The sequence below is a fragment of the Scophthalmus maximus genome, chromosome 13, assembly GCF_022379125.1.
Source record: "Scophthalmus maximus strain ysfricsl-2021 chromosome 13, ASM2237912v1, whole genome shotgun sequence".
NCBI classification, from domain to species: domain Eukaryota; kingdom Metazoa; phylum Chordata; class Actinopteri; order Pleuronectiformes; family Scophthalmidae; genus Scophthalmus; species Scophthalmus maximus.
In genome coordinates this window covers 9,872,413-9,944,254 of record NC_061527.1, presented here as the reverse complement: position 1 = coordinate 9,944,254, position 71,842 = coordinate 9,872,413, and the positions used below count along the sequence as shown (strand labels likewise).

The window sequence follows — 71,842 nt, the reverse complement described above, 5'->3', positions numbered from 1 at the left end:
AAAAATCTCCTCATTGAAATGCATACACATTTGAAGAGCCCTGCTCTCAACACTCGCTCTCTCCATCCCTCTTTCTCGCCCTCTTTCTCATGCTTCACCCGGGACATCCGGATGAGCCTCTCTAAGTCCTCAATGCCCTTTTCCTTCTTTTCATCTTTCTGTTTGCCTGCTGTAGAGGACTGGGAGCTGACAGCTGATAAATGAGCAGCCTGTTTCTGGTTCCCAAAAAAGAAAAGAAAAGGGGACCGGTCCATTCAGCATGGAGTGGTTTGTTTTTCCGCCTTTCTGTGTACTTTGCTCCAGATTTTGGCCTCTTCTAATGTGGTCGTAATAACAGAGAGTGGGTTGATTTAATAGAATTCATTACCCCAAGCTGCAGGTTGCAAGCTTGGATGTCCGGCCAAAACGACTTTTTTTTTCTTCTCTGTGCACACAGCAGCGGGATGTTTAAGTCTATAAAAGTCTATAAAAGCCTTAACAGAGATATAGGGTTGGGAGGGTTTTAAGGACTCCAGTCAAGTCAACATGAATGAATAATTTTCTCCGGCACACAGCTGACAGCCTTGATCTACAGCATTGATTTAAACAAACACAGACTAGAGATAGCAGCGGTCAGAGATGGGAAATGTGCACTGATGGAAAAACGCAGATACTCCCCTAACATTTTTATGGGAAAGAAAAATGATTTTCCTTTTTTTTTTAAAGTACACTGAAGAAAATAAAAAAATAAAATGTGATAATTTTTTGGCACCTATATATACAGAAATGTATGCATAGGAAAAACAGGCCATCTATGCATCAGTTTTTGGAATCACCATGCTTTAATATACACTCTGGGACAAGTCTATCTCCATATCTCCATGTTGTTGTACTCAAAGCCCTCTCCTCCAAAAATCAAACTCCTGAAACCTATGTGAATATTTGATATAGACTCAAGAGGCCTTTTCTGAACCAAACGCACGTCATGTCATTGTTAAATCGTCCAATATAGCCTTCATAAATATTTATTTTCACTGTATCTGGCTCATGAATTATTCATGCAGGATAGAAGAAGGCTCCCTGGGGCTGTGGATTTTGTTACTGTAGGGCTCGACATTAAGGCTCATTCCTTGTCCGGGACAAGTGGATTTTTTATTAAAAAAAAATTGTAGGGCAAGTGGAGGAGAAATTGACTTGCCCCACTGGACAAGTTGTGAGTGGACAATGAGTCTACACGTTATGTGTCACTCATTCATGGCTGTGCCCACAATCAAGGTCAATCAAAAAACAAATCCCCTACTTTGGTGAAATCCAGTTTGTGTAAAGGGTTAAAAATGCATAAATTGGGTAACCATATTTTATATTCATTAAGATTATGGAGGCCGGTAAATTAGGATTTTCCAACTAACCACCCTGTGTTTACTTTCTTCCATGATTAATGAAAATAAAAAAGCATCAATCCAAGCTCAGCTCAGAAAGAGAGAAGGTGATGGAGACGAGAGAGGAAGAGCAGTTACAGTGCAAAAAAATGAAATCTAAATAAGATGCAAGTTCTTAAATCAAGTCATCATATAGTATTATTATATAATAATTTTTAAGGGAGACTAAAGAAGGTAACATAAAGGGAGAAGGGGCGGCTGTTTCGTGTCCAACATCATTATTATATAAATATATGATCATATAAAACACATTTTGCAATTCCCACTGACATTATTGGACTATTGGTCCAATTTGTTTCAGTCCGAGTTCCAATATTTTATGTCAGAAGAAGTGGCGATTGTTCCTTCAGGTTTCGCAATCTGTGCCAAGTGCGAGGGAAAGCACCAAGAAGAAACGTTACAACTGAACCAGGTCAGAAAACTCACATTTGTGTAAAAAGCATCCGTGTCTATGCACAAAGTGAGCTTTCACGGGGTGAAACCTCGTGAAGGTTTTAACTCTACTGGTTTTCATTTAGTGTTTCTCCAGTTCACCCAATCCAGTGGAGCAATGTGAGAAAAACCCTTGCAAAAAGAAACAACATCGAAGGCCTGCACGTCTCAGAGGAGACGTTCCAAATAAGGCGTTTTAAATTCATTACACTCTGCTGATCACAGGTTCAGATTTGCATTTTCCAGCAGCGCTTATGAGTTTGACCCGTCAGCCTTCCATGACACCACGAGGGCTCGAACAATTGGCCAGATAAGCAACAAAACAATTACATTATAACGGTCAAAAGCTGTCCGCGGAAAACATCCGTCAGATTAAGGTTAAAACGTCAGACTTTCCCCAGCCTGCCGCCCTTGGCCTCTCACAGTTAAAATGCAGGTGGTGGAGAGACAGCGGGGCTGCTCGGTCAGCACTCAGCACTCACTGGTAAACAAACGCAGGAAGAGGTGAGGTGAAGAGACGGAGGGGAGAAGTGAGGCAGGCAAAGGTACATTTTGAGAATTCAAGAGGAGCAGGAGGAGGGCAAGAGAGGTGGGAAGCAGTGGGAGAGTAGAGAGAGAGAGAGAGAGAGAGAGAGAGAGAAGGTGAACTAGAGGAGAGAAGGAAAGGGAAAGTGAGGAGAAAAATCTGCTGGAGCAAAAAAATGAGTAGAGCACCTAATGAGTCAGTGTTTTTGAGGTCAGTCTGGATTCAAGATGTCAGGTACAGCTAACGTCTAATCAAGGTACATTGGCTTTTTCTGGCAAAAAAGGAACTGCAAAAAGTCGACACAGCCAGGGAATCACATTTTTTTCTAGTTGTTTTGATTAAATCCAGTGAAAAGTACAGAAATGCTCCAAAGAAAATATTAAAAGAATAACTCCTGCTGTTACCTGGAACACCACAGTCTGAAGATAGTCGACTGGATCATACCTAGTTATAGCTGATGCTCTATAGGTCAGGGATGGGGAACCTTAGGACTCCTGGCCATGTTCGGCACGCAACAAAATTTGATCCAGCCAATGAAACAATTCATAATTGCAAAATAACAACTGAGAAAGCCTCCAAAATTCTCATGACAGCAATCTTTTTTGCCCAGTGATAAAAGGAAAAACGGTAGACTAACATCCTCACCTTCAAGGTGGTCTGTTCTGGATGCCTGTCAAGTCACGGTCAGGGTGAATGAACGGGTGCCTAGTTTTTGCGGGGAAGTGGTCACAGTGATGAAAAAAAGTCAATCTCGAGCATCATTTCAGCTGCAAACACGCCATACTGGATGAGTTGCAAGGACAAATGTGCTGAAGCCAGTGGAGTTTGGTTGCCCAACAATCAGCTTTCACAAGGGCAAATTCTGACAAGAGACAAGGTTATGTAGGCAGGTTTTGTGCTGAGCGAGATAATAACTAAGAAGCAGAATCCTCACTCAGAAGGACAATTCGGAAAGAAGTGCCTTGTTTCGGCTGCAGAACTGCAAAACCCAAACAAAGTAAAATTGTTCCAGAGTGGCAGTTCGTCTTGATGAACTGCTGCAGAGCAGTTTATTGATATGGTACGACACTGCAAGAGGTGTGTGTGTGTGTCTGTGGTTCACCTGTTCTGTGGTATAGCACCCAGCCAAACCCTTGCAGTGTTATCTCTAGTTTTCAATTCTTGTGAATTTTTTCTGCTCGTCACTCATCCTGCTCTCTTCTGCCTAAAAACTATCTGCCAGTATTGTTGATCTGGAGCCCTTCTGCTCTTCTGCCAACCTGCTCAACACCTCGACCCCGGGATTACATTTTTCCTCTGTGAATTTTTCTAATAAAAACCTTTTAACTAGTCCCCGAGTCTGTGGTCTGCATTTCGAGTCCAAACCTATAGTGAACCGTAACAATGGCACTGCCAAAGGTGAGGATTCGTTTGAGCATGTGGTTTTGGCTGAAACAAACTGTGAATAGCACCATCACCATCACTATCTGACATCAGACACCTCGCCAAAGAGAAGCAGTACCGGCCATTGCATTAAAGAGGTCAGTGCATTAAGCAATTTAGCGTGGCCTGCAAAGGAAGTTATAAAAATTGAAATAGCCCCTGTTAGGAAAATGGTTCCCCATCGCTGCTCTAAGTTAAATATAGTAGTCTCTATAGGTATTCTCGAGCTATCTGCCTTACCCACATTAAATGCCTCACCCTAACGCTGCATCAGCTGCAGAAATATCAGCCTTTACTTGCCTGCCCTCTGTGGTCACAAAGACCTCGGGGGTGGGAAGGTGTGGGGTTCACCTGTCAGTCAACATCAGAACTAAAGATCTTCACGTCTTTAAATTTACCCCCGAAGCGCCGGCCATGGCAAACATGTTCGCTCGGTCATTGCAAATGTCTTCCGTGTCAGCGAATCCATACAACTTGGTTCCCATCCTTCATTGCTTGCGGGTCTGTTTACTTTTACTTCACCGCCAACTGAGAAGAAGAATCTACTCGGTTCAAAATGGATTAATCAAGACCAGCACTTGCCACTTCACCTCGAAAAACTGAGAGTATAGATACACATGCATCAATGTGATGTGGTGGACTTAATAGATCCAACTGTACATCTGCATGTCATCTGAACCTTGACTTTAATTTTGTAGCCGACTGTCAAAGACCCACGCTGGTGTGGAACAATCAATGGTATTAATTAACAAATCTCCTGCTGTGAGGCCTTTTTTTCAACAAGGAACAATGTCTGTGAGGTCTGTGAAGCCAGACCACCTACAACTGACCCACACTGGGTCCAGACAACTTTAATCTTTTACTACTGCCGACACATAAAGATAAATAATCTATCTGCAGTCTGGAATGGAGTGTTCAGGATGGAAGATTTAAGGTGTTTTACCCTCCCTGCTGAGCCTCAGAGTCAAATGTCTGCTTCATTGATCTCCCTCAACTGCTTTACAGGCCTTTTTATTTTATTGCTTCCGCGAATTGTTTCCCGTAGATTATCTGGTCAAAGATGTCCACGCATAAAACAGTCCTCTCTTCATGTTTATTCATTGGCTGTTTCCCTATTTGGTTGCCTTGTGAAGGCAGTAAATGCCTCTTAAAAGACGCCGTTTTCTTTAAAAGAAGATGCTGGTAGCGGATGGACTGGGAAGCAAGAGGCAATTTGGGGCTCGAAGAAACAAGCTTTTCACCTAAAAAAGTTGTCAGATCATATCTCAAGGAAGATTTGGGAGAGGGATGTAATAGAAAAAGACGGGTCTTTGACCTGAAGAAATACACCACTGCGGCATATTTTAGGAACACACTTTATCATGAGAACAATGTTGTCAAGCGACATCTGCCATGACATTATGAAGTTGATCTCCCCTGGGTAAGTAAAAGTTAAAAGAAAATAATAAAAATATATATATGTATATATAAAACCCTTTTGTTCTGCCATGTTGCCTTGCTGGCGTGACCCCTCTGCTCCCGTGGTGAAGACCAAATGGATAATATGAAATAGAGTCATTAGATTATTCACAAAGATTAAGTCAAAAACTCAAGTGAGGTCAAACCGTAACCCCTCCGTCTTTCTGGCTCTGTGTCCTTTCCAGGCGAACACACATATATTCCCTTAAACGGTCAATGTAGAGAGTCTCCAACCATCTAAGTCCTGAACCCCAGTCTGCACTGGAGGTCGCCACACAATCAGGAGGCCATGTTGTGGAATTAAAGGTCAGAGGCCTGGGACACTTCCAAGTCGGCCTATAAAAGTCGCGGTCATTTCCTTAGAGGAATGCTTTTCGATCTTATGTGGGGTTTTTTTGTAACCCACCAGAGACGCGCGGGAATACGCTCCGCATAGCTCTCATAGATCTCATTCAGCCGTCAAACTGCTGTCTCCCGGCTGCTGTATTTACGCTTGTGTAATTACTAAAGCCAGATGACAAGTCGCTGACAGATGGCAGATAGATGGGTCGTGCCCTTGAGTTTGGACTGCGTCCGCGCGGCCTGTTCATCAAAAATATAATGGTGTAGGTGGATGGCACAGAGGAGTCACACACACACACACACACACACACACACACACACACACAGACTCCACACCCAAGGACACAGGAGTGCTAGAGGTCTCTTCAGAACCTAGACGGCGGCTGTACACTCAGCAATAAAGAAAAATGCAAGTTTGAATGCTCAAACTATTTTTCCCCAGGAGAAATATACTGACATAAGTGCCATAAATATATTGGCACATAAGTATCTTTGACAGCAAGTTCCCTCTACTGGGAGTCATTCACTTAATGCTTGTTGGTTGAGGAAAATGGAGGATTTTTCAGGTGTTGCTGCCATCAATCCACAGCACAGTTTTCATCCGAGACAGCGGATGGGGGAGCCATTACGTTATGTCATCTGTCAATAAAACCCTTTTCTCGCTCCTACGGCAACCATGCAGCACTATTCGGTTTTGAACAGATTGAAATGTGTATCATCTTACCCATAATGCATGCGGTGATAAACATGCCCCTTCCGTTCCTTTGAGTGAAACAAATGGAGAATGGCCAATATCACATGCTCGCATACCAATTTTTGGCCATTCCATGAGGAAATAGTTAATTTTCAGACACACATTCCAATCATGTAGTCAGGTTTGACTCACACAGCGGAGTATGCAGTATCCAGCCCAATTTCAATTGCAGGAACTAGGTCATAAACCCTTCATAATTCTGTCAGTGCAATATTATTACAGCTGCTATGGCCACTTGCAGCAGAGCCAGGAAGACAGTTGACGTTGGCGTTCAGGAACAACAAAAGAGCTCATCAAAATTTGCAAAGCGCCGTGCCAGAAAACTTCACTATCTCATCACCATCTGTTTGCCTCTGCATAACTTTCATTCTCAAGGCTGGACACTTCAGCTTTCACTCACGGTTGCCTAGCTGCTGCCATTTTGTGATGTGACAAGCAAAAAACTGAGTATCCTCCTAAAATATGCCTGTAACTCATCTGCAGCTGCCAGCACTTTGTCAACAGCCAGTGGAGGAACATTGTACAAATCACAACATCGCAACCGGGTATTCAGCTACAGAAATCACCGGACAATACCGTTGACACATCCCAAGTTTTATTTTGATCATGTCGATTATAATGCCGTTTAAGAGGTTGGGGGGAAAAATAAATATATATTTATATATAAATATTTAGATTTATTCATTTCTTTAGGGAGATAGATTAATTTCACTATTGTCAATATATCACTAATTGAAATAGCAGGGACACAACACTGAGCCACTAATTTGTCATTTGTTATATTACACGGATAACGTCTAAATCAGCCATTTGGTTATATTAGTCCTGGAGGCCAAGGCAATGAAATGTTTACGAGCTCACATTATTTTTTTAGCTCGTTATTTGCAGGCAGTCGTGACAAAATATTTACTGGTGGCTTTCTAATTTCCGATGCAGTGTCAGCAGCGTTGACTAGAAGTTTAAACATTCTAGTTCTGCTAGTTAGTCGATTCTTGGACCTTGTTAATCATGAATTTCTTTTCCAAGAGACCCACTGTTCTATGTTATAGGAGTGTCAAATCTGTCAAAAGATCTCAACAAAGACGTCTGACTTTCATCATGTAGAGATAGTTAGCATAGGACATGCTGTCATTCACTGTGTGCCTGTGTGTGTGTGTGTGTGTGTGTGTGCCGGTGTGTGCGTGTGCGTGTGTTAAGCACAGGCCTCTGTACCCAGTCATCCTGTCTCCAGAAGGATTTAATCTAGTCCCTCAGGCCTTGTGCTCAAAGGCAGTGACTGACAACTGGCAGGGGGGGTGAGAGATATGCATAACTCGATGTACTGTAAGTGTGTGTGTGTGTGTGTGTGTGTGTGTTGCTCCATACATATACCAACTCCAAGTATGTGTGCAGCATGTCTGAAAATTGTGCCAGTGTTTGTGTATTTGTACTGTATGACTGAGCATTAATCCAAACAAGAATGCTGTGTGTGTATGTTTTGTGTGTGTGTGTGTGTGTGTGTGTGTGTGTGTGCGTGCGTTTAACAGTTTACTATTAAGCAGCAGTGTATTCACTGTAGTCGCCCTCTTTGCATGCAATGTGTGTTTTACACCTGTAAAGGGAGGATGGTAATTCTGCTCATTTTAGTAGCACATGAAGGCAAATGTACATTTTTCTTTTCGAACAGTTAGAAAAAAAAGTTGGTTAGGTCGGGTTAATCCCTTTAATAGAACACCAATTAACTCTTGTAGTATGCTGGTATTCTGTTGGATGAGGTTATCTACAGTCCTTGGGGAAATTTACTTTGCGTTTATCTTGTAAATTTTGGTGTACACTGAAAAAGATTTTGACCCCGGGAATGAGAGTTTAACACTTAGGTCCACTTACTATTTTTTTCTGTAGCTTCTACAGTCATATCTGACACACAAATAGACAAAATCAATACAAAAAAGAAAAAGAACTGAAACAATATATGACAATCTTTTACCATGTGACCCAAGTTTTACACTGCTTTTGTGAGGCCACCTGCGCTATCTGCATTAGAACTCGGCAAACTCTATATGTGCCGTTGAAACCCGTGACCTCTGTTTAAAAGTTCTGCTGGAAGAAAATGAGCAAAGCTTGAATTAAGACTAGTTTGTGAAATCTGTGTAATCCACCATCCACCGCACCACATTAGAGTTTACATTAGCTGGACATGCTTGCCGCTAAAAGCCCGAATTAAGATTGACATTTCATGTAAAGGCCTCGCTGTTAATTAAAGCCGTGCACAGCTGCAGGTTGGTGTTGGCTAAATCTGATTTATCAAGCTCTGCGGCTGTGAATGGTCGCACTGTACGAACAAGCCGTCTCATATGTCAATCTGCAGGGGGGCCTACTATTGCACCGCTAAGCCTTGTCATTGTTACAGTTGCTACTGTCGGATAGGGGACACGCTTACACTCCTGGGAGCTGGTGTGTGTGTGAGAGAGAGAGAATACGCATATCTGTGGTGTCTCAGTGTGTCACAGAATTAACTGTATGTGTGTGTGTGTGTGTGTGTGAAAGCGCATTGTACAGGATGCTTGTGTCAGCACAAGCACATGGGCGAGAGTGTGTCTCTACCTTGTGCATGTGTTCGCATCAGTGTGTCCTCAGTCATCGGTGTGCCTTCGACTGTAAGAGTCGGCCAGTGTGTTTTTGGCAGAAGATCAGATCCTGCGCCACCGACAACAACAGGACCCCCAGTTTTTAGTGCCAAGTCATATGGTGCCCCCTAATTCCCCATAATCCACCCTGTCTCCAGGCAGGTGATCGTTGTGTGTCTTTTTGTGTGTACATGTCCATGTCTTTGTGCCAAGCCCTGCACTGGTGACATCAGCAAACTGTGGCTGCTACTCACAACAGTTTGGAAACTCATTTTCCCATCAGCCCGTCACTCCACACAATAACCAGTAGGCTAAGCCCGTCACAGCCCTGGCTTAGCCTCATCATGTGTCCCTCACAGGGGCGCACAAGGGCTATTAAATATCAAAACAAGGCCACTTTGGTGGTGCCATCAGTCAATGTGTCAGCTACTAGTGTAGTATTCATATACAGAGGCTTTACAGTTCTAGTACAAATCTCTTCCTAAGTGTACCGTCACTGCCTCATTCCAAAATGAAGGCACTATCTTAATGCAGTGACATTAAAAATGTTACAATAACTGCTTTTGCTGTTTTGTTGTTATATAAACTTTTTTTTTCCCCCAATTATTGCAGATATGTGAATTGATATGTTAACTGACATGTTGTTAACAACAACAAAAATCATTTAAATGTATCTATGGCAACTGAGAGAGAAAAAAACGTCAAAGAAAAGGCTCAGCTTTTAGTCAGACAGGATCACTGCTTCCTCAGGGACCACTGACGTGTCAATTATGTCTTCTCCCTCTTTCACCACCACAACACCAACGTTCACCCCTTGGTGAAGGTGATCTCATCATCTGTGGCCTACGTGAGATTTCAAAGAAAGGAAACGATCTTACCATTTTTATTTGTTCTAGCAGTATGTTGGCATCTACATGGTGCCAGAAAATGTAGGATACTATCACAATTTTAAGTTAAAACCATTACAGTATGCATCTTCTGTCATTTCTATTTATTCTAAGAGACAATGACTTAAATGTGTCCTACAACTATTTCTTTAGATATGAATTCTCAAAAGAGCCATAGTGTTGCCTTTGGGCGATGGTGCAAAGCTTTGCGTAAACCATTGTTAGGCATTATTTGTCAAAATGAAAGAACACTGAATTGCTATGATGTGGCTCTTGAATATATTTCATTATTTTTTGGATGACAGAGCACTACTTCTTGAAGCTTAAGCATAGTTTGTGACCTCCAAGCTTTATATTTCCAATTACCTCTGTCCCTAGTTGTTACAGTGGCCAGTTTGGTGTGGTGTTCAGACTTTTTTTCTGTTTCATTTGGTCTTTTCTGTGGGGTCCTTGCCTTTTCACCAGTTCCTTACAGCTTGTGGACCAGCCAAAAACCTTTCAACACCATAAGATCTCTGGTCTTACAACCTTGATAATCTGTATGACATCAAATTCTAAAGCTGCGGGGAACACAACAGCAAGGGAGCAACAAAGACCCTGGGGAAGAGACTGGACAATCAGTCACCAGAGTGGGAAGGGGTCAAAGTCATCAACGGGGAGATAGTGCAGGGCCACAGAAGTATTAAGGATTACATTCACATCTGCCACCACAGGCAATATTTGAACAGAAACACGTTTACCATTTTCAGACATGGTAACACTTATTATCACACAACTAAAGGGTCACAAAACAAAGCCAGTTCCATTTGAGGATTTAGAACAAACCTTGTGTCAAATTTGAATCAATGTGCAGGAATGGAGTGCATGTTTTTGTCTAACATCCACAGAAAGCACATGTTTATTAGTAATGTATCAATAGGTATCACTATGAGGACCTACAGGACATTAAATTAACATCTTCTTGACCACTGCAATGAAGAAATTAAACAACGCTTACCTTGACAGTCTTAAAAAAACATGAAGGATCCCTCTTGAGAAAGTGAGGAAGGCCCAGCAGAAGACCTGCCCTCCTTCTGTGGGTGGAGCTCTGATTGAAATGAAAAAATCAAATAAACAGAACATATATGCCAGTAATTATTGAACACTGAGACTGCTTGTAGACATTTACAATATAACTAAGATTTTGATATTTCATAATGTGGTGAGTGTTTTGAGTGTTTGAGTGTTTGAGTGTTTGAGGGGTGTGATGGCCATCCCTCAAACACTCACCTGGCTAGTTTGCTGCCCACGAATTTATCTTTTATTTTGCATCTCCACGCAGTTTAATTTAATTTGCAGTCAACCACACTCAGCTAATATTGCACTTTATTTTTTTGCAATGATTGTTTGTCTTTATTCTGTTTCATTAATTCTCTGTTTCTTTGTCTCTGAGTTACCTTGAGCATGGGAGGTCTCTTCCTGATTGGGCTGAACCAAGTGCTGCCATGTCATGGGGGGTGTTTGGGTTTATTTGGTTTTACTATGTATTTAGTTGCAGTTGGCGTCCATCTTGTCTTCACTTCGTGTATTACTTGGTTTGGCTAAACCAGTATATGTATATATTTTTGTCCCCTGATTTGTCATTGCGGGTGGTATGTTTGTTCATTTAACACTGTATTAATTTAGTTGGTATATGTAGTATAGCTATAGCTTATTGACTGCTTTTATAAGTGCAACTGTCAAATTGTTGGTTTAATTTTCTTTTTGTTACCAGGGGCAAATAAAACTCTGTTTTGTTTTCCTGAAAACTCCAGTTAACTCTTTGCATCACTGCTTGTTCTCTGACATGGGGGTAAAGAAATGAAGGCATGAGATGAATGTTTCAGTCATCATTTACCAGAATCAGATCATTTAAATCATACACGTCAGAAAATCCATATGGTTTATGGCATGTTTTCTCGCCATATTCGTTTCGTGGCCTGCGGAGAAAATCACTGCAGATCACGAGCCACCCATGGAGCACGGGTGCCGAATGAAAGTGGGCATCGCTTTGGGGAACTTCATCCAATTCTGCTACAATCTGTTGAATCTGTTGAAACAAACCCAAAAGAGTCAATGTCAAATAGTATGCTTTTAATTGATGTTTAAACTGGATACTTTGAATGTGTTGAAGTTTGCAGATATAGTTCAGATTATTCAATGAGGGGTTGTACTTAACCTTGCCATCAGACAGCCTTTTCTTATGGGAAAACACAGTAGTCACACAGCAAGGTTAAGTGGTTTTAGATGTCTAAATAATGTGTTGCTGCTGACCCTGTCCACAGCAGTACATTGCTCAGTTCTGACACCAGTACTCCTGCTGCTTCTCCAAACCGCCATCTACTGTAGACAACCACACTTAAAATAATCTAAACTATCCCATTAAGGGCACTTCTCATTTGAGAAACGACCCAAAAACACACTTAACCTGCTGCTCAGAGAACAAGGTTTGCCACTTTTCTTTGACTCACAGCACAAGGAGTTCCGCTTCAACAAGCTGCAGAAAACCATGAAAATCAAACATACAGTTTCAGTATTATGTCGAGCAGAACTCCAGTGTGGCTGCAAGAGGATGTGTTGCATTACCTTAAGACTTCTTTCTTGCTGGGAAAAAATAAATAATAATTCCAGATGTGTTAAGGACAAGCTGAAGTTACACACTCATGAATATACCCAGACACATAGATGTGCTCGGGCATATGTTCATACCACAGAAAGCTCACATGTACATCTGTTAAGCTATATATTCATCATCACCACCAACGTCATTCCACCCACGGACTTTAACGCTGCCCACTGCGTTCGTCAATCATCCAGTCAGTTATACCAGGTGTCAGTCATCTTTCTCACTGACCAGCCATGCCAGAGGGAACACTGGGCCCCCTGCTGCACTCCAGCATGAACTCCTCACCCCAGCCATTATACCGTTGGCCTCCGTCCAGCCTTCCTTCAGCATCCCAGCTTTTACGTTTCTCTCTCTATTCACAACACCAGCATTTATGGACTCCAGCAGATCCATCACTCAGAGTACTCTGTGTACCCTTTCCCTCCTTTCTGCCCTCCACCCCCCCTTATCCTTGTTTAGGCTCGTATCCAACTATTCCTGGTATTTAGCGACTGAGTGACAGTGTTTAATAATGTGTTCAAGAATAAAAGAGCATTATCAAAAGGGTGGAGGGCGAGGGAGGCTGCTAAAAGGCCAGCCATTAGAGCGACCAGGTGAGGAAGCCTGTTCGCACGACGGCTACTCGTTCGCGGGCGCATATGGGTCTGCTGGTATGGATGTGCGGATGTATAATTAAAAAGTAATCAGACATTAAGGTATAAAAGCTTGTTTAATCATTAGACAATAATTAGCTCAACAAATGCCCCCAGTGTGCTCTGTCTGATTACACTTACGATGCACAGAGTAAAGTGCACGCCCTGGTGGTAATTCGATGTGTAATTCTACAAGAAGTTAGCATTAGCTGGACATCAAAAAAGGCATTACGGGCATGTCTAGGAATGTGTGCTGTGTGGCCGATCCTGACCAATGATAAGGCACCATCTGTTACCCATGAGTGGGTCTGGTGGGCTGTCCGCACACACAGATGCATGCGCACACTGGTTTTGTCACTTGCTCCGAAGGCCTCCGTCCGTCGCCTAGATTATGGAAGGGTTTTGGTGTTTTTGCTGGTTGGTTTTCTTTCTGTTATTGTAACGTCTCCAGGCAGCAGGCGCTGCCCTTTCTTCCTTTCTTTGGTTTCCACCCAGAATTACGAGAGGTAAAGGGGATGAAGGGGTGGCAATAAACTCCGTCGCCGGTCTCTCTCTTCAATGAATTTAGAGATACATGGCCCCATTGCGGCAATTCTCTCTTTTTTTTCATCCAATTTTAATTTGATTGGACATGCCAGCAGGGCAGAGGGGGGCAGAGAGACTTGCAAGAGAGTGACAAGGAAGAAAAAATAAGGGATCACACTATATAATTTCTTCCTCCTGCTGTGTACAGTCCCTGGATGTTGTGTTTGGACTACGTTCAGAGTGTGAGAGGGCTGCCACGGCACACAGAGCGAGGATAAGGTGACTCTGGCTTAGAAAATGGCCACAGGATTGTATTTCCACAAAAAGCTTTTAAAAAAGTGGCACAGCGATCGTTCTGACCTCACTTTGGTTTAATTAAAGAGCAAGCAAGATGAATGTCAGTCAAGACGAGTGGAAGCGATACCTTTTGAAGGTCATTTTTTCCCCCCTACGCTCCCCTGCATTGTAATGCCCCACAAAAGTGCAGCGGTGAAATTGTCCCTTCCAATCAATGTTCCCAATTTGTATTGTTCCGTTATCTGATGGAGGGTTGGAATGAGCGGCTGTCTACAAATAGCTGGCCAATTCACGTCCGGGGTTGGTCGCCATTGGAAGTAACCGCAGGCCTCATATCTGTACTCAACGGGGCTATTTTAGGCTGTTTGCTTGCCAAATATAAGGATGAAAATGAAATATGAAAACCAATTAGGTTGCTTTTCCTCATCAGGAGTGTTTCTCTGTACGATCTCTTGCACAAAGTGAGAATATAGGTAGTGCTGCACTGGTTAACATGTAAACCAATTTTTTCAACAAAAGCTTCAACTTTGTTACAAAAGAGTATTTCTATGGAGGCAAAACAAAAAAAAGTGAATAAGAAGATTCACCTGTCCTTACTGTAAGCTCCCAATAAATTAATAGAGCAACATTGTGATCTAACTGATTTCTTTGGTTGTGACATTTTTGTCTGATTTTTTGCTTTTTAGTTTGAATTCATGATCTTAAATTCTTGGGAACTGTGCCCCACACTCTGGTTGGACAAAAAGTCCCCAGATTTTAGATATCTCCATTAACATACGTCATTCCATCTGAGCCCCTCTACGTCCCAAACTCACCTGAAAGTCACTTTCATTTTCGTCTCCCATCCCATGGAACTTCCCAACTTCTGCTCCCCGGGGCGGTGGCTGCCATCACTTACTGGCAGAGGAACAAAAAAATAAATAGCTGCGACGGGAAGCTGGCTGAAAGAAAAAAAATGTGTCAGGGGGTTTGGTTGAGAAGCAGCAGGGGGGTGACACAGACAATACCCGTAGGAAACAGCAGTGATGTTGGGGAGACGCAGTAAGATGTCGTCAGACTGGTGAGAAGCTTCCAGAAGAGCAGCAGCGGGAGGTGTAATGAAAGACGTCTGAGATGAGCTGTGTTTGTATCTGGAAAGTTGTCACACTCTACTCAACCAACCAACTCTAAAGATCTGGAGAGTAAATGAGTAATGCAGATCTGCTCTCATTGACGAATGTAATGGTTACAGTATGTATGACCACAATCACCCATGATGAACTGCAACAGCGATAGAATTTGTCTTGACCTGCATCAATCTCTGACGTTAAGTATTATTTCTGTACAGATATTAATGAGACTTTTTGAATATTTTTTTCATGGTAACAACTATACTTACATACAGAGATGTGCACAATTTAATTATATCACAGATCTAATAGATCTATGTGTAATATTTCATTAAATTACTAAAATAACGTTTTGTGTGCGTTTTGTGTTTAGTTTGGGAAAAAGGCTTTTGACCGTTGTCCCTGAACTGTCTTGGTATAGTAGTGATGAACCTCACAAACCTCAGCATTTGTCCAACTTATCATGATATCAATAATTATGGTTCAGCTTAAGTACGTGCATCGGAAAAGGACATGGTACAAACTTGCATAAAGGCACCAGTCTTGCTGAGTGGTTAGATCCCAAGGCATCCAGTGATCCCCTGCCATCGACCTCCGAGGGCCTTGTCGCAAGCAAACATGTGTTCTTGGTGAACTTGTCAGGTTAAATAAGGGGTTAACCAATAGCGGGGGCGGTGCCGAGGCTGCCAAGCGTTTGACGTTGGAACACTGTTGGACTATTGACAGGAAACCCCTTTGTGGCTGCTGTCTCATATCCAATGGCAGCCTCCCAAGTGTTTGCTGCTGGTTAAGTCTGTGTACTGCGGTGAGCGTGCCATCACTCTACTAATGGACACAAACAATCCTGTAGCCTCTGACGACTGGTTAGCTACTTCTTTTCCGGGTCAGAGAAGACCCCAGGGGAAGGGGCCACCTTGTTTGCATGCAGGTGTCTCCACACTCTTCTTGGTATTTTATTTTTGACCCCCCCCCCCCCACAGTCTGCCAGCTCATGTCACTGTGATGAAGTCGAAACAAAACTGGGCTGCCTTCGCAGGAACAAATTCAGTGGCGAGGCCAGTCATAAAATATCTCCTTTTTTTTTACTAGCTATGGGTGAAAAAAAGACTGCAGAAAACACAGAGCTCACTGGCAGAGTGTGCATCATCAGTGAAAAGTGCAAGTGTGCGTCTGCATTTTATGTTTGTGTGTTTCCGCGTGAGTCGGTGCATGTGAGTTTCTGGGGTCTGGGGACGAATGTAGAAAATGTGGCAGGCAGACCCCACTCCCTAATCCCCATGTCCGCCCCCACCTCCCTTAACCTCCGCTCTCTCTCCTCGCAGGGCTATTCTTTCCATCACACTGCAGACGTCTCAGCTGTCCTGCTCCCTCACTGTCAAGGTGCTAACAAACCGTGAAAGGTGTCAATACGGAGGTCCTCTGATCAGAGCTTGGCCTTCACATGAAAGCTGTCATACATGCGTGTGCTCGGAGCTCGTCTGGCCCCGGAGCACTGTGCGTGATGTCAGGCCTGCAATTCTGTGGAGGGGAAAACTGATGGTGGGCCAACCGGCTCGACACACTCTGGTTCTCAGCGACCCACTCTGTGCAGATGTGAACAAGACTTTGGCTTCGGCCAGCACGGTGCTGATCCAAACCGGTGAATCTGATACCAATTAGTGGCGGCCTAATCATGTGCCTCCTGGTCCTGGCTTTTGTTAGGAAAGTGATGGAGAAAAGACAAGGAGAGAGCCAAAAAAAAAGTCCAGAAACTGGAGTGAGAAAAGAGGGGCCATGGGGTTGTTTTGAGAAGTGACCTGGCAGCAAGCGTCTCAAATAATCTTAATTTAATCTGGGTGGAAAAATGTTTGCTGGGTTTGGTCTGTACATTACAAGTTAAAGCCGACAAACCTGAAATGTTGGAGGTTTACGACGTTCGTTCTGTTCGTTGTGCTGCCGGCCACATGTTCGCTTGATAAGCCACACCCAGGAACTCACCAAATGTTCAGGAAGGCGCTAACAGGCAAATACAAACACATGTAGGAAAAGTCACAGCCGCTCATACGCACACAGATGCATCATTGTCATCGTTCTTCGTTCGCAGGTGGACCGTTGGCATTTAACCAGTCAGCAATGCCCCGCTGAGCAGATTTGCAGTTCATCAGAGGGTCATATCACTCTCTCTCTCTCGCTCTCTCTCTCGCTCTTTCTATTCATTCATTATTTTGCCCTTAACCCCAGCTTTGCCCCAAAACGAGGTAACATACTGCCCCCTAATGGAGAATATCTGTCACATAACAAACAGCCTGTGTCGGACCGAGCAGATCTTTCAGCCAATTTGAACCAATAACCTTTCTCTGAACCCTGTGTCATTCAAAGTTCACCGTGTCTGAGTTTAACAGCTAAGCTTCATTTTTTTTTTCCAATGATGAAGCTTAGACACATGTCTGATACACTACAGGAGTTAAAAGCTTTTGTTCTTTCAGAGCATCATACCCATGTCTGTGGCCGGCGTTCTCAAGGCTGCCACACTCCGCTGCTGCTGAGGGTCTGTTCACTTTATGGAAAACATGTATTGCTCCGAAATATAAAAAGAGTCCATTGTCCTTATTTTGAATATTTTTATGTTTATGATTCACTTTTTATTTTATTTTTTTCTAATTTACAGCAAGGGGGAACTGAAGTGTCTGATTTATTCATGAGCCGAAATAAGTTGTGTATTTTAGGTTAGTTTAGACTAGTTTTGTTTGCCTTTTAGTTATGAAGAGTTTTTACCGTCTAATAAATTGGTTACAATAACAAAGATCATAATTGATTAAGTGATGATTGTCATTAACGTGTCACAGTGGAGGAAGTAAGTTGACATGGTCGTATTTTTTAAGCATATTTACCCCTAAAGTTGTCAGGGTTTGACCATTACTTGATACTTGAGACTCGATATTTACTTTGAAAAAATATTTAATTCATGGTTTAACTGTCATTTTTATTACTAGTCATTATACAGGAAGCATATTTCTATGCAGAAACATTTTCAGTAAATATTGTACCAGAGAGAAAATTTAACACAATGTTTATGTTTATGTATGTATAACTGAACATCCTGCATAAAAGTTGCAACTCTTAAGCTTAGAATCCAGAGCCAATAGCATATATGTAATATATATATATATATATATATATATATTCTTGAAATATGTACAGCACAGTGTTATTTTCTAATGCTCTTTCAAGTCAAAAGAAATGCATTTGTTTTTGTTGAAAAAGCATGTGTTCACAGTTTAGCAATGCTGGAAAGCCTTGTATTGAAAAAAACCTAATTGAATTTGGTTTTCATTTTTTCTGCTTTAAAAAAAAGTTATATTAAATGAAAAAATATATGTTTAATTTGAAACAGGAGAAATCACTCTTCATATTATATTATATAATAATATTATAGTGTGAACAGTAAAAACTAGTAACACAACAAGCAAACAAAAGTATGTTGATGCTTACAGGGGGTAAAATTGTGATCCAGAACATTTTTGTTGACATAAATGAGCTGACCCAGAAAACAAAAAAAATTGTTTTATTATCGAATTTGCAAGAACAAACCTTTTTATTTTTTTAATTCTTTTTCCTCTTAGTAGTTTGCTCTCCCCAGCCTCCCAGTATTAATTCTGTTCTGTGGCCATCAGGAAAACAGCCAGACTTTTAGCCAATGTTAGTCATTGCTTTTTCCCCCTTCCTACGCGATTGGCAGCAACAGACGTGATGAAGGGGGATGGAGGGGATAAACTGATGAGCATGTTCAGTGAGCGAGAGCATGATGCAATGTAAAGGCACACAGTGATTCAGAAAAAAAAAATGGGCCATAACCTCTCAGTGGCCTCCCTGAAAGCATGTTCACATAACAACTGGTCTGCTTTCGAGGACACTCTTATCTTAATGAGGCCCAAGCCTTTGTTTAGCCCACAGCGGATCCAGAGATAGGATTGTTTTTAAATAGGTCCCCCCCCCCCCGTGTTCCTCGTGCACCTCTATTGGCTCGCTGCCCCTGTGCTGCATCAAGCCCGGACAGGCGGCCCTCTGCGTCCCAACTCCTGAGACACGATTTAAGTCAATTCACTTCCCTTCAATCCAAATAACATTCGTTTGAATGATACGTCAGTGTCAAAGTTGTGATCTATTCTGGAACTAAAGGCCTATTAGAAAAGTTCACTCTACTTTTCTTGAGGGATTGACAGCGAGATTTTTGGCATAACTGTCCCCCCTCAGCCATCCTCATACATATTCAGCAAAAGAGGACAACTCTGAATAGTTGAGGAAAACCCATTGAACCAGTTCTCGAGGTCTTTTCTGATGTTACACATGAGGAAGAGTTTGTCAGTTGTTATGTTTGTCTGTTTCCTGGGCTGGATAAAGGTAGGAGACAGGAGGGTTGGAGATTGAGAGCCCGGTGAACGCAGCACAAAATGGCAAAGGTCATGGAAAGGTTGCGGCTGCTCTGCTCATTTTTATTATGACTCCAAATGGAGTCATACTTCCACGGTTGGGACGCATAAGGACGCATTTCCCACTGTAATTAGGGGCACCGAGTCATCCAGTAAAGCTACAGCAAGCTCTCTGCTCCTTGTGGATATACTAGAGGACTTCCATCTTAACCCTGCTACCCACTGATCCCAGACCTCCGTAGACCACCTTCGTCTCTGTTCTTAATGCTGGCGGACATTTACAGAGGACATCCTAACCGCTGTCGGCAAAAACGCAGTGATGAGTTCATTCGGTGTGAGGCACTTCGGGTCTTTTCTCCCTGTGTACATAACACTTACTGAAGGCAGGCAGCACCAGTGACGAAAACGAACTCCAGATTCTCGGCTACAGGAAATGTTAACTCTAAGATTCATCATGTGCAAAAAGAAACCAAACAAAAACATGTTTTATAAAGAGGGAAACCATATTTACAGTAAGTGATAGATTCTGGGCTCTAAGCTGGCATGTGAGCACTTGACTTTCTGGCTGCAAGACTTAAGTTTTCAAAACTGTACTGCTAGATGGCCATGCGCTACATGACTCACGTGAGTTGCATTACAGTCAGAACAGAATTGTTTTGATGACAAAGATTTTTTCTGTTAATGAGTGAGCCACGATCTGAGATCTTAGAATAACGGCACTTCATTAAAAGTAATTATAGTATATTTAGAGGCAATGCACGTAAGACTATTGTAATACTTACACTATAGGGATATTAGATAATATAATGCTTGGTTTGTATAACATCATCATAAGTGTGTGTAATAAAAACACTTTTTTTAATGGCGCCTTTCATGGCACTAAAGGTCAATTACATCAAATACAGTAATAAAAATACAATAAAATAAAGCCTTAATAAAACATCAGCACAGTCAACATTTGTTAAAATCAACAGTTGTAATTGTGTATCACGTATACAGTATGCATGTTTTGAACTAATATTACAATTACAAAAATATTGTACTGAGGAAAAATACGGTTCATTCAAGTTTTATTACATCTCATTGTGTAACAACAAATATTAACTGCATGTCTTTGTAAAAACATTAAATAACCAAATATTACTCTCAATTGTCAATTACAGCCTCTCAGCTTCTTTTAAACATTAACTGGACCACTTGATTGGAATCTATTTAATTTATTTTTAACCAAATTTATGTTTTTCTTCATTTACTTATGCATTTATATATTTATTAATTATAACTTCAATTTAAAGTCAATATTTAATCTCCCAAAGATATGAGGCATTGTGTAGGAACTATTAATCTGCAGTAACTGTACTCACAATTGTAACCAGTTGTAATAAATGTTTAAATAACACTATAACAATAAGTACTGGTAATACCAAATAATTGAATATATTAAATAAACCATGTAATTGTGGTAGTATATTTTTTAATAAGTATATTTTTTATTTATAGTATTAATAAGGATTTTGTAGGAGATGGTGATGCTGCTTTACTAAAGTTTCTTTCATTTGTACTTTTTTTTAAAGATAAGTCAATATATACTACCCACATCAACAAAACAAAAAACACACAATTGTACATACTGAGCAAAAAAATAACAATCAAGCTCAACCTTAGTATCTTTATGTTTTATATTAGTAAATAAACATATTCATTTTATATAATAATCATAATAATAAAACCAAAAAAACACTTTTTATAAACTTAATTATTAATATTCATCATTTGTTGTTTTTGATGGCTTTTGTCTTTCCCATGTTTTAAATAATGACACAATTTCTTTTCCAGTGTAGTAATGTAGTAGTGTCAAGTGCTTGAGGGTCAATCTCTTTCATACAACTTCTGTAATACCTGTTAATTTACGTGCTTCGTGTTTCTGAATCGAATATAATTTCTTCAAATTTGCTCCGTTGTCCAAATCAATTTAAATCAAAGGTATGAAATAAACTTCTGAAAAAAGTCTATATTACAGTTTTCTTTTCAAACTTTGTTTTACTTACATTAATTTCATTTAAAATGTATGAGGAAATACATTACATCCATACAAAGTACAGGTCACAATAAGAGCAACATGATGTAAAACAGAAAGGTCATAAGGCACAAATATATGTAATATTGTGTTCATTCAAACTTATAGTGTAAATTTACAATAGGTAAGCATTTAATAAAAAAACAATACTGTTTCATCGTCAGTTCAATAGATACAGTGGTATTCTGAGTTTAGGAGATTTTGCTGTGGCTCCTGTAAAAGGAACAAGAGACCCTAAAAGCATTCCTACCAGGAGGAACTCACTTTGACCTAAGGAACAGATACCCAAAGAGGCTCCAGAGGACATAAAAAAGTCATTTCAACCAAGGATTTTAAAGATATGAGTCCCTATAATCGGCAGACAGACCCAAAAGGAACCCAGTAAATGTCTACATTAGAAAAAAAGCAAGGACAAGAAGACAAATGAGAATGTTGTACAGTCTGTGATTAAACATACTTGAAGATACACATGTAAAACTGAGAATGCCTAGATTGGAATGCAGATTATATTGAAGTACCCACAGCACATGAAAGCAAATATAAGCATATTTGTTCAATGAAAAACCAGACCAAACAACGTTGACATTACAATTTTATATCATGTAGTTTCATTCATGAGACCAATATTAAGTGTGAAAATTGATGAGATGAAATTTGTCATTAAATATATAATAATTTGCTCATGAATTAGGTTCTACATGTCTGCTCTCAGACAGAAATATACTTTCCCCAGGGCCCTGAGTGTATCAGGATTATTAGAAATGCACTCTTAGTTAAAACGGGTAGTCTGCTTCAGTGTGACAGAGTTCCTCAAGGCTCCATTCCAGGACCTTTGCACTTGTCAAAATAGACAAGATCCAAACACTTTGATTAACTGACATAATTAAAATCAAAATAACAGTTACCAGTTTTAATTTCGCGGCTGATCCGTGTACATCATTTATAACCCTCAATCAACTCGGTCGGGTGCCCATGACAATTATCCCCCATCAAATGTCTGACAGAAAAAAGACAGCTAGAGTGAGATTCTGCAGTCCATGGATGAGGAATCATGTTTGTTGACAGTTCTGACTGGCATCCATATGGTATAGGTGGACAATCCGCCATAATTTAAGCTAAGTTAGCTAACATTGATTTGGCAGACACGGGATTCAATGGCAGAGTTATAGCTACCTATTTGTTTTCCTCATGGAGTATTACACAAGTGAAAGTTAAAACATCACTGTATTTATTCAATATGACTATAACTAACACAACAAAAATTCTATATTATCAATACTAAAATAAAATAAAGCAATACAAAGGAAATATGTAAAGTAAAATACATAGTGAAATAAGTAGTGAAATCTTATTGCCTTTAAGAACATCATTTAGAGAAACTATTGAATATAAAACTGCTTTTGAATAAACAAAAGAATCTATACAAATGATTCATGAAGATGAATTACATAAAATTGAAAACATGCATAGATTACTGGAAGATATTGCAGATTCTTTTAGGCCTCTTAGGACTTTGGTTTGTGAGTTCATGACGGTCCTGTTTTTAAGACATTTCCAGATTTTTTTGTATAATTTGCGCAAATAAATTGTCCAGTCAGATCCTAATAACCTGATAACCTGGAATCTAAAAATATTTTCTGGACATCGTGTCACTTTAATGTTATAGGCTATTTTACATCCACAACTGCTTTCACACATGTCACATATATACAAAATCATTAGTTGTCCATTACAATTAACCCTTTCATATTGTATCCATCATTATCTCTGTTATACAAGAATGTATTTTTCTAAGTTGAGGTTTTAGGAAGAGGTTAAAATACCTTTGAAAAAGAGGACAGAGGACTTGGATTGCACAAAGACGTGACGCATGAATCCCAGATAAGGGACAGACAGTGGAACAAGAGTTGGAAAAACAATGTGCATTAGTGCAGCTGTGTTGTGACAGTCCGTGAAGTAAACAAGAATGAACTCATAGATCACCAAACCAAAGGAGGCTCTATGAGGAGAATGACTACATTGTCAGAGTCTCTCATAATCCCTCCTTGTTTGTGCCTAAAACCGCTGCACTCAATTTCTGAGACAACAACATCATAAACCATGAAAACTGGGGAAAAACGATTAAGTTGAAGTTAAATGGGAAGTAGGAGAATCTGTGGATGAATTATTTAATCCAGGAGGGTTAGGGGCATATGGCCGTGATCAAAAAATAAATTAAAACAATTAAAAAGTTTAGCGAAAGGTAATTGGGAGGCCACAGCGGGACGGTGTTATGCTGTGTAATTGTGTGGTATTTGTCTTGGCACGGCTCCGGTGTGATTGCACTGGTGTTATCTCAGCACCGCATGAGAGCGACACTCAGGCCGTAGTTTTCTTTAATCTGATGAGACATTAATTGGCTTGACAGTCTGTTTTGCATAGCGAATGCTCTGTGACATGTCAGCTGTGTTACTGGACGTCCAGCATCCTCACACCTCACCGCAGGTGCACGGAGACGGAGAGGCCGCAGGTGTCAGCTGTGAGCGTGGAGGAGATGGGGTGAAAAGAAGTGGACAAGTGGGGAGTCTCACAGCTGGGTCAGCAGTTCAGAGTTGGACTTTGTCACCTGCTCGGCTTGGCACGCAATCTTCCTCAGGAGCAGTAGGACTAAAGCTCTACCGCCTCTACACACACCCTCTGTTCTGTCTCCCTCTACCTCCCGCTAATTGGATTTAATGAGCGATTTAACAACACAGCACTGCCCGATCAAATCAAACGGCTACTGTCTGCCACGCTTAATCCTGGGTCACTGCTTTGTAATGCTTGGGTATCCCAGGACCCTCCTTTCTTCAAGGCTCCTCGAGCCTCCTTGCCGGCTCCTGCCTCACACAGTCTCTCCCTCCTCCCTCGCCCGCCCCTGTCTGTTTTTCTTACCGCCCACCCTGAGTGACCAGAATAACCCGAGAAAGCCCCTATCAAAAAACTGCAACTGCAAAGTTAGCAATGTTCTCACGAGGCGAGTTGTATTCGGAGAAGCACGTCCTTGACTATTTGTTGTTGCGCCTAGGATGCGATCACGCCTACAGGTCAAAAGCACTCCGATCTCTGGCACCTCAACATCTTGAGAAGTTGGAGTTGGGGGAAGACCCAATAGCCGAATGGTTAGAGTGACCTTGAGCAGGTCTGACTCCCAACCGGCCAGACCATTTACTGCATGTCTCTCCCATACCCTCTCATCCCATGGTTCTTCTTCAGATGAGAGGTAACCAAGTCCAGATGTCTCCAATCAATCTACACTTAGAACTGCATCATCCCAGAACAATAAAAGGAACTTTATTAGAATCATTGATGTCGACTGCGACCGATTACGCAACTTAAGCAAGTTTCAAGAGTCTGTAAGTCATTTTTAAGCAATGTGGATATGGACGGAAACCAATGGCTGCCTAGAGGGTAAAATGTGCACCGTGTAAAAGCTGTTACACTACAGTGTAGTTTGCAGTTTTAGTTAGTAAGTAATGAAGAGCATATTGGATCTGAAGTAATAGGGATAAAAAAAATGCAAATTGTCCTTCAAGAACACATGATTGGTTCCACACCGGATGTTAAAACTTCTGAACACTTTGTTACAGCATATATCATTTAACCATTAGGCACTTCACATGTTTCCATCTTCTCTACTTTTCTCTAACTTAACTCCATAGTTAATGACTCATAGTAGATGCTCCCGATTCAGAGCAACTATGACCATTAGGGCTATTTTTTTCTCTCGTTGAAATTTCTCCCATTTTTTTGACATTGAATCAAAGTGGTTGGCTTACGAAGCTCGCTCAGCACTTGATACTTAGCATCTCAGTGGGATGATAAAAAGATTTTGTAAAGTTAAAACGGTGGAGCGAGGAAGCATCCATGCATTGCAAGGAAGACAGTGGCAGCCCCTGAGAGATTTGTCACTGCAGATTGGCAAAGCTGCTTCTCAACTTATAATGCCAAAAGCAGCTTTATTATTAGGTCAAAGGAGAAAGGCCCAGGAGCCCAGAGAGGGAAGTGCCTGTTGGGGTCATTGCGGGGTCCAACGTGTTATTATCCCTGCATTTGTTTGGGGGTGTCATCGCAATTGCACAAAAGTAATATTTTCTTAAAGCGTCGTAATCCATAACAAATCTCCCCCCAAATTGTAATCCTTCAAATTTTCAGGTGTATGAGATATGTATAACAACAGATAGAGAAGAAGAAAAGAGAAGCCCATAGTCACAGTCTTTCACAGTACATTGCCATTCACACTTCGACAGTCGGTCAGTCAGAGAGAAAATATCACTCGGACATTCAGTCAACGATGGAATCAACACAAAGCTAGATGCAGAAAAATACTGCTTTTGCATAATTAATTTCTTTGTTTAAGCAGATTAACACTAGTTCCCAGTAAATGTCTCCTCTTAATTTTTGAAATACCTCCTTATTCCTACATTTCAATTAATGAATTAAAAAAAGAAAAGAAAAAAGCATGAAATCGCTGAAATAATTCTTTATTCGGGTTCAACAGAGTTTATAGATTATTTGTTGTTATGCATAAAGCCCCACTGGCACATGTTCTCTTGTTTGTTTTTTTTGGCTTTTCATTTTTACAATATAAACTTGATTTTGAACACATGAATTGAAATCCTGTCAGACAAATGCAACGTGTCAAAAGCAAAATATCAATGCTGGCATCACCGTGGACATAAAGTTCGACTTGACCTTTCCAACTGAGTCATTGGCAGTGACACATTTCTTGGTACAAAACTAGATTGTCAAATGCATCTCGGCAAACAGAAATACATCTGTGCTCATCTGTAAGGAATGCTCCAAAGCCTATAACAGAGCACTATCCATGGCACGGTGTTATATTGAGACAAAGCTTAAATAAAAAAGATCAAATCTTTTCTGACAAGGAATTTTATTGTATTTCATTATTCAATGCTACATACACAAATATGTCATAATAAATGAGGTATGTTCGCAGTTATATTTAAAAGGACAGGCCTCATCTGAATTTTTTTTATCATGTTCATAATCCAAGCAAAAGCAGAACAAGTATATGTAGGCTGTTGTGCATGCAACAGAACGCAAATGAAATCTTCATTCGTGACGTCAACAGTGTTTGCATTTCTGCGTGGTCCCATCGTTAAGCTATGCTCCAGTTCATACTGTGCAGCAGACATCTGTGCTATCATCTCTCTGTGTAATGACAATTAAACTATCGTAGTTATTAGTGAATCTTTTATGTCCTCTGTTGCACCGAGTAGCTCTGAAGAAGCCCATCACAGGGCCACTGAAAGTCATACTTATTTATGTTTTATGTTGGGAGTCTGTATCGCAACTGACACCCTGTTTTCACTGCACTACAGCAAAGAAATGTATTTATGTGCATATCAATTCCTCCTGTGCGATCTTTCGTTGAAGCCTCAAGCAGCCTTAATCTCCCTGCCATCGTTCTGTCTCTCTTTTTTTATTCTCTTTCCACTCCTCTCTCTTTTTTCCCTGGCTCCCGTTCCCATCCACCCTCCCTAAGGTTACCCGATTCCCCCTCGGTTCAGCGGCAGGGCACTGGGTCACGGCACTGGCTTGATTTTCACACTGTTCCCTCTACTGAACGCCACATCAAGTTAATCAGGGTTAACAATTGAGGCAGTGCCTTGCTGAGCAGGGCTCCCATCGGCTTAGCATTGGCCTGGCTTTGGCGATGCAGATGGGCTGGTAATCTGCTCTAGGAGCGGAGGGGACAGATGAGGGCGGAGGTCCGCCGTGGTTAGTTTTGTTGGGCGTGGGTGCGGGATGGCCGCGGTAAGAACACAGTTAAAACAGTGACACCGCACTGAGGATGGTTTACAGTGAAAAGTGGATAGATGGACGTTTAAGATCTGGAGGCAGGGCTGCAGAGAGAGATTAATGAACTTAAACTTGAATAGTTACCTTTGGGAAATTGAATGGCAACAAAAGACCACTAGGCATAATATAACACGATAATATATCATGCATATTATCACTGCTTGCTCTTCCCTCTCTTCTGTTTCCATTCACCAATGTTTACCTCAAGTGTATTCACATTGCTCCACGGCAGCGGAGCGTGTCTACAGAACATCTGAGGAATTGAAGACTCACAGAGATGCATCTGAGAAATGTAAGAAGGGGAAAAATGTGCTGCAATAAAAAGCAGAAATTAGTATTCCTTTCGTAGTGTTTGAAATCTAACACCAGTTTTAAAATGTGTAAAAAGAGACATGAGGCATCTTCAACTCCTGCCACTCTCGTCTCATCGACCACACAAGTCAGGACTCAAAAAAATACAAGTGCGAGGCCAGAGGTCAAATAGAATTACAAATCCAGAGTAAGTGTATGATGGTTTAGGATCAAAGAGTTGGAGGAAGATTGCAGTAAGAGGAAAACTTCCAGTGCTGAAGATGGCCGAAGCGTGGCCCATCTGGCAAAACAGAACTCTCTGAGCAAATAGCAGCTGGCTACAGCTTGCACAACACGGCCCAGGGTTGCCCCGGCTATAGGCTACGCAGACTTAATTATTCATTCAGTCAGAAGAGGCATTACACAGCATTACACCCTGCTTTCCCGATAGGACCAGTGAAGGGGAAAAAAAAAATCCTCTGCATATCACACCATCCTGGGTGACAGAAATGGAGTTCACTTTTCTACAGGAGTTCCATGTCCCGGAGCAGCCACACAAAGCTCCACTCCTTATTTGACCCTTTCAACTTAAGAAACTAGGCTAAAATCTTACTTCGGCATGGATGCTATGTATTTTACTCTTTATCATCTGTGCACACCGCCCTCCTGTAGCCAACTCAAGCACTCTGCTTCCCCTTATTTTTATTTTTTTTCCATAACCGCCTCACTTTTGAGACGTCGCACCTCTGTCGGAGCGACACATGCATTATTAACACGGGATTCGAGTGCGACCCATGCAGGGACACTCACAGACTTTCACGGGTCTCTGTCGGTGCCACCACTTTGATTGACTGCGGCCACAGCAGTTTTTGCACAAACATTAAGAATCTGCGACACCAGTGCAGAACTAAATATTTCATATGCTCGGAAGCTCAGAAGCTCAGAAGTTCTCAAGCTCGAGAGCACTTCCTGACATTTATTACCCATCTCAACTTGCTTCATGAAAGTCTTATAATGACCAAGTTGAACGTATTATTCTTTAACTGCTAAGTTGTCCCCTGAAGCGGGAAAGACTCTTGTAAAGTGCACGAGAAAGGGCAAGGGTAGGAAGATGTGTGGGAAAAGTGGTGCCTGATGCCGCAGTGTGGCTCTGTCCACACTACCAAGTGTAAAATATGTATGTTAGGCTAAGCCACAGTGTCCCACAAGCCCGAGTGTCGCAGTGCATCATCTCGATTCATCCCTAACACTGTCCCAGCACAGTGCGTGAGGGTCAATCGGTGATCAAGCCAGGGGGATGAGATTGAAGGGGGGAGAAGAAAAAACCCAATAAAAGCAAAAACAAAAACATTTATGTCCCACTGAACTCCACCTGCCCTCGTTGCCCCTTCTCGTGGAGGAAAAATACAGTTCACCGAGAGTTCACGTCCATTATCGTTGGCGACTTTGGCTGTACATGCCTCGTGACCATATCCCTGTCATTGGTGGGGGAGGAGGACGAGCGAGCTTAAAAAACGTACCCTGACAACTATTGTTAATATGACACACAACGTGTTCTACACTTGTGACCCTGATACGTCGGGTCACTGTTCGGTCAGACTGCCGCTGTAGGCCAAGTTTGTTTGGGGTGTGTGTGTGTGTGTGTGTGTGTGTGTGTGTGTATTTAAAAAAAAAGAGCCAAACTCCAAAATATCTCTGTTACTGGCCCTGTGTCGTAACAGTTCTGAACCTGCCCCACCCACCATCGAAACGGGTTCAACTAAAGTTCACAGTGAAGGCCCCGCCCCCTCGCCATTACGTCACCAGAGAGACGGCGTGTTGTCATGGGCAAGAAAGACCTTGGTTGGGCTCTGCCATGCCACTGTCCGTGAGGTCACAGCGACACTCAGTGGAGCTGCGTCCACTTGCTGTGACCTGTAGCTTCAGAAATGTGCTGCTTTATGTCTCTGGTCAAATTGAATATTTTGTCATTGTTGGTGTAGAAGCTAAAAAGGCGTGTTATTGTTTCATTTTACTTCATTTCATGGAGGCTAACATTTTTTCGAGACTATAAATCCAGTTATTACCTTAAATGTTCATGGAAATTCATACACAATTTTTTTATTTATGTACACATATTTATAAAATGAAAAAGAGATTCTGTTAATAACAAAAAAAAATTAAATTAATTCTTTATTTATTGAGTCAAATTTATCAGAATTGTTTTGCTTGCAAACATAAATTTGTATTATAATTGTATTAGCATTATGTTGATATATTTTATTTAAAAATATACATTATATAATAAATTTGTCAATCATTATTATTTATTCTAGTCAATTGTACAGTAAATGTGGAACAAGGTCATATCCATCCAGATGAAAGACTTTCAGAATTTAAAAAAAAATCATTACTTTACATTCATTTCTGCAACTTAAAAATGCATTTTAAAGTTCTGAATTAACCCTGAAAAATTCATTAAATAGCATGTATGTTTAATATTTTGTTCATGGTATCTTGAAAATGAAATAATCAAATATGTATTTACATATACCAATATAATAAATGATCAAATAAATTGGATGAATTTACAGGCAAAGTAAATATGCTTTACCCAAATCTTTTATTTAAACTATTTACAACCATATATAAGTGCAATATAAAGTATTGAAATAAGTGTAATTGACAATTAAATTGCAATGATCACGTTTGATGCATGTTAGAAAATTGTTTTACAAATTTTTTACCAAAGAAATATCATAAAAGATGAAAGGCGGTGTAGATTTGAAAGAAAACAAGTAGCCTATCGAAAAATACAAATAATTGTATAAAAATTTCACTCAAGAAATATACAAAGATTTGTATTATTATAGTATTTTTGGTCTGACCTTATGATAATTATGCACATATACTCAGTTTGACTTGAGAATAACAAAACAAAAGCCAGTGAAGTATGATGGAAGTGAATCCTTTTGTAAAGAGACAAGGAATACAATAAAGGTTAATGTACATGTTATGATAAATAAATACATTACAAACTGGAATGGCACTCAGTAGAGCCGATACCTCTGCCAAAGCCCAACAGTCCCCTCAAATCCAATCAAGCTACACCAAGACTCATAGATATCAGTCTCCTAAATATGCCTGAATGTTTTAATCAAGATCCATGAATTATTCTCTGGGAAAATGGGGAAAATGTCCAAAAATCAAATAAAAAATTCCTGCATCCACCCCTTTGTCCAGATCCTTGCCAAAATTGAATGGGTTCTCTATTGGCCCATGTCTCCTCCTTCCACCAAGTTTTGTGGACATCTGCTTAGCAGTTTTTGCATTATTATGAAGAAAAATCATACATATAGAACAACGAAGGAACGGACAGGGGCTTCCCATTAATGGAAGAAATAAAGAAATAATACTAATATGGGTTTTGGTGTTTGTGACCTTTACAAATCAGCAAGAAATAATCTATCTACAACAATTCTTTTACTGATAAATTTATTTGTTTTCTGTACAATCACCTAAAACAAATACATGACTATTTTTTTACACTCTTACTTTTGCAATAGTGCAATCTGGAAAACAAGGATCAAACAACACACACCAGACTTAATTATGGCAAACGCATACTTTGAAACAAAGACCAAGAGCGCCCACCAGTGTTGAAAATATGTACCACATCCCCAACAAAATATCACACGTGTGTATTGCTCTGCTCTTTTCGAAGCAGGAAAATAGTTTAATAATTCAACAGCCTTTACAGAATTTAATAGCCACCTATTATATATGTTTGTTTTTCTAAGACAGAGGGGTTCCAATATTTCTTAATTAATCAATCAATTTACCAATTAATGATATAGAGACAAATTGTAACATCTACTACTGTGTCCATTTTTACACCAGAGACTACAAGTATTAAATGTTTCCCTGAGAAGTTTATTACTGCCAGGTTGTGCATTATACCTTTAAAACAGCATTTTCATCATATTGATATAAACAGGTAAAACACACATTAATGCAATTTGTTTGTGTAAGTGTTAGTAGTTCTTGTAACAGACATTGACGCAAACACACACACATATTGCTTCATGGTCATTCTGAAATATTAAATTAATAAATAAAAGTTTTTTGTTGTGTGTTCAAGGACATATGTTTATACATATATCAGACAGAGATTAAATGTATGTGAATAAATAAGTGTTTAGAAATTATGTTCAATCAAAGTTGCAATCCTTCTTATGCATTTGCAAAGTAAAAGTCTGGTCAATCATTTGAATATTTCATTTGAAAAGACAATAAACATCCTCTTTCCAAATAAAGTTTAAAAAAAGTTTACACAGAACCTTGATTCTGCTGCAACACAAGGTCAGAGGTCAGCTAAAAACACAACCATTTGGCATTTGAATTTATTCACTAGTAATCAGAAGGTTAAGCAGAATGTGTGATGCACCTATTTGGTACTGCAGAACCGCAAAAGGTCGAAGCGCGCACATGTGGTGCCATCTTGATTCTATATTTCCATAGGAAATATATGTATATACACCAAAACTTCCATCCACCGCTGCACACAAAGGTTGACAAGTCCATGTTTTAGGCAAACACTCTAGAGGTGGAATGATATGCATGCTGTTGGGTGTGTGCAGAGAAAAAAAAGAAAATACAGGATGAGATGCAGGAGGAATGTCACACATAAAAGCTAAGAAACAAACTTACTCATATTTTCAATGATAAAATAATCAAATAATTGTTTTATAAAAAATATGACAAGTCATTCAGCACTGCATCCATTATATTTGCAAATGGCCACAGTATACCTTCCGGATTAAGCACAGGTGTCTGGGCTGTCAGCTCGTTCCTCAGCAGTAGGTTCAACCAGACGGTCATATGAGAAAGCCAGCATAATCTGCATTAAAAAAGATTAGATAAGCATCGATAAAAACTGTGACAAACTGTTCCATGAGAGAGGCAAGGGAATGAGTGTTTGCTTCTGAGGAATTAGTTGAGAAAACAAATTACTGTTGTCTATATTCTCTTCTTCGTTTTTAATTTATCCCAGAAGTCTCTGCTAATCGAGTCGAAGGGTTCATTTCCTATTGGCTTCAAGGACAAAAAAGAGGAATAGCAACATTAAACCAAGGACAAATAGATAAAAATTAATCGTCAAATCACAGGTATTAGTCTGCCATTATGAGTCAGCCAAATCAGTCTCAACCTCTTTTTAATACACTAGTCTAAAGCCACTTGGGGATAATATTAATTTTTTTAAAAGACAATAAAAATATGACAAAGCACTTTCCTATCATAATCTTGCTAGGCGAATCCTGAAAGCAGATTTAGGACGCAGTAATCCTCAAAACTGAAATATTTTTTGAACTTGAAATGCTGCTGTGGGCTCTGGAATACTGCATCAGAGCTCTCAGCAATGTACAGTAACATGTTCTATACAGTCAATGTGAATATAATGAAAGAAAGAAAAGACAGGGCTGTGAATGGAGGTTCCTGGTGGATCCAATTTGGGAAAAAAGAACTGCAAGGTAAGATTCATTTTACCAGTCCTTCTCTCAGAATCACACACCCAGGTTTGGTTTGGTTATTTCTAAGTGATAGTGGAACCATTTGGTTGTTGGGCTGTGGTTTCGCCCACGGTTCATTGCAGGCTTTACAAGCATTTTGTTATGCTTGTTTGTTCCCTAATCCGAGAGGAGCTGCTGGCTATTAGATGTCAACTCGCATCTCCTATTTCTAACTTTAAACCCTTTTCCGTGGTTTCTTTGTTTTTTTTATTTGTTCCAATTAGACTCTCGCTGTCATTTCTGATTGGAAAAGGGAATGAGATGCTCATTTACAAAAATTATGGGCTCCGATTTTAAACATGTCAAAGGCTGTGTCTTGTGAACACGGGCAATGAGGGCCAATCAACGAGGAACATAAACATTGTTTGTCCTTTTCAGTACACAATTAAACTTTGGTTGTATAAAAGAAAATTCTAAAGCAAAAAAAAAAAGTCTTAATCTGAAGATCAGGAAATAGATGACTGATAAATTAAAAAACAAACAAAAACAAACCCCTGAGAATCTGAACATGGATTCGACTTGGTTGAATTTGCAGAACAGTAATGTTCCAACTACCAAAACTGTGAGTCGAGATACAGTCATTAATCATTTACATACTGTAATTATCTTCTCTTTTCTCTCGCTCTCTGTGTCATTCACTTACTGTGAGCAGTACCAGCAGTGCACATATCACCCCCATCATGATGTATATATTCTCAGTAAGGCCACCAGCCCACAGCGGGCCCAGGATGGTAGCTAGACCTCCCACTGAGCGACGCACTCCCTGACTGAAACCTGCAATACCCAGACACACGACACACATTTTAAAAGAGTTCAACCAGAGACTGTACATACAGTTAAGACACACGGCTGTGATTTTGAAAAAAATCCTCAAATATCTTCTTGCTTTCTTTTTTAAAATCAATGCTTTGATGCATTTACTAAATAATGCCGTTTCTCACCTTGTGTTCTCTCAGAGGTGACTTTGGAGAAGAGGGAAACCTGGGCCACCGCTACAAAGGGCAAACCCAAAACCTGCAGAAACACCCCAATGACGAACTCAGTCAGCTGCCAAGGAAAAGCACCTACAGAAAACAAAGTGTCGCGGAAGAGAAAACACCAAATCGGTTAATGGGCATTGATACATGCATGCTCTACTGGGCTGATTTTGATCACAAAGATTCCTTTATTCCTGCTTGTCATCCAAAGTATACTCAATACTGTATACTGAGTAAAGGTACCCAGATCTGTGGGTGTTGAATACGTACAAGGTTATACAGATACTGTCTGTCTGTATACAGTATGTGCTCTATGGAAAGAAATCGGTAAATCAGTAGACATTGCCCCTTCTGCAGCAGGCATCATCATCCACTGCTGCTAAAGATTTGGGTGTGAGAGAACTATGTTGAGCAGTGCAAGTGCAACGCTGTCTGACCTAGTGGTTTAGCCAGGAAGATGAGGCACCAGACACCGGAGATGTTCAAGATGGCCAAGCCGATGACCAGGACCACCCGCTCAGCTACACGCTGGCTCAGCCAGCGCACAAAGAAGAAGCCAGCGATCACCTCCACGCCACAGAGGCAGTACATCACGCTGTTCTCTACTTCCTTGTAGCCAAAGTACTTCTGAGTCAATGGAGTCACCATGGTCTGAGGAAGGAATGGTGAATATGTTCTGTGAGGTCATTTTTAACTCAGTCTCACATTTACCTTAAAAATATTCTATTCTTGGCTGCAAAAGTCATTTCATTACGAGCATGTTTTTTTTAATTTAATTCCCAGAGGTTCTATGAGTCAATATCTCAAAAAAACCAAAAAGAAAACTGAGGCATCACTACACTACATTAAAAACCAGACTGAGGAAATGTTAAGGGAACATGAATGCATGTGTGTGTGTGTGTGTGTGTGTGTGTGTTTTCCTCCACTGCACCTCCAGTGCTGTCTGATTGAAGAAGACGATGAACTGAGCAGCCAACAGCACAACCACCTCTTCTCTCAAGAACTCTATAAAGACAAAAAAAGAAATTCAGAGAGACTGACAAAGGAAAAGACAGACAAAAGAGTCAGAGACCAACCACACACTCTGAGCAGAAAGAAGGACGATAGGGAGCCAAGAAAGAGAGAAATCAAGTTCTGAACTGGAATTTCCAATATTTTTTCTAAACAAATTCAAAGTCTACGAGTAGAGTTTTGCAATATACAGAGATTAATAGAAAGCCGTCTACTCTCTGGAATGGTCAGGGAATACACCCAGGAACCTTGAAGAGGAAGAAGATGTTTGGCAGGATACCCCAAAACCTACCTCGAGATTTACTGAAATTCTTAACGGTGGTGGAGGACTCCAGGGTCTCTGAAGGAGGTGGAGATTGAGGTGGGGAGATGTGATTCAAAGTGGCATTGGAGGCAGAGGAGACGTTGTTCCTCCTCTGGGCGTTGGGCGTCACCACTGAGCCGTAGGACCCCACCAGCTCCTGGGACCCCATTAGCGGCTTTCCCTCATCGTTGCCCTCTTCCCCGTCTTCCGTAAGCCCATGCTCGTCCTCTTTCTCGTTCTCCTCGCCCACGCTGTTGGCTGTTGAGCCATGCTGTGGTTTTCTTCTCTCCAGAGGTGGTAGGTCCCAGTACATGAAGACCACCACCAGCTGAAGGAGAATCCACATCGAGCACATGAACAGCTGCAGGGGGGTGAAACAGGAGCGTTAGTATTTTCTTTGGTGTGGCCAGAAAATGTGTCACAGAGGTCAAATGATAGTTTGGTCCTTACCCCCGGAGCAGTATATTTATTGACTACAAAAGGACCCAGGCGAAAATCGCACAGCCTCAGGAAGATGTTGAATGCTGGACCTGTGTCAACGTCAAAGTGAAAAAAAAAGCAGTTTAACAGCAGCTGTGTCCCAATCCACACTTTGGATCCTTTATTGTCCGGGAATGGATGGAGGCGCGATTTGTCAGGCGCGTTTGAAGGAGCCTTGGAAATGGAGTCGAGTCACACCACTGTTACGCAAATGGTCTTCAAATGTAGCCTCCGAAGACGGCAACCCCTCAACTGGGTCACATCTTATATGTCAAACATTTGTTGATCATTACTTTGATCCACTTTTTGATTATTTGTTCGATGTGTAATCCCCCCATGCTCTTTCATTCAACATTTGTCCCAGCCCCAGGAAAGTTTGCGTTATTTATATCGTTTCTGTGTAAAGAATACAAATAAAAACCATTACAATTCCTAACACACTTAATGATGGACAGGTGGCCATCAGAGAGCAGAGGAACACTGACCAATCAGAAGGCCAGCTTGTCGACACGCCATGGCAGCTGCGAATATTGTGGCACGGTCCTCTGGAGCAGTGCTTCTGGTCAGGAGGCCAAAGATGGATGCGCCCGCACCCGTGCCAATGCCTGATGAAAATATATTTATAATAAAAAAAAATGTATCCTTGAATCCCATAGCCCAGCATTTTACAGCTAAGCAGATATTTGGTAGTTCAATATTTATAATTTTTTGGTTAAAGTCGGTACAATTTCAAGATTCATACTGAGCAACAGCCAACTAACATATTCGAATTTATACTTTTTTTGACGGGAGATATGATCAGTGCCAAAGTCTGGCGGCAGACTCACCTGCGACCAATCTGCTTGACAGTAAGAGCCACTTGGAGTAGCCCATGAAGTACATGAAATTACCTGGAGAGTCAAATGTCCATTTGTCAAATGGAGATTGAGGTGTTTTTTCACATTGAAGGTGAAGTGCATGCTACATTTAATATTAGTAAAGAAGAATGACTCACCAACTATCTCGAAAATGTTGGCAAACAAGATTATCTTCTTGGTGGCCTGTGTTCTGTCCGACCAGTGGCCAAACAGCGGTCCCGACAGGAGGCCACTCAAGCTGAACGCTGACAGTGCCAAACCCAGGAAGTACGGCGCTGCATCTAAAGTCTGCAAGTACCGCCATATTGTGGGCAATATCACAGCTGGGGACGGAGAAGTGAGGGCAATCAAAATAGTTGGCGATCACTAATGGATTAATCAATTAATGTTGCAGCTCTACTCATTCAAGGCAAAACTTAAACTCTTTTTTAGTCAAATACTTTTAACATTATAGTCTGCATATAGCATATTTCATACTAACTATGCTCTGCAGGTGAAAAAAAAAACCCTCGTCACATGTATTAGCTAAAGGCTTATTTGCTCTTGGGAATAGTCGTATTCAAATTACAAAGTTGTGCTCAAACGTATTTTGGGCGATAACTGGAATACTTGGCAAACAAGAGCACATGGAGAGCGTAGGCCTCCGCTAAGGCTGAGCAATCCCCTAAGTACTTGCTGTTTTACCTTAAAAAAAAATCCTAGAAAATTGAATCACCATGGTCGAGACCTTTCTCAAGAACATTTTTTCAAGCAAATTCGTCCAGAATTTTGGGAGTAATCCTGCTAACAAACAAACAGACAAACTCAACCAATCACATAACATCCTGGGTGGAGGTAATAATATGTAATTGGAAATATTTTCCTTTTACCTTAAATTCATGATAAATTAGCCGTTTTTGTACCTGTCATCCAATCAACATAAACATTTTGGAATTTTTTGCGTTAGGCTTAGTGTACCTCCATTGCTACAGGACATCTGTACGTTTGCCAATATCCTAATTCCATCAAAGGTCTGTTTTCTATTGAATTTAAATAATTTTTCAGTTTTTGGTGACTTTAACTTGGGCAGTTTACCTTTCCTATCCAAGGCTTTCCACTGAATGCTTAACTTTCAATAAAAAATACAAACGTGGATGTATTCATTTGACCACTACTATTAATGCATAAGCACTTGTGTTGTATTCTGTACTGAATCAGGACCTAAACACAAGGTGTGATCAGTCTGAATTGTCCGTGCTATTAATACCAGAAAAAACTGCCTGAACTCTGCAAACTTTAACTTTGGTTGCAGGGGTAGCTCTTTCTCCACGTCCCATGTCATTGCTTCCAGCCTTACTATCGCTTAGACAAAGGATGGTGCTGATCCAATACAATCCAAATTCAATTTCAGGGTCAGAAGACACACAATAAAGCATGCTCTGAGAAAATTCCAGACTGTTGTCCGAGGGATAGTTACATCACCCTGAAAGAGACTTGTGTGTGTGGGAGTGAGGAAACTTGTCATGCCCGTATAGTATCTTGCTCCTTTGTCAAATATTTTAGAACATTACATCTACGCTTGACGGTGTACAAGGGGCGTTGACATGACTCATCTTTGTTGACCTTTAGGAGGATCTTTTTATTTTATATATTTATTTATTTGTTGAACACATGGCAAACCTATTCATGGCTCAAGTTGCATTTGTGTGAAGGCCTAGATTCTGATCCTGTGAAGTTTTGAAACAGCCTGACCAGACAGGCTGTTTCAAAACTTCACAGGACGCAGGACAGGACGTCCCACAGTTAGTCAGTCAATATGTTTATTGAATTAAATCATTGACACGTCAATCACCGCCTCATTATTAGTTATCATTAATAAATAAATACAAATACATAAATATGACTGTCTTTGTCTACAAACCATATGGCTTGACAAATGGAACCAAGTGTGTAATAATTGGTGGGAAAACTTATGGTCAAAATCCCAGCCACGCATGAACGACTCCTACCATATTCCACGCCGCTCAGGAGGAAGATGAGTCCTATGGTGCAGAACGTCAGCTTCCTTTTCCGTCGGTCGTCCATCTGCGACTAGAATCTGTCTGCGCTCCGGCGACTGGCCGCGGTCATCGTCGTGTCTCCGCAGAGAGCTGCGCCCGCACCACTCCGGACATGGTAATGCAGAGTGCGGTGCTTCCAATTAGAGCCGACACGACAAGGACATAATCACAGAGCCCTTGTCCGCTCCCAGCTCGAACTCTTTACTTTGAAGAAAGCAATGGATCTACCCATCCGTACCGGTGACACGTTACGTTCCGTGACGCGACGCAAACTACCTGAACAGGTTGGAGAAGCAGACCTGTTCTTCTGCAGCGGTGTATGCAAACAATCGAACGCACCCCGCCGGGAGGATCCTGCGCGGTTTACTCCAACGACGTCACTTCCGGTGGACTCCATGTACACCAAATTTGGTCTAATTTGTATTTTTATTGAACAAATATCATATACAGAATATTACCATTAGCATTACCGTCTTAATATTAACCCTTACAAAAATATTCAAGGCACATAAGGATACGTTAAACAAGTGTCAAGAAATAACAAATAAATAATATGCAAAATGATTAAGGATAAAATAAAATGAAATAATAATAACATAAATAATAATGAAAAGTAGATTCCCTGAGCGCATAAGAGATCATAGAGGTCAGTCTTCAAATATTTTCAAAGAATCATAAGCTCTGAGGAGCGATTTGGACTGTTTCCTTTTCATGAGCTTTAAGGTATAGGTAATTTTCAACAAGGTCCCATTTAAAAACTCTTTTCTCTGTTTAAAAACAGATTTATTTTCTATTTCTTTCTCAATTTAATGTAGGCCTATGTTTTTCCAACTTCATGTAATTTCTCTCTTTAAATGTGTGTGTCTTCTCATAGTATGTACCGGTCATACAGAGGCGTTATGTATGATTGCGTAACTGATCAATGTCGCACAATAGATAGATAAATATACAAACAAGTATTGAGCGCCCAGATTAATTTGTGTGCTCAGAGGCATTATCATTTTAAAATAAGCTAATTTAGGCAAAACAAGGGGCGGCTTTCATAAGTAAATTTTGAAAAGGTCTAATTTGATTTCCATAGCAACATGAATGGAAATCACTAAAAGACAGAAAATTGGAGAAAGCAAGTTGTAAAATCTTGAAAACATGAGCTATAAAAGAGGGGAAAACTCAATTATATCCTTCAGTTCTTTGATTAGCCAAGGTCAGAAGAAAAAAAGTGTCAAACTTAAAATGTAAATATAAAGGCAATCTTATGAACTGTTGATAAACTTCAAAATATAAGGTCCAACATGATGCATGAAAATGTCACATGCCACAGGAGATGTGTGAAACAACCTGTGAGATTCTGGTCCAATTTCCAATCTATGTGATTCAGATCTGGCATCTGGGGAGCACACATGACCTGATTGTCATGTTCATGAAACCGGTTTGAGACGACGTCTGCTTTGTGACATGCTGCAATGTCATGTTGGAAGTACCCTTGAGAAAATCGTAAATTGTGGCACAATTCCAAGTAAGACAATACTCAGACATACTGTGTTGTCCAAACCATGATCGATTGGTCCAAAGTGTGACAATGACATGCCGTACTTTTTTACATTCCACTCCTGTTGACACAAGGCAATACGCTTATTCTACAGAATCGCTGAATTCAAATGTATTCCAGGCTTCTCAGGCACATGTCAGGAGCCTGTGTGAGCCATTGGCAGTGTCCCTCCCCATCCTGTGACATCCATTACTGCTGACACTGAGAAGCCTGCGTTGCACACACAAGCTGCCTCTTCACCCATAATTCAATTCTCTGTCTCCAGAGTGTCCACACTTCAGTTTGCAGCCATCCGAGCAAATATAGAACAGTTGACTATGGCATCCCGGGAACCAACGTCCCATCTGTGAGCAAAATAATTTCATTTTCCAAAAATTCTTTCCAGAGCTTCAAAGTCAACATCTCAAGTTCAAATGCTCTCAGTACTCAAGAAGCTGTTTGGTCTGGGGATTTTTCATGAATGCAAGGCATAAAAAACAGATTTAGGTGGCAGCTACTCATAGTAACTACACACATATAAATAACCGTCTAAGAATATCAATCTTAAAGCTGCGATTAAGTGCAATCTCTAAAATTTGACATGAGCTGATGAAGAGCATTCCGCTAGATGAAGACATAACTCATGCAACACCTTGCATATACTGCTCTTGTCACTCTGGTGGACTGACCATCTTCCCTGTGAACACTTTTCATTGGAACAGAACTTAATTGACTCTAATGCCTAACCTCTTACCTTCATTTATGTTCATAAAATTGATCAATTTGATATACATCCATTGTACATATCCACTGCCCTGTGATTTATATAGCTTAGGTAGCTAGCACTGTTAAGATACAGATAATGAGGAGTAAAATTTAAAAGCAATTTAAGCCGCTAAATAGCTGCTGGGGTGTAAGGTTTGCTGCAAGAAAATCTAAAAGAATAAATATATTCAGACAAAAAATAATCTACGGTGACTTGACTCCCAAAGAATCACTTTGTATAAAAGAAATCTTTATTTACATTATGCCAGCTGATGGAGGTTGCAGTACTTTTTTTTTTAAGAGTCACAGTCTTTAGTCTGTAGTCCATCTCCACCGAGGAAACATTTCGTAACTATGAGAATAAAAAAAAATAAACATTTTTTTCTACAGCCTCCACGTTTTCTGTCAGTGAGCTGCTCTCGGTGATGGCCACATGCTTCAGACTTGGGATTATAAAAGGCTTTCAGTCTGCAGGTCAATGTGACTTCCGGGTCGACTGTGGCAGTGGAAGAGCCGGGGGTAAGTGGGCGAGCTGATTTGGAGTTTAGAAAGCCAGTTTCTTCATGAGCAGGTAAACCCTGGAGTCCACCTCAAAGCCGTGAAGGTTGTTGGCATCTCCCTGCAGCCTCATGAGGAGACCACCATAAGACACATAGGCAGAGCTGAAAGAAGGAGCAAGACCATGGATTAAAGCAAACAAATTATATATTTCAAATATAATCCCCCATCTACTAAACGTGTCACTATCTCAAGGGGTTATATGTGCATTCCTTCACTTTCCATTAAAATTATAAAGTAATAACAATCATTCACTTAGAGACCACTTAAAGTGCTTTCTTCAGGCAACATAAAATATGGACTAATTGGATTATTTTACTACATATGGAAACGGAAACTGTAAAAGCAATTCTGCAACGAGTTTAGTTTTTTTTATATTTGCAGTAAGTGTAATAATGAAATGTTACTGTGGTATGGTGTAGTTATGTACACATCACAATGTACGAGAAGAATATGAAGACGAAGACTAAGAAGAAGAAGACGAAATGTAACAAATCACATAAAAAATAATAAATAATTATGGCAGGTACCTAATCACATAAATACTAAATTCATTGCCAGTCACTACAGAGTTTTATAGTAATCATACTAATGGTATCTTGGCTACTCTATAAAACAGTATAACATCACTCACAGGCGTGTTGCTGCTTCTGTGGAAGTCTCGTCGCCTTCAATCTTGTAAACCTTCCCGTACATCACATAATCAAACTGGTCCGCTCTGGAAATTTAGACAAAGTGAAATCAAAGCTAAAATATAAACTAGCTGGGAAAAAAACAGAAAAAAACAACAACTGCATACATCAGGGGATAGTTACACGGAAAAAACTTTATTGAATAATTTAATATAAAAAGTGAACTAAACAGCATGTGATGGTAATATAGCACACATATATGAAGAGCAGGTGTCGTACCTAGACGGCCGGTCGTCCTGGGGATTATACTCTCCGTCATCTGGGGTTCCGTCTTCATATAACGTACTGGCAATAACCAGTCTGAACTTATCACCTTAATCAAATGGACACATAAGACCAGACTATTTTAATCATATCATTGTGTACATGGTCACTGTGGGTTTATGGTGAGTCTTTTATGCAGGGTACTTTGTTCCCTAATTTAAAGATTCTGTCACATCTACAGGTTCTATCGGTTTCCTTTGGTTGTAAGTAGAGAGGAATATCACTGGCATGATATTACACATAAATGGTTGCCATAGTTTTCACATTTTGTGGAATCCTCACAAAAGATTATTGCGAAGTGCAATATTAAAAATAACAATTAGGATTGTGTTATCAACTAAATCAGTCTTTAACTCAAACTAAGCAAAGAACAAATCAGCTAATTTTCTTACCAAGATCGACAGGATAGATCTGAATGTTCACATCCAAGATGAGGTCCATCTTGAAAGATTCACTCTCACAATGTAGACGAGACACTGTACAAAAAAGAATCATACATGATTTGAAGTTTTAAATTGTAGGACACACTGGATACACAGAAAAATAATCGATTCCAAATTGGGGTTGGTACTTTACGAAGCAAGATCAACACCAAACAATTAAAATGTAGATAACTGAAGCTGCATTAGTGAATGAGTAAGTAATAATATCAGTATTAATTTGGAATTGTGTTCTTGGACACCTAATTAAGTAAGTCCAGTATTCACTTGCCTTTTACCTTGGTTTCAATTTGCACTATCAATAAAATATCTGAGACTTTGGCTTGATAGGTGCTTGACTTTTTCGAAAGAGAAAGGTGCTTGATGGTTTATTATCTGCAGAAATGTCCAATACATCAGCGAAGAGACCAGAGATCACCAGAGATTCACTTCCTTCTTCAGCCTTGTTTAATTAAAAAAGCATTTGACGCACCTCTGTCAAACTTCTTGCCATCGGGATCGATGTCTTTCACATCAAAGATGTCTTCAAACAGAATCCCAGCCATCTCTGTTGTGGTCTATGATCTTGGAAAGGAAAAGGAAAAAGTATACAATTTGCTGTAATTGACAACACACACAAGGAAGATCCTCTAATACTACAGATACCCAACAAGTCACCTCAAACAAGTTACATCAAACAAGGTTATCACGGGGAAAAAAACTTTTCTGGAGTTATCACTGAATATTTGCAAGTCTACTCTATGAAATTCACGCGCCTGAAGCCAAGCAATATTTGAAAAATTACTGTAACTGTATTTCATCTACAGTAAATCGTAGGGTTTACAGTGACTCTGCAGACCACACATCGCCAGCTCACCTCCTAACTCTAGACAACATCTGTCTCAACCCTCATCCTTCACCCGACAGTAAACCAAAACTGTGCATTTGATTTGAATGAGATAAAGCTCGTTCATAACTGTGGTTGTCTACTCCCACTGACGAACAACGGTGAATATGAACAATAAATCAAATTGGTTACTAACATACGTTTACTGTGCGACAACCATACAAAGTTGTTGCCAGGTAAAAACTGATCGTGAGCCAAACTTGTAAGTTCGCCCTCATACACCCGTGGTCAGTGGCGTCTCCTGTTCGGGCTAGCTGTTAGCTTTAGCATGTTGCCCACATAGTTCCCCAAACTTACCCTCAAATAAGATGATGCCCTGGTGTTATACTCCGCACACACGCCTCACGTCGCGGTCAGAAGATTACTCTTTGGTGGTGTGCGCTAGAAATCCTCTTTGGATACAATTTCATTCATCACAACGTGAACCACGGTTGTGCCGCGCAGGAACAATGTGCGCGACCTTTGACACGCAAACTACTTCCGGTTGAAAATACAAACTTGATATTCGTCACTATCGTTGATGCAGTGTTATTTATAAGAGATTTATTATTGCATATGTCAGACAACAATAGCCATGAAGTGAAAGGGGCAAATGATATAATTATATAGTAATTATATATCTTACTGAATGCTCAATACACATTATTGTGTATTACACTTTGTTTCTAAAAAATGAGAGATATTTGTTGTCGCCACTCTCTCTCTCAACGGCTCTAGTGGAAACCAAACTGGATTTTTTTTTGTCCACAAAGCGTGAGCGGCGTTGTCATTATTTACGACATTCGCCTCTGCTTTCCGGCAGGCATTGCCCAACAAGTTCGGTTGCTAGGTGTTATAGCGTCCTCTCTGTGTACGGTTGCTAGCTAATGGCTAGCTGACTGACATTACGTGTAAGTGAAGCCCGTGAACCTTGAAGAAAATGGAGTGTATGGGTTTGAGTTGTGGGTGAACGCGACGGAAGCGATATATAAATCTTTTTACCAACGAGTTAACGGTGTACGATTGAGGTGAGGATGACGTCCACTGTGCATCTGTGAGATGTACGTATCTGATTAGCTTGTCGGCAAGTAGCTACTAGCTTGTCTCTGAAAATGGTTAAAGATGGCAAAACTCAAAAGCAGAACAAATAGAACGTTATGTGTCCATGCTGTAAGTTGTGAGATGTTGGTGTTATTTCGTTAAGAGTATTGCTACTTCCGGTTTTAAACTGTGAAACAAATACTTACAAAAAACAAAAAAACACCTAATTTTATGAGCTACACTCCCTGATGCGACTGTTAACAAGGCCACGTGCTGTGTCCTGTTCCCTGCAGGCTCTGCAGAATGCTCACTGGAAGTACGAGGGGTTATTGAATGAGATGAGCAGAAGTGTTTTCTGACAGAAGGTGTTTCAACGGTTTTGCACACTCACATGAGTTCCAGGGAGGCAGCCAAGATGGGTGACATCTTGGCGACCGAAGCTGATCTTCTTGGGATGATTAAGGAGGTAAAAAAATAAATACATGTCTTTTCGGGAATACTCAAGGTGCAATTTGTAAACCAGAGTAAGCATCAGTAGACATAGGGTGATAAACAAGATGCACAGCCATGCTGGATATTGCATAATTTTGTAGAGGCAACAAGTGTAGCTTGTTTAATTTGAGTGATTTGAAACGGAGCGGCATTCTGCCCTGCTTAATGTGAAGTCAATGCCACTTAATGCTTGTTTTGTGTCTCCCCCTAGTACCTTAAGTTTGAGGAATTTGAAGAGACCGTTCGCAGCTTCGACAAGGACTGCAGAAGCAAAGGCAAGCTCGTCTCAAAGCCTCAAGGGAGTACTCTCAGAGACTCAAAGACTCGTGTCATTCAGGTGAATCATTCACATCGTCTTTTTGTTCCCACAGGTTGGTTGATTCTTTGTGTAGGTTTGCACTTTGGGTATAAGCAGGTAAAGTGGTTGAAAGTGGAAAGGACATTTGCCCCCACACTGCTAAATATTAACATACAGACGATCAGCCTGAGGAATATCATCCTATAAATCTGGGAAAACCACTTGCATTAATGCATTTTTTCTCAAAACTTAGGCATTTTTTTCTTATTGGTCTTATCTGTGAACATTGATGGGTATTTTTTGAAGTCTTCAATTATTATTGTGTCATTTGTAAATAAAATAATCATTAAAAACCATCAGATTGTTCTTTTTGATCGATGACATCTTTCCAGAGTTGTTGTTTTTTTCCCTAACCCATTCTATCTTTTTTTTTTTTTTACTCTTAACTTTTCTAGAAAGACCTCCTCAGCTCTTTTGACGATGGAGATCATAAGGTGTTCTTTGAACTGTGGACAGAGAATATTCCCTCTGAGGTAAAAGACACAGATGCTGAGGCCCAGAGACTGGAGTTCTACCTTCATATCCATTTCACCATCTACCCACTGAGGAGGCACCCTGGTAGACATGTATGTGGATCCAACATATTTTTATAATGTTTGTTGTTTAATTAATCTTATAACAAGTGCATTACTTTTTATTATTATTATTGTCTGCATGTGTTATTCTTCACAATGTCCACTAAGCAGTGCTACAGGCTTTTTTCTCAGTAGGCTCTGCATGTTTCTGTTGTTGCACTTGATGTGATAAGTAATGATTCATACCTCTGTAATATGCCTTTCATTGTGTAGTTAGTTTATTTAAATGGAAGTTTTTTAATAAGCAGCAATGTCCTTGGTTTTAGTTGGTGGCAGAAAAAGTGAACATTTTAGTTGAAGAGAATGTGTCTTTGCAACAGAGGATGTGTTTAGAATATTGTAATGACCCTTCGTCATTATTGTTAAGCAACTTTAAGTAAATTCATTTGAGTCTTTGAATCTGTCTTCAGGACAGAGCCGAGTTTGAGGAGAGGATCTCCCACTTGAAGCAGTACCTGGAGACACGAGGAGCCGCTCTGAGTCAGACCACAGAGTTTCTGCCTTACTATGCCTTGCCTTTCGTTCCCAACCCCACCATCCACCCCTCCTTCAAAGATCTTTTCCAGGTGCTCGGCTGATTTCGCAACATTTTCCAGTTGGTTATTACCAACTAGTTGTTACGCATTACTACTCTGTGCCACCTTTAGAATGAACGTAACAACATCTTTTTCCAACCCACATTATTTATATATAGGATTCCTGGATGCCAAATTTGAAGGATACGCTTGAGCAGTTTCTCTCCGTGGCACTGAAGCCGTCCATCATCCCGAGGTTGCTGAATTTATATGTATCCTTTATTTTGTTACGCCCACATGCAGATGGGTGACTTTATGTTAATGCTTAAAAAACAAAGTGATGACTTTTTTTGCATCAGTGTCTTTGCTGCTTTTAAAGACATGATATGAATAGCAGTAATGCAAATTTAAACGCCGCGGTATTACAAATGATGCAAATCACCAACACAGCTAAATAATAAGAGAGAGAAAAAAAATAGTTGAATCCATGAAACGTTGGATTCAACTTCTGACACTGTTATTGAATTGGGCCCTTGGCAGTGGCATCCTTCTAAATTGCCAGTTTGTCACTCCCCAGAACTGCCGTTATACAGCACCTGACAGCCCACACAGAGGTGGCTTACAAAAGTGCACAGCAATAAGTAAAAGATGTGTTGACTCTTCAAAGGACACAAAGGTCTTTATATAATAAATCAGCTGGTGGGGATAAATACAACAAAATCTGGAGGGGAATAACTCAGGGATTTACCACAGGCCAAGAACAGAGTGGTTTCCATTCCTTCTCATGGCTGAGCTGCACATTTATTTCTCAAATAAAAAGCCTTTCTGTAGGTGACTAAAGAATTGATTAAACTTCACACTGTTGCCCAGATCTGGTTGTTTCATATACTATCCTTCATTCAAAACCTGCCTGATTTGCATTTATAAATGGCAACGTCTGAGAATGGCAAGACCTAATCTGACACTAACTCACCCAGAGTAGAAGGGCAAGTGAGGGATAACAAGACCTGTTGCTTTTACTGGAAACCCATTGGATCAAGTATCCTCCTGGCACATTCGTGAAACTAAACCCTTCTCCTTACAGGCCGACAAAAGCATACAAATTAAGTTAGCAACTATCATCTTAGGGACTGGCCCCAAAAAATATCAGACTAGTTTGTACGTATGAAGTGAGTCATCTTTCAGTGGGCAAACATTCTCCCACATTAAAATGATCTGTGGGCCAGTCCCTCCTCTAAAACCAACATAAAGTATTAATCCTTATCAATACTAACATCTGTTCAGACTATGAACAAGATAAGCATAATTCTAAACAAATGACTTCTGTGACGGAATATCCCCCTTCAAACAGGACGTATCAAATACTGTTCTTTTCTTATTCCAATCTTGAGCAAGCAAGTCTAAACACAATTGTGTGTAGCTCTTGGTGGGAGGGATGAGGAAACAAATGCATAAAAAATGTTTGACGAACGTTGGGTTACAATGTATATTCTTTAACAACATCACGTAGAAGGAGGGCGGAAGGGGCACTAAAGGTAACTATCCCTCTCAAATAAACAACTCTTTGCAGTGTTATGCAAGTATTCTACGGGACTCTCCACCATATTACACCTTATAGCGAAAATAGAGATGCAACTTTTGCCTTTCATTTCACTCTCAAATCCATATTCTGGAAAGGAACAAAAGCTGTCGCCACTCTGAAATCTTAAGACCACACCTAACCGTTATGAACCAATATTCCATCCAAAGGTCTCTCTTTCAGTCCCCCCTAAAACTCTCTCTTTAGCCAAAAACACAAATGCAAAAGACATTTACAGACGTTACACAAATTTCATGACTTACACGATTGGTATAATTCACGTTTTTTATAAGTCATATATTTCTGAAATGAAACTATAAATGTCTTGTGAGTTAGTGACAGCATTGTTCCGCAGATACATTCTGTCAGTGTTGCAGTCGGTTGCAGACAAGTGGATAAACGTTAAAGCGAATTCAATTTTTAAATGACACATTTCATATTACAGACACTTTAACTTAATGTCACACAGAGTCGTGTTGCTCGTGAGTCAAATGCATTAGTATATCTTTGCATTTGTTTTTCTGCAAACTTTGTCTCTGTGTGTGTGTGTGTGTGTGTGTGCGTGACTGTGAAGACGCCATGCAGCAGTTACGGCTCCAACTTGTTGAGTCAGACCGGCGCATCGCCATCTATGTGCGGAAGCTCAACAAGATGCAGGCCGACTACCACAACCTGATCGGAATCACCGCGGAGCTGGTCGACTCTTTAGAGGCCACAGTCAGCGGAAAACTGGTACTTCAGCTTGACTGTGGAGCCCACAAACACACACATTGTAACACACAAGCTACACACACACACAACATGGATGTGGGCAGGAGATAGACACACACAGAAAGACACTGATACTATTTTGCTGATGGATTGCATACACACTTGAAGGCTTTAATTAGGACTATGCACTGCGTGTACATACATTTTTGTACTATGCATGACAACAGATTTTGTATTTACATGACACAGCTGTTAAACAGCAACACAAAAATTTGGCAAGCTAGCTCTTCCTTCCTCCGCCACTAAAAGATCGAGGGGCATGCCGTGTGTTCGCAGATCTCCCCCGAGTACCTGCAGAGTGTGTGTGTTCGCCTGTTCAACAACCAGATGAGGCAGAGCGTGGTGCAGAGCACTGACTTCACCAGACCTGGCACCGTGAGTGAGAGCACACAGCCGGCTCTCTTTTCCCTCCTTCGCACCTCATTGGTAGAGCGATTAACAAAACGCGGGGCCTCAAGGCATGATGGTTTTAGTGAGAGGATCTCATAAGTCCAACCATTAACTGTGAGGCCAAGTCAAGTTGACATTGTGTTTGAGGAGGAATTTTCAAAGATATTTGCAAAAGGAGTGTCTGTCCGTCATACACTGTCTATTTGTGTTGCTGACTTTAAGCCAGGTCGTAATCTCGAAAGAAGATGACTGGATCCTGGTTCAGTGCTTTACATTCATTTGTAAGGCCTGTCACAAAGTTAAATATCCGTGACATATGACATGACGCAACTCTGACCGCAGCAATTGCAGTCACCACAGCTCTCAACATATGAGGTTCATTTTTGACATTTAACTTGAATTGTAATGGTTAAAATATAAAGGATCCTTTCTGTTGGTTGGATCAAATAGCTTTATAACACATATGTATAATACAGAATGGAGAATGACTCCAAGCCGAAAGAAAACGATCCACTCTGTTACATCGACAGTCTCACTTGCTCGTCAGTGGCCTTCATTGTGGTGTTGACCCCTGGCTTGTGAAATCTAGTTTCTTTCTGTTTTGAACTGAACAACTTCTTTTTCTGTGTTTGTGTCATTTCCGTGTGTGATGATTTTTTTTGTCCACAAAGGGATATTACTCTATGAGTCCCTATGATGATGGCTATGTAAGTTTCATTCGTTTCATCTTTACTTCTCATCATCCCTCAGGTCCCCACCTCTCATCTTGCTTGTGCCTCGCCGTGTCTCCTCCACCTCCTCCCCTCCACTGTCTTTATGTCTGCCTCCCCTTCCTGTGCTGCACCCTCAAATTTCTTAGCTTGCCTTTTTGTTCTGTCTTTATCCTCTGCCATCTTCCTTTCCTCTGGTCCTTACTACATATGATGTCCCGGTTTTAAGGGATTGTTTGCCTTTGTAGTAAAAAGGACTGCATTTGTCAGGACACTTATTAAGCCAACCAAGTGTCTCTTTTACGACATGCCTCATCGTTAAATTCGCTTACTAAAGTCTACAGTCATTGTTAATTCACCTTATTGGCGATCACTCGTCTTTTTTTTTTGGTTAAATGTTCTTCGTTTCAGTTTTCTCCTTGTACTGTTTGTTTGATGGTGCAGTTTTCTGTGAGAACTTAGACACTATTACAGAGAAAGAATGGCCAACACAAGGTGCTTTGATGTAAAGGCACTTCGCTCACGCTCGGGTTGTCAGACAGGGTGGATTAAATTACAGTTATTTGAAAAGACATAACTAGAACACTTTATATATTTGCGATGGTTCTTAAAACTTTTAATAGCAGCCAGGTTAAACATATCATCATGCTAATTTAGATTAACTGTTGTTTGAGAAAAAGGCTGTAAATGAGAATAAAAAGAGCTTTTGCAACAGGCGTTTTAGTACTTAATGTTAATTTCCCACTCTGATTGCAGAGAGCCAGCGGGCAGTGGTGAATGAACATTACTGGTAACCTGGATAGAATATTTGTTGAAGTTGTAGCTGAGAGCTGAGTCTGACTCTTTATGCATTCATTATATGGAAAGGGCTGTCACAGATTATTTTTTTTAGTCGCTACTCTGCTATAGTTTAGATGGCTCAAAGGAAGAAAAAAACCTGGATGTGTCCAGGGAGCAGAGCCGTCTACTTGGACAATAACATCAACAATAAATGGCCTTCAGTTGTCCCAGTGGCCATAAAGGAGTAAATAGTGAGAAGACACAGTTAAGAGGCACCTGTTATGTAAATTGTGCATTGTCAAAGTATTCAGGTCAAGCCGTTGCTTTGTGTTAGTGGCCAGCTGAAATCGGAGAATACATGTGACCTTAAAATCAACGTTTTTCTAAAAACTGGAAACATTGTGGTGCTTTTTTTTTTCAACAGTAAATTGTTGCAAAGAAATTATTTAGTTTGTACCTTCACCGCAGTGATAGCAAGAATAATTGTTAAGCAGGTGTTTATATATATTGTAATATATATTTCCTTTTTTAATCAGTCTCAGATATCACAGGGAAATGCATCCCCGTGCCCCTCAGCATTCTTCGGGGCAGCTGACATTTTTCATATACTACCTATTGCACACCAGAATAAAAAATGCGGCCAGACCACCTTACACCCCAGACAACATAGATCGCTCCCCTGACCTTTCACTACTTCAGACTGGATTTCAGGCCTTAAAATTCACCTTGCATTGCCTTTATTTTCCTCAAACGACAACATACAAGTTCACAGTTAAAGTTAACTTGGGAGTATAAAAATGAAGGGAAGGCTTTTTTACACTAACCCACCATCTGTGATATTTGTTTTTAGTTGAATGATCTCTACTTGTAACTGACTGCATGGGTGATGTTGCCAAACAGGACTTCCCTGTATGTCTGGGGATCCAGCATGTACCACAAGCATGATGAATTGCATGTCCAAATAAACACTAATAAGGACTTATTTAGGCAGCAGCTAACTCAATTGTTTTAGATGGAAAACACTGCTGGGTAAGTAGGGCTACCAGTCGGACATAATGATAGAACATTACAAGACTAGTTTGTACAGTCCTATGGGTTACGTTTCCCACATTTTAAAGTAAAAATGTGATAAATAAATACCATCTGCTCCTCTTTGTCCTTTGTTCCTGAATTTCCCTCTCTCTTGCAGGCCTCCTCAATGCTACGAGCATCGATTGCTCCACAGTAAGTGTTAAATTTGATGAGGTTTCCTGTTTGTTAGGGTTTGACAAGTTCCTTGACAAAACATGGCTTACATGTCTTTTTTTCTTCCTTTTTTTTTACCAATTTCCAGGAGATCCAAGGAGGTGCCAATGCTCCCCTCACTGGACTATGAGAGGCTGAAGAAAGACCTGGTTGAAGGTCCAGACAGAGTCAGGTCTCTCCTGCTTCAGGCATTGCGCTGGGTGAGTGTTCATAATCCTATTCCTCCTCCACGTGTCACATTTTGCACACATTCACAGTCTTCCATCTGTAATGTTTATCTTTATCTTTTTGCCCAATAGGCTGTACCATAGTTTTATTTATACCTTTATCCTTGTAAGGTTTTTTATTTTATTTTGCTATTCATCATTGTCATCATTTCATCATCATTTCATCATATCATTTGTTATTTTTTCATGTGTGGTTTAAGACATTTGCTCAAAATGTTCATGTACTGGTCCTCTCAAATTTGCTTGATAGGGAGATCCAAGCAATTCCCACTTCTCAGTGAAGCCTCTGTGAATCATTCCTGGTCTTCAGTGCGATCTAGTATACTATCCATTAAGACTGTTCAAGCCATCGTGTTTCAGAAAGTCCGGTGTCAGTCATTTTGCGTGTCTAGGCTTGATGGTTGAGTCTGTTTGTCGTCGTTGTTTTTAGAGACTGACTCGCTCCCTCGCTGGTGAACAGAGAGACACCGTGGTTCAGGCCTATATCAGCAACGATCTGCTGGAGTGCTATAGCACAAAACAGGTGGGACCTAAACCTTTCCCTTATAATCACATTGTGTGGTGTTTTTCTGATACAAACTACAATTTACAGTGATGAAGATTTTCCATTACCATGTGATAAAGGTCAACTAGTTAAAGGTGAAGAATATATACAACGTTGACGTCATTAAAAGATTTTCTTGCCATTTAGATTTGTTTTCCCCCCATCTCCAACCCAAAAACTGTAATCCATGAAACCATGCGAGCCAAAGTAAGAACATAACTTCTTGTCCATTGGCCACACCATCTAATTGATCCCTAGGCTCCAATTTCATGCAGATCTGAGAAGGTGAATTGGCACATTTGCTTGGTGTACGCAGGTTTGTTTCTCACTATCGAATGTGGGTGAAGGGCATGCACCGGAGACAAACTGTTCATATCATCTCGGGTATCACCCATATTCTTCTGGGATGCTGTACAGATTAAACTGTATGTTATCTCTTTAAAATTTGATATATATCTGTTGTGTGATCACTGTGATCATCACCTATAGATGGCAAGGACGAGCTCTTTCTAACTCCTCATTTCAAAATTCCGAAAAAATCATGTGCCAGAAAATAGAATATATTTGTTGTCAGAGTGAGCACTGAAATAATCAGACATGACATTGCTTTGACTGTAATTTCCCCTGCATAAGAATATTTTTGTTACTAACACTACCTTTGGCATCGACTGATTCTAAAATCATGATGAAATTAGGAATGATTGGACAAATTTATAGGACATGTGCTATAAGTAAATTTTAAATGGGTAAAGTCACTCTTTCCTACTGTGAATTTCCTAATCATTGGCGTGGCTAGTAAACCAAATTAATCAACCAATTTACCAAAATAGTATCTAATAATGTGATTTAATTTCATTCTAATCTGATTGGAGACTCCTTTGGGAATGTCCCCATTTTAGATTGTGTTGCTTTCTTGAGCAAATTCTCCTTTGTACGTAACAAAGGCCAGAGTAGGAAACATTATATTCCAATTTTAACCATCTGAAAAGGCTTTTTGGAGTGTTATAATCTTGTCTTTCTTCCACACTTTATTGTTTTTTTCCCCTCTTTTATTTTCTTTTCACGTTTCCCTCACCTGGCCTTTGGCCGTGGGGGCGCCATGTTAAAGATAATACCTTTACAGAAGAGTAAATGATCCTCACCTCACAGATGGGTTCTTTGTCTATGTACTTGCCACGGTGCTCCAAGCTGCCTCTGCATGTCACAAGAATCATTCACAACAGAGAGCCACAATGGCAATGGTTGGGTGTATGGTTCTCCTGATCAAATCACAACCATGAATATTTTCTGTTTTACAGACTTGAGAAGCGAGCTTTCCCACCGCAATCGGTTTTATCAGGACAGCTACATAAAGATGTGGCGGTAGATTCTTTACAACTGATGATTGCAAATCACAAAAATATGAAATTACATAACAAAAATTAGGCCAAGCGTGTTGCCAACATTTCAATTTTTATTTCACAGTGACATGATTACAGTAGGCAATTTAAATGGTGTCTAATTTCAAGTGTATTACCCGGTATGTGAGGGATGCAGTCTAGACCACATACTGTATCATAATGATTAAATATATCTACAACCAAAGTTTGTGAATCTTTTCAATGAAAATTTGTGCAAACTGAGTTACGTGGGACAATGATGCAACACTTAATCTAGAAGTGAAATATAAAGTAATCATTCTTTATTAGATAGATATTTAAATATCAGCAGCAGTTGACATGACTGTGGAGGAGTGGTCAGCATTTGTCACCAGAAAGTATGAGGCCTGCTCACAAGATAAGATCATTTTCTTCAAAGTGATAAAATATAACTGAATGTGCATGTAAACACCCGATACAACCTTAAACCACATGTTGTGTTCTCACAGAAACCCGTGCTCCATTTAATGAGGTCTAAGAATGAGATTGTCCGGCAATATATGGCTCGTCTCATCAATGCATTCGCTTCCCTTGCAGAGGGTAAGTGCGTAACTGTGTGTCTGCCATTACATTTGGTTAGGCATCATTATTTTATTGTGAGGTGAATCAGTGTCTAACTGGATGCATTAAAAGATTCATAGATAAGAAGGAAGACTAACCTTGCTTTTATCATAAAAGAAACAATAATGATCAACTGAAACAACATGCCAGTAACTATGGGGGACATTTTGTAAGGAGAACATTTTTAGAGACAAATTTATTTATATATACGGTATATATATGTGTGTGTGAACTGGAAAAGGGTACCAGTTTGAAAAACTGGTGTATGTTTAAAGGATAGGATGTTGTCCAGTGAGGCTTTTAGATGTGTTTTGATTGTGCTGATGCTTGCAGGTCGGGTTTACCTCTCCCAAATCCCCGTTCTTCTGAAACTTCTGACAGAAGCTCTCAGGAAGGAGGAAAAAAATTCCCTGACTAGAGAAAACGTGCTAGTTGCCCTGCAGAAACTCAGTCTCAGGTAAATTTTAAAATGACCAGTTTGTTTATAAATGTAAATCCTTCGAAGCTGACCAGCCATCACCCATTGCCTCAGGTAAAAAATTAAAACTAACAGCATGTTTACAAACCACCCAGTAGGCAGTCTCAGTTGACATGAATGGAAGTTAGTTTACTCCGGCTCGATTTAAAAAAAAAATTCTATTGAGACATTTGGAGACTAAATCGACCAAACAACTGGAATCGACTACAAGAACCTGATAGCACTACCTAAAAAAGGAACAAATTATTGAAATCAAATGGGAATCTGCATTTAAAAATCTCTCATGTTTGATTCAAAGAGCTAAATGTATTCATTCACTACGTCTTCTCTTAACATGTGATGACACATCAGGACATTTACACGTATTTGACGTCATTTTCATCAACCAAAATTCTTGTCCATGTCGTGGTAGGAGGAGCCAGCAGACGGCCATGATAGCAGATGATCTGATAGGCTGGCTGGTGGATGAGCTGCAAGACTCGGACTGCCTGACTGACTACACCCTGGAGTACTCTGCAGCTCTGCTAATGAATCTGTGTCTGCGAACAAAAGGTGAAGGCGAAAACTTGAATAGTAGCATATCTCAAACCTGTGTCTTCCATCCAGCAAACGTTTTTCATATGTGTATTTCAAGGGTGCTGTATATTATATAAAATTGAACAATTCCTAATTTGGGGTTATGCACAAAAGGGGAAGTGCAGGCTTTCAATACATTTCCATGAACATTAAAGGGATAGTTGATATTCTGGCACTGTTTCTTGCTTCTGAGTAGTTGCCAGTCAACCACCAGAGATTCCAGGAAATGGCCGTAGCCAAGAAATAGACCGGCACATGAATGAAATAAGACACATTCATTAATAAGCTTTGGGAATGGTGTTTTATCACCGTTTGACAGATAAGGCACCTGTATCCACTTCTTTCCAGACTTTAGGCTAAGATAAGGTAACCAAGTTCTGGCTGTGTCTTGATATTTGTGCACAGACATGAAAGAAAATCAGATCTTATGAACCGTGCATGATGTCCATGATCAGTTTTCTCTCTTTTTATGTACTACAGATTATTTTATTATGGGTAAAGTAAAGGCCATTATTATGTTATGCTTGAATGCAATACATAGTTATAGTTTTATTTCATCCTACATCAGATCTATACTGTACCTTATTATTTTTCTGTAACCCCGGGGGCCTGCTGTTGATAAAATGCCACAGTAACATAGTGCACCGCATATCATTTATGAGTGGTTTTACTATTTTTACTCACAGGCAGAGGAAATGCTAAGAAAGTTATACAACTATTGGAATTATTAATTTGAGTGGTAGAAAATCCCATCTTGAATAATGAAACAAAACAATTGTTGAATAATCCTTCTGGGACGTTAAATTGAAGCATGCATGCATCTTTGTGTGTCTGTGCATCTGTGTGTGTGTGTTGGCTGGCTGTGTTCGTACAGGAAAAAGGAAGTGTGCAGAGAACGCCAAGCATGTACTGAAGGTCCTAACTGACCTCCTTGGACACGAGAACCACGAGGTGATATGACACATCTGTCAGTATTTGCACACAGATGTTACATCCACACTCACAGAGGGTGTAAAAAAATGGATACAACCCAAACACACACAAATACAGATAACAAGAGTAGCAAATTAATGTTGATACAGGACTGAGAGAGAAAAAAGTCATGAATTGTCAGAAAACAAAAAGACAATATCAACATTGCACTACAATGGAAAGTTGACAGCTTTTGGCTCCACTAGAATAAACAAAAAACTCAGTGAAACCAAATGGGGGAATTCAACACATATGCATAAATACATACATACTCAATTTTATATTGAATTGTTGAATGTTCGTGTCCCTATCAATGGCACCCAAGCGGACACATCCGGGCTTGATATAAAATCTAAGTTTATGCTTCCTTTCTGAATGTTTGACAGTTTTAATATAGTGAGCTCTGACAGTAAAAGTCTATAAAGACGTATATAAAGAAAGAAATCCATCGCAATGACTGTAGGTCTAAGTAATTAATCAGGTCATAAAGATATATACCAGCATTCACATCTCAAATAAACATTCTTTTGCCTCAGTATCAATGTTTTCTAGTTGCTGCATGTTCATACAAGCTGTTGCCATGTGGCCTGAGACCATAAAGATAGAGGCGCGTTTTTCGTCTGTCACTTTGCTTCCCTCAGATTCGACCATATGTGAATGGAGCCCTGTACAGCATCCTGTGTATTCCCTCTGTGAGACAGGAAGCCAGAGAGATGGTGAGATAGCTGAAAAGTCTTCACCTGCTTTGAGGAAACAGACACAGTTTGTGTTTTGCTCTGCATTTGTCTTCCCCTCGTGTCATCGCACGGCCAATGGGTTTTACTTGTGAACATGAAATGTAATTGCAGTAATAGCTGCAGTAGACTGTGGATGTTCCATCGCAGAAATATCATGTTTGGGCAGAAGCCTCAGATGACAACACGATTACAATACACTATACTCAACTCACTTGCATGGCTTGAAATGATCACTTTTGCCCACAGCTAAATGTATTAACCAATATATATTGCCTTTCAATATTGCATCAAAGTTTTTTATTTTACTCGGAAGCTAATTAGAAATAAACAGCCCGTTCCATTTTTCTTCCTGTTGTAAAGTTATTTTCGTGCATCAGTATGACCTGCTGTTTTCCTCACGTGAGTAGAGCGTCGAAGAGATTCTTCGCTGCTACGGCAAAGAGGATAACCCAGACCTTAACAGACAGATAGAGTTCATCATCAAACAGCTGAACTCAGGTGAGTGAAGTCAAATGTACTGTTACAGGAGACACTTGATGGATATGTATGCAGTACAGTGTGTACTGACTTTATCTGCATGTACATTTAAAATAATGTAACAACTTCATGAAAGTGCTCATTCAGACTTTTGTGCAGCTGGTGTTACTGACATTAGTCATGCACTGGTGGTGTTGTGAAGTGCTTTGCATGGCAGCAAATTGAATATATTAACTTTAATGAACTATTAACTTTCTATAACTTTAAAAAAATATTATAACTGCACTATATGTGCATATGTGTTGGAATCTGCTGCTTTTGTTTTTGTTTGGAATTTTAACTGAACTATGTTCCACCCAGCTGAGGAAGAGGAACAAGAATCAGACGATGAAGAGGAAGAGGACGACAACGATGTAAGTATAACAATAAGCATTAACTTATGACTGTCGAGCGGGTTCCTGTTTTTTTCACTATCATATACTTGATAGTGAGAAGAGCAAGGGTTGTGGTTATGGTTAGGTGAAAAAGGTTAGGTGAAAAGTAGAGGTGCAACAGTTAATCGATTAGTAATCGACTATTGAATGAATCGCCTTCTTAAACTATTTTGATAATCGATTAATAGGGTCAGGTAGTTTTTATGGGGAAAAAAGGTTTAAATTCTATGATTTCAGCTTCTTAAATGTGAATATTTACTAGTTTCTTTGCTCCGCTACGACAGTAAAACTGAATATCTTTGGCATGTGGACAAAACAAAACATCTTCTTGGGGTTTGGGAAACACAATCAACATTTTTACCATTTTATGGACCAAATAACTAATGGATTAATTGAGAAAATAATTCACAGAATAATCGATAATGACAATAATCGTTAGTTGCAGCCCTAGTCAAAAGCATCAACTTGCTAGACACTGATAAGTTGATGCTTTTCAAAATTATACTATACTTAATTATACTTCAGCAGAACCATTGCTATATACTAACAATAACAAATCAAAAGGAGGAAAAAATTGAGGAACGGAGAAAATGAGGGTGAGAGGAATCACGACATGAAAAAGGACACCTCGTATTTGACACATTTCCCAAACCTGTTGATGGCAATCTCAGCATGACACAGATATTGGGTGACTACTCACCTGTGTGTGTGTGTGTGTGTGTGTGTGTGTGTGTGTGTGTGTGTGTGTGTGTGTGTGTGTGTGTGTGTGTGTGTGTGTGTGTGTGTGTGTGTGTGTGTGTGTGTGTGTGTGTGTGTGTGTGTGTGTGTGTGTGTGTGTGTGTGTGTGTGTGTGTGTGTGTGTAGGGGGTGATGATCCTGGCAGATTAGACTGGTGAGAATGTGGGTTATCAAGATAACAAGGTGTATGTTAGTAAGTTAAAGTAGGAATGGCATAGAGTATAGACTACGCGTTCTCTTGTTGGTACCTCAGATTGGTGCCAAGCATTGTATTTGTGTTGAAACCGGGTTGTAAACTCGCGTCAGTGTTGTTGAGAATGGAACAATTGTAAATTTTTACCATTGTTGAGTAATCATCGTTGATCAACACACCTCAAGGGTGGGTTAGTAAGCTTGTGAGACGAGGTAGATTCCGTCCGCTGTGTTGATTTCTGTATTTTATTGCATACTGTCCAAAAAAAACCTGTCTTTTGTGAGAGTTATTTTTCATGTGTTATTCAAAAACACATTCATGTCCACCACAAATTGCATAATATTTTAACAGATTTGTCATTATCCCTTAACAGGAAGATTTAATGGAAACAGACCTTGACAAAGAGGAAGTTCTCCAACCGCAGTCGAGGGAACTGACTGGGGAGAGTCTGCTCACCACTGAGTACCTGGGAGTAAGAGATTATATCATACATATACGTGTGTGAATATATATGTAGAACTTACTAGACGTGTTTCTGGTAGCTAAGCAGACATCAAGTTCAAACCTCTATCTATAGCATCAAGGGACCAACATCAGTATTTCACAATAAGACTGCTAGTTTCTTACTAAATTGGGCTGGCAGCCTGCAGACGAGCCCACTGCACAGGGCTTATTGTTAGAGTTTGGTTGTTGTGTCTGCTACACAAATTCCTGCTGGTTTAAATTACAGCAGATAAAAGGAAACAAGTCCTCCAAAGTCATCCTGTGTCCAACCCGTGACAGAGGGGTTTGTTTGACATCAAACTTAATGATTCCCAATATCCCATATCCTATATGTGTAGATTATGACCAACATGGCAAAAATGAAGAGGAAGTCCACCCCTCTGACGCAACCAGGTGCTGACGAACCCCTTCAGCGGCCAACCACACCGAGTTCTCACCGTAATGTCAACGCAGTGTAAGTAAACTGGAAAATGTCCGGACCCAAGACATTTTACGGAATTCACGTCTGAAAACGGCTATAGTGACGGGAAGTGTGCAGGATAAGGTTTAATTTCTCGGTCAAGATAATTAAACTTGTTGTAGTTAGAACCACAGGATACTATATTAAGACAAAGACACCAGACGAGTCGCCTCTTTTTTTCCTCGATGCTTATCAATTTACAATGCTATTGTAAATTCTGAAACCACATGGATTTAGATGTTCCTACAGCCATTCAAAGTAGTGCAGTAGGTCAAAGCCAAAATGGGTTCAACTACATTTTGCCATTTATCAGTCACAAAGCCTGACAGACTTGTTCAGGCGAAGAGTGAATCAGAAGGAGGAGAAGGGAACTGGGAACTGCTTTGTAGTGACAGGCAGATCAATGTCAATGCAAGCTGCAGTTCTAAAAGGGAGAGTATTATCTTAGTGAAATTGATATGACAGCAATAAGGGTTCAGTGTTGTCCACATGACCTGGCCCTGGAGATAAGACAGCATTGAGTAATTTATACACTGGTTTTACAAGTTACTAGCAATAATAATGCTAATATTTATCTATATATTTTGTATATAGTGAGTGTCATATAACCTGTGACGCCATTAGATAAAAGTTTTAAGATGAACATACTCATGCAAGTTCTTACAAAACCAGAGCTATTTATATATTTATATTGCTGTGTATATTGTGTTAAAGGAGACATATTATGTTTTTTTTTCTGTTTTTCCCTTTCCTCTAGTGTGCTATATAGGTTTTTTTGTGTATGTAAAAGGTCTGCATAAACAAAAAAAAAAGCCCAAAGTCTGCGGTGTCTCCCCGACAGAAATCGCTGCACCTGGAGCTCCTGAAACGCCTAGTTTCGGCTGATACTTCTGTAACATTGCGATATCACGATAATAACACATATTAAAATGATGACCTGAATATGAGCATAATATGTCTCCTTTTTATGTGTCACGTGTAGGGATTATCGAGCTTGCATTCAGGGGGGTGAGGGCAGCAGTGACAGCGAATACCCTCTGAGTCGACAGAAGAGTGAAGAAGGAAGCCTGCCTCCATCACGGTACAACTCTAGACCCCCTACGCGCTCCGGCAGTCGCCCCAGCACCTCTGACTCCCTACGTCACAGCATCGGTGGGTCAATCGGTGTGTTGCTGTGCATTGTGTACATCTGAACATTTGATAGATGCAGCTTTGACCATGTCTAAATGCTGCGGCTGTTCATCAGATGTTTGCGGTCAGATTTCTCATACTTAGGCACTGAAAATCAGCTGCGTACAGTATTCGTGGGTAAATTTAATTTCCCTTCGACCTGTTGCTCTTTATTTGTTTGTATTGGATTTGTTTGATGTGATGCCCAGTGTCTACAAGGAACACGGGGGACTGCCAGGCAAGGAAGACCCAGCGACTTCCTCAGAGAGCAGAAGGGCTAATGACCTATTTTAACTTTCCATAAAACAAACGTCAGCGTTGTATTAAGTTTTTGCTGATGTGTCTTTTAGTGACAACAGTACGTGTGCAACATTACTGCTGCAGTGTTACTTCAAACATTTTGATTTTGATTTAAAATTGAAAGCCAGCCAATTTGGATCAATCCAAAACTAGCGTGATGAAAATAATAATATTTCCTTCCCATCACATGCACAAAAAACTCAGACTCAGAGTGTGGCCGATTGTCACAGGAGTCAGAGTTGGACGGACTGTATGAAGGGCGAGCTACAAAAGGACGATCCCGGGAGGAACACAATGGAAACTTTGCCAGGTAAAGTGACACACAAACTGCACACACAAACATGAGGCTCTGTGTATGTATGTTTGATAATTACATGGAGAATGTCACCCAATGATTTTACATCACAGAAGTTCGAAAGTGTGAGGCCTCCTGGTGAGCTGTTCAGTCAACATCCAAAACTAAGAAATACTGTCTTAGCCGCCATAATGGACATGTAGGCTCCCACAGGAAATGGCCTCCGGGCAGGCAGAAGCATGGGAAGATTGAAAATCTTCAACTCATGAATTACTCCACATTTCAAGTTTATTGTCATATAATACTAGTGAACAAACTGGTGCATTTCAGTCCAGTGAAACTGGCTCAGGCCTGATGACACATAGTCATAAAATACACAGTATGTTTATAGAAGTACTCCAGCAGATGCACAAGTTAGTAGGTTGCAAATCTACAGTTCATTGCCCTGCAGAATTGACACAAGGTGCACTTTGTCAGCAGCTATCCCTCATGAAAGGAACTGAACCAGGGAATTGCCAAATGCTGCAAGTAAAAAATAACCTGTAAAACCTTTGAGATGTGTCTCAGTGTATTTTCGTGTCTGTGGAGAGACTTGGCCAGAGTGTTGTTTGACACCGATCGGTGACTCAGCACTGCCAAGCCGGCCTGCGAGACTGTGACATGCGTTTAAACGAGCAGGACCCACAAAGAGACCTGTTCAATGGAACTTCCCCCTGCCTCTCCTCTCCTTTAAATCCCAGAAGAACCCGACAACTGAATCCCACCAACCACAATGAGTCCCAGGAAACCGCTTCTTCAGCTATCCTTCCACCCATCACCCAGGAACGTAAAACACCACCACTATACAGCCTGACTCCAGTCGCCTCATTTCACCCCAGTGTGGAGACAAGATTTGTACAGTGAGAAGACAGTACTTACTGGAGAGTCAATGATATTTAGGTGAATAGATTCTTAACAACACAGCAATTTGGCAAATGGGCTATTGTTTTTTCTGTTAATGAACACAATTTGTTATTTTTTAGTTCAGTTACACACTGTAACACGTGGGGGTCTGGCCAGGCTGCTTTCTTTTCAGACCAAAGTTGTTGCTCGTCAAGTGGCTGAATTCATGGGGAGGATTTTAGAAGCTGACAACAAATGTTTAGCGATATTTATGGCAGTTTTTGTTTTTTTTGCTGCTCCACAGGGCTAAACATTCAAGTTTATAGAACCCGTCCGAGCAAAGCTTATGCATGTAGAGCCGCAGTTTTCTGGCTTTCAGTTGGACCAGATGATATCAGGGGTATCGGAGCCAATGCGACTACAGTGAGCCGACACAAGAATGAGTTGACTGAAATCCATCCGTTTATTATGGTATAATATGTCTCCACGGGATTTAGGTCATTTGGCTCCTGCCTGATAACCACACTGGCAGAGAGTTGGCCCTCGCTGTGTGACTGGAGGCAGAAGAGCCGTGTAGTGGCTGTGATCCTGTTTCTCAGATTCACAGAGACACGACTACAAATTGGCCTGTTTTCGAGAACTACTATGTCAGCTGATGTAAAATACCTGCAAAATACTGTGGGATTTGCATAGAAGGATGCGACAATGAGATGTAAGTAGTATTTTACACAAGTGTGATACTAATTCACATGATCTACTAGTTCACAGAAGCCTTAGTTCTAAATTGAATAATTGTTATTCTCGCCTTTACAGGCTGAACAAAAATTTAAAACACACGGGGAGGGAAGTGAAGCTGCACATAAGCCCCGAACCAATCTGAATTTCAAAGTTTGAAGGAAAGAAACAGAACTATAAGCTGTTTTTAAATAGCGATATGGCAAAATCAAGTGCAAGAGGAAGGAATCATTAGATGCTTTTGAAACACGCCTGGAATACCTTTTTTTGATCCTTCAGAAATACTGAACGTAGCTTGATCCTTGAAATTGAAGAAACGCTGTCTCTCAAGATTAAAACATTCTTACTTTTGATTTAAATATGTTTGATTATATAGATAACCTGCATTGTTTCTATAAAAAATAAAAAATAAAAAAACAGAAAGAAACACATCATATTAAAACAAAATATTATACAATTGCAATACATAGTAAGTATGCTTGTGTGCTGTGGACGGCACTGCTGCTAGTTGTTCCCCTGTTTTCTCAGAAGCATCGATAAAATAGTCTGGCTCGATCGATGTGGAGGCGATTGACTGAAACAAGAGAGATGGATGCGATCGAGTGTCAAGGGCAAGATTGCCGTTTGTACCCGGGAATCCATGAATGACCTCTGTGCTGTGACACCCTCTGTGAAACGAGATCTGTAGAAATGTGACTGTTGTATCCGACAGCTACCGAGTCAGATAGAAAGATGGCATCTATATAAAGCATCCTTCTAACTGCAAGCAAGCGAGAAATCAGAGGAGCTGTAACAAAAAAATGAAAGAACACTCATTAAGCATAAATCATCATTAATTTCTTCTCCATCTTCCTCTTCTTGTCCCTGTCCACAGTGGTGATTATATCCCTGAATTCGCAAGCCAGCCTAAAAGCCCCCCTACGCCGGACACAGCAGGCAGCCGGAGCAGTGCTCGCCGGCGTGCAGACCTGGCACCGCAGTTCTCCCAGTCGGAGCCACAGCAGAGCAGCCGGCCAGGCTCCGCCAGCTCCACAGGAGGAGGGGGACGCCACAGTGGAAGTAAGCATATGTGTGAGTGTGGGGGCGAGTGGACACCGGCTGACTCAGCAGGTGTTGGTGAATTCTGGCTCCTGCCAGTCACGCTGGAAGATAACGAGCTGCGATTTGGAAGTCCGGCGTTTTTTCAGAAACTCCCAGTTGTAATTCAAGCTGTCGTGGGAAACTTTTTCTGTAACTGCTCCTCAGTCCCTGTCTGATTTCCGAGCATGCAAATTGAACTCGTCCACCATCTGTATGTGTGGTTATTTTGTGTTTTACATCTTTTAAATATCACAGTGGCCCTGCTTCACTACAAACCCGTTTTACCACAACAGTCCTCTCTAGACTTTTCAAAACAACTTTGCAGAGAATGCCTGATGACCAATCAAACCTCAGGTTCCCTAAAGCTCACGTCCTGAGTTACGCAACTTGGCAGTTTAAACTGAAAGTCTGTTACAAAATCTACACTTGCTGTCTTTCAGAGCTTTTGCACACTATTCATTCCGTCAATCACGGTCCCTTTAGCCCATAGTTACCCGACTTCTGACAGTTAATGTTTTCAAAAGCACTCTCCTGATATCTATGAATCTTCGTGGCTCCATGAAGACCAGGAAAATTTGAAGCTATACATATTTTCGATGCTTATATTAATCTGAAACTACAGTTCCTGTTTGAAAAAAACTAAAGTAGGGTATTCATTTTTTTATTCTGCTAAACCCATTCAAGACACAAGTGGCAATTTCTGCGGAGAGAACAGTGAACCCATCACTCGTCGCTGTTACACAGCATTTAAAATGAAAATCATCTTTTACAAAATGTGAAAAGCAGATTGTACGTCAGTCAACCCAACTTTTTTTTTATTTATTTCCTGTCAACTTCACGTCCTCAACGCAGAAGTTGAGTCACTGCAGGGGTCGATGGCCTGAGCACTTGCTCTAGTGCTCTTTAGCCGGGTGATAACGTCTCCCGATGCTCTCATGCGTCTGAATTGCATTTGGTGAGCGATTACCTCCGGCTCTTACGCCGGCTGCTCTTACCAGAAGGCCTGTTATGGCGCCTAATGGTCACTCAAAGCCACCACATCCTCGTCTTGTGTGCGTTGCACTTTTGAGGTCTGGCAAGTGTCAAGCATCTATTGATTCGTAAGGAGGTCACTTAATCGTTGCTCCGCTCAAAGGGCAATAATGGCATGGCAAAATAAATAAGATAAAAGTCAAGTCCAGTTTTACTGTGGGCCTCCGAAGCTTTTAATGGTTTGCAGCCTGTTGGCTTTCCCTTTTTGCAACAAGACTGTGGCCTTGTTAAGTGATGTTCACAAACAAACAACCAAATATAAATCTGCACGAATGTGTGCATGTGTAGAATATGTTCGTATTTGTTTATTAAAAAAACACCTTAGTTGGTTCAGTTATATTTGATAGTGTAGAAAATAATGGTAAACTCTCAATGTGTGAAACTATCCAACACCTTTCCCAGATTGAAATTATTAGCTCTCAGCTTTGAGATTAGATTGTCAGCATCCAATAAGATTAGGAATGGGAACTCGTACTTGTCACTCACAGCGAGGGAACTTTGAGCACCGTTTTACTACACTGAGTGAAACAGTGCTCAAAGTTCCCTCACTTTGGTCAAATTTTGACCATATTTTGAGGCTATAACCATCATTTCAAATCAACGTTCACTTGAATGCAGCTTCCGCCGACTGTGAAGTGTTATTATGTCTAGTATTTGTTGCTGCAGCGAGGAAACGTCTACACGCTGAGGCGAGATCCCCTTAAGGCCCATTTTTGGTGACTGACAGAGACACTTCTTTTCACTGAGGAGGGATAGAGGAGGCGTTTGTGTAGCTGACTGGGCCACCCACTCAGCCAAGCACAAACAGGGAGGGGAACTGCTGCTGCTGCCACCCAGCCATGTTGAGAGGATGGAAAAAAAAGAAGAAAAATGCATTATTCTACCCACGTGACAGGTCCGTGTTATGTGCAGGTAGAGGAGGTGGGGGAAGTGTTGCAGTGTCTTTTAAGGACTATCACTCTGTGGCCCTGAATGATGTATGTGATGAGGAAATCTGATTTTTCCTCAGACAGGTAGGGGGGGGCGATTATAAAAGGACTGACATAAAGTCTCCAACACACATAAACTAAATAGTGAGTGTGCAGCAGGTAAACCTTCGAAATTGAAACAATTCACACATCCATCGATCCTGTAATAAAACTTCCTCAAAGAGTTTTGAACAAGCGATTACTTTAAATCTGACTATCCTCCAACTTCTTTTGTTGTTGAACCCACTTTAATCACCCAACCAACTCGTCCCACATCCCTCCCCCCATCCCTCCCTCCCTCCTCTCTCCTCCAGGCAGCCAGTCAAAGAGGAGGTGAAGAGGGAGCTGTCACCGTGGAGTAGCGCTATCTCCCCAGCAGCATCGGGCTTCCTGTAACATCATACCCCCAGGTTGTGATCGGGGTCAGGGCAACAGAGATGCTCGAGGATCAGCGGCGAGAGGCGCGGGAGGAGGAGAAGGAGGAGGGGCTGGAACAATGTGAAGGATTGTGGCTCTACATTCTCTTTCCTCCCCCTTCGGCTTTCGTGCAGACTTCCCTTCTGTAACATAATATGAGGTTGGGCAATAATCACAACCCCCAGCCGTGCAGCCCTGCACACCTTGTAGACTCAGCTAACCTCTCGGCTTCTCCCCTCTCTCATCAAGGTAATAGTTGTCGCACCTAAATATGTGTGGAGATGCCATTTTTTTTGTTACTCCAACTCGATATTGTCACTGACGTCTGGATGTGAGCTGAAGCATTCAGACACAGTGTGGTTTAAACTGTTTTTAACGACACGTGAAAGGAAGATTAAGAGTTTAGGAAATGTGTTATGATCAGGTATTGAGATAAAATGTTTTCTCAACCTTCCTGTGATCATAGTTTAATTTATGTAATATGAGGCGCTGTAAGGACACAACACCTCATTTGTTTTTACTTCTCATCTTGAATTTAGGAAATGACAATCTTCTGAATTTCTGACTGAATTGATTTTTGACACTGGTGAAAAATATCCATCCAAATGGACAAACATTTTCACCAACTACACTTCAAATATAACGCATAAACTTGTATCGGCGCAGCTGTTTACAGGGTCAGTAAACGATTTTTAATCCAACACACTTTTTGTAAAATTAAGCGAATATTTCCTCACGGTCCGCAAGCTGTCGATTCTGTTTTTTTTTTGGCACACCCCTGGCTCTGTCAATTGAAAACAGAAAAAGTGGCGCAGACCGTACCACACAACACTGTGTGCAGTTTGTAAACATCACCTCCCGACACCTTAAGAGACGTGTGTGCGACTGACTCTACGTCTCGGGGTTTTCGGCCTCATGGTTAGCGCGTCAACAATCGTCAACAATCTTTCTCCAAAATCACTTACTGCCCCTGAAACATGATGCTCCAGAAATGTTTACAAGACTGACACAGCTCCTCGCATATCTTTTCAGACTAGTGAATGTTTTTCGTCATGATGTATATTTTTTTTGTGAAGCGTTCGCATTGAATATGATATGACATTGATATGTCGTGAGTGGTTTTAAATAAATGTGTGTCCTGTCAACTGTTTCCCGCTGTGTAATATCTAAATGCGCTATGCTACACAATTATTCGATTTCCCAGATCTCATGCTACAATCCCAATTGAATCATAAATCCCCTCCATCTTCATAATCATTGCCGGAGAGCTGTTGAACGCACCTTTGTGCTCCGGAGGAAAAACTGACACAGCAGGAACATATCTGCGTTCACATTCATGTTGTGAACCGCAAACAAAGTGTGTGTGTGTGTGTGTGTGTGTGTGTGTGTGTGTGTGTGTGTGTGTGTGTGTGTGTGTGTGTGTGTGTGTGTGTGTGTGTGTGTGTGTGTGTGTGTGTGTGTGTGTGTGTGTGTGTGTGTGTGTGTGTGTTGGCTCTGTTGTCGAGGTCTGAGGGGTCAGGTGTGGGGAGGCTAATGATCTTTCGAAAGTGGTATGTCAGATATTGTTTGGTTTGTTTTTGTTGGAACCAGTCAGCATGGTGAAGAAGCAGGCGGGACAGCACAATAGGACTTTGTGGAATAGTGTCATTCGTACAGTTGTGAAGAATAATAATAGATCTGACTGTGCCTCCATATTTTCCCAGGGTGTATATCGCACTGGTTACCGACAAATCCAAGCCACAGCTGAATGCCACCATCCAGAATGTACTGCACTTAAAAAGAACCAGTTATCACCAAACAGTCAGTCAACTAGTCAAGCCGCGGGAATGACTCGTTTTGGCAGAGCAGGTCTCACTCCCCCACAAGTGGTCCCTCGAGAGATGTCATGTTCAAGAATTAATATTGTGGACGCTGCAGGCGCGGTGCAGCACAATGTGAGGAAACGGGCTGCACATGAAACACTGACGCACTTACGGCCAGGTGGCCGCGTAACCCCGAGCTCGAGCCACGCTGGTTAGTGTCCAACTGTAGCTGTGACAGAGAGGAAGCTGCCGATATATCTATCAAAACAGAAATGTGGATAAAGACTGGGGGGTATGGGGCTTACAGATATGGAAAATATTCAAACAGTAAATGTGGCTTTTATCGCTCAGGAGGGTTTTAGACACATTCCACGACTGTTGTCACCTCCATGGTTTATCTTTAAATTTGCCATTTCTGTTGTTTTTTTTTTCAAAGCTGTAAAGATGCATTCTGTAAACGTCAGGGGCCTTTCGGTGAGTCTGCCGTATCTTGAGGTCTTGTTTTGAAGAGGGTCCATGTCAAAATCCCAGGCCGGGTTCTATCGTAACAAAACTGTACGAATTGCAATCCGGCCATGACTGTCCATCAGTCCAACTTTGAGGGTAATTATGCTTTTTTAAATGGTGCATTTTTGTCAATTTTACTCACATATTTCACAGCTGAGATCCCAAGAAGCAACTCAGACCCACACAACCTGCAAGAACTCAGGTCCGAGTTTTAAAAAGGTTTGCGCCACAGCCTCATATCGCTACAATTAATCTGGTGAGACGGGGGGCATCCTCTTAGGACTCCCGAGTGAGTCCTGAGTGTCATCGGGATCACCGGCACCCTTTGCAGACGTGTTTATCAGTAGACAGCCATGTGGACAACTGATAGAAGGGGACGCCAAACCAAGGAGTGACGCTGTCTCCTGAACCTCCTGTTTCCTCCTGACCAGTCCTTTTCAACAGATCGGTCCAAGTGACCCCCACAGTGGCCCCTTTCGTTGTAAACACTTGAATCCCTGTGACTTTCCTTTAAGGCCATGCTTGGCAGGCAGTTGTGGCCAGTGCACCAAACAAAGCAAAAGAGAAAAAAGGTTTACATATTGACATTCTCGTCAAAGCTTTGGATATTTTCAAAAAGAGGCCACTTATTAAACAGAGTCAAGTCTAAAGCATATTTGGAATTCAGCTTTTACTTTATTGACCTTCTCAGGAATGTCCTCACAAAGTGCCCGTTAACCTTTACGCTGAATGCAGCTACACCTTTCCTCTATGTACACTAGTGCAAATCACTGTGTGTTCATCTTTTGTGGGACGCGGTAAATGCCACACTGAACATGCTGAATAAAAGACTGATCACTGTCACGGATGACAGATGACAAGCCGCGCCGGTCGCCTTCCTCTGGGCTTATCTGCGCGGTGACCCCATCGTTCGAGAGTCGGATGACAAAACAATCTGGGCTCGTGAGCCAACCCGTCTGCTTGTCCGGGAGCTGTCGCAATGCTGTAGATGATTAAACTTTGAATTATGATGAGCACTTTTAGGACTTCTACATCGGCCCAGATCTCATAGGCCACCTTTTTTTCCACCAAGGACGCTCAAGTTCAGTTTTTTGAGAGGCACCAACCGTCGTGGAGGCAAACGCCGAGCGGCAGTTTTCCGTGAAGGAGACAAACTGGCTCCTCGCTTTGGCCGAACTTCAAAATAAATTAGAGGACGTGTCGAGGACAAATGGCCGTCCGCCGCCATCATGACAAGCAGTACAAAGGATTTAAAAACAGTTTTTTGAATGGCATTGTTGGTTTGCAAAGACAAAATCAACACGGGAGAAAAAAAGAAAAAACTGTGGCACACCATTGCTGAGGCTGTGCTTGAAGTCGGCAATAGTATTGCGACTGTCTGCTGAGGTGGGGATGTAAACTAGAAGAGCATCTGTCGTTTACTCTTCATCCTTGAAGTCTTTTCCTGTGTAAAACCATAAAACACCTTTTTAGGGAAAAAAACCCTCCTTCATATAAAATATGAATTGCTTTGTTATCACCCCCCATGAAGTACCAGTGGGTGTTTACTGCCCCTGGCCTCAGGGGGCAGTAATTAAACCCGTTACCTCTTCACAATAAGGAGGAAAAAGACACGACACTCGGGCCTCTACTGAGGAGGACAATGATGAGATTTGGTCAAAGCGCTGGAAAAGTGGCCCTTAAGATAGTTTTGTTAATTTTCTCGGCTGCCATCCATGTCAACTCAACAAACTGGAGCAGGTTTGCCCAAAATTGACACCATGTAAATCATCGGCAGAAAAAGTCTCACTGGAAAGTCTTGCGCTATGTAGCTGGCTGCTGGTGACTTTACTGCAGTGCGTGACTAAACCAATGGGGGCCTCTGCGCATTTAGAAAG

The 71,842-nt window shown here is 40.8% G+C and overlaps 3 protein-coding genes across 12 annotated transcripts; 1 reads left to right on the top strand and 2 right to left on the bottom strand.

Annotated features, from left to right (window-relative positions):
• Positions 1-31,130: 31,130 nt before the first annotated feature.
• mfsd8l1 (major facilitator superfamily domain containing 8-like 1) lies at positions 31,131-39,263 on the bottom strand. The gene is made up of 12 exons (XM_035648556.2): positions 38,840-39,263; positions 36,989-37,174; positions 36,822-36,884; positions 36,480-36,599; positions 35,965-36,044; positions 35,503-35,875; positions 35,131-35,204; positions 34,637-34,850; positions 34,164-34,286; positions 33,866-33,996; positions 32,464-32,552; positions 31,131-32,275 (listed from the first exon to the last, which is right to left on the bottom strand). Exons 1-11 carry the CDS (start codon positions 38,913-38,915, stop codon positions 32,472-32,474), a joined length of 1,521 nt encoding a protein of 506 aa, XP_035504449.2. The 5' UTR covers positions 38,916-39,263; the 3' UTR covers positions 31,131-32,275; positions 32,464-32,471.
• A 2,149-nt stretch (positions 39,264-41,412) lies between these two features.
• polr2h (RNA polymerase II, I and III subunit H) lies at positions 41,413-44,509 on the bottom strand. Its single transcript, XM_035647789.2, has 6 exons — positions 44,321-44,509; positions 43,610-43,701; positions 43,090-43,173; positions 42,653-42,746; positions 42,376-42,459; positions 41,413-41,845 (listed from the first exon to the last, which is right to left on the bottom strand). Exons 2-6 carry the CDS (start codon positions 43,680-43,682, stop codon positions 41,728-41,730), a joined length of 453 nt encoding a protein of 150 aa, XP_035503682.1. The 5' UTR covers positions 43,683-43,701; positions 44,321-44,509; the 3' UTR covers positions 41,413-41,727.
• A 290-nt stretch (positions 44,510-44,799) lies between these two features.
• Positions 44,800-68,801, top strand: LOC118318280 (lisH domain-containing protein ARMC9). Of its 10 annotated transcripts, none has more exons than XM_035647786.2 (26): positions 44,800-44,913; positions 45,337-45,509; positions 45,747-45,872; positions 46,289-46,459; positions 46,879-47,034; positions 47,163-47,255; positions 48,494-48,518; positions 49,137-49,294; positions 49,610-49,708; positions 50,395-50,430; positions 52,403-52,437; positions 52,547-52,658; positions 53,116-53,208; positions 55,097-55,187; positions 55,542-55,665; positions 56,099-56,238; positions 57,137-57,213; positions 57,876-57,950; positions 58,379-58,469; positions 58,809-58,861; positions 60,187-60,285; positions 60,656-60,771; positions 61,760-61,929; positions 62,452-62,557; positions 65,034-65,218; positions 67,554-68,801. In XM_035647786.2, exons 2-26 carry the CDS (start codon positions 45,435-45,437, stop codon positions 67,574-67,576), a joined length of 2,529 nt encoding a protein of 842 aa, XP_035503679.1. In that variant the 5' UTR covers positions 44,800-44,913; positions 45,337-45,434; the 3' UTR covers positions 67,577-68,801. The 10 variants fall into 10 exon arrangements, 7 of the variants coding, with proteins under 7 accessions (XP_035503679.1, XP_035503676.2, XP_035503675.2 ...); XM_035647783.2 differs by lacking the exon at positions 67,554-68,801 and adding an exon at positions 63,286-63,481 and having other exon boundaries at positions 44,821-45,030; positions 65,034-65,168; XM_035647782.2 differs by lacking the exon at positions 67,554-68,801 and adding an exon at positions 63,283-63,481 and having other exon boundaries at positions 44,821-45,030; positions 65,034-65,168.
• Positions 68,802-71,842: the final 3,041 nt, after the last annotated feature.

Excerpts from the sequence above, each read along its gene's own strand:
- LOC118318280 (XM_035647786.2), top strand. The coding sequence starts at position 45,435 with ATGAGTTCCAGGGAGGCAGCCAAGATGGGTGACATCTTGGCGACCGAA. Across the intron at positions 52,659-53,115 it reads TGCTTCAGGCATTGCGCTGG|AGACTGACTCGCTCCCTCGC; the intron begins GTGAGTGTTCAT and ends CGTTGTTTTTAG. Across the intron at positions 61,930-62,451 it reads CTCCCTACGTCACAGCATCG|ACTCAGAGTGTGGCCGATTG; the intron begins GTGGGTCAATCG and ends CAAAAAACTCAG.
- mfsd8l1 (XM_035648556.2), bottom strand. The coding sequence starts at position 38,915 with ATGGACGACCGACGGAAAAGGAAGCTGACGTTCTGCACCATAGGACTC. Across the intron at positions 33,997-34,163 it reads CACCTCTGAGAGAACACAAG|GTTTCAGTCAGGGAGTGCGT; the intron begins GTGAGAAACGGC and ends TGGGTATTGCAG. Across the intron at positions 32,553-33,865 it reads CACTGCTGGTACTGCTCACA|ATTATGCTGGCTTTCTCATA; the intron begins GTAAGTGAATGA and ends TTTTTAATGCAG.
- polr2h (XM_035647789.2), bottom strand. The coding sequence starts at position 43,682 with ATGGCTGGGATTCTGTTTGAAGACATCTTTGATGTGAAAGACATCGAT. Across the intron at positions 42,747-43,089 it reads GATCTATCCTGTCGATCTTG|GTGATAAGTTCAGACTGGTT; the intron begins GTAAGAAAATTA and ends CATTTGATTAAG. Across the intron at positions 42,460-42,652 it reads CAGGACGACCGGCCGTCTAG|AGCGGACCAGTTTGATTATG; the intron begins GTACGACACCTG and ends CTAAATTTCCAG.